Genomic DNA, 72,089 nt, shown 5'->3' with positions numbered 1-72,089 from the left:
CTTGAACTGATACCAAATAATCGGTAGCTGTTCTCCGTGAGTTTATCAAACAATATTATGTAGTCAATGAAATGTCGTAGGTTATTTTCAGAATCTGAAAGTAAAGCTTGCAAACACAATTTTATTTCAATATCGAGCCGTAGTCTGGGAGCAAGCCTTTATCAGACCAATAAAAGGATTTCCTTCATTTTTAACTTGTTTCTTTCTTTTTTTCTTGTTTTTGTTTTCGTTTTGTTTTTTTGCCATGTATGGTCTGACACATTTCAGGAACTTTGATTGCCAGTAATAAACGTATTTTTGACTGTTTTAACATCAACATTTTACAAAAGAGTGGTGTCCTGAAAGGGACGTCTTAAAGTTTGGATTAACTTTAGCCCCGTTAACTTTGTTATATCTGATCGGAGATATTTGCAACATGCATCAATAGAAATGATGAGTTTTACTCTTTTAGCTTGTTAACCAGTCTTATTCCGATTTGAATCGCAAGGCATATTTTTTATAAACAACGTTTGGAATCGGGTACTGGTTGGTCAAATCAGCGTTAAAGACCAAATTAATGGATAAATTTCATGTAAAATATTCTCCCGAAACAACTTTTGATGAACTTGGAATGTCTGAATAATTATTTATTTGCTAATTATATTGACATTAATTGTTTTAAATCATTTTTGAAAATTAAGCTAAAGGATCAGTTTTTGCAAACTTGGCCTGATAGTGTTATCGCTTCACCAAAATGTCTATTCAATCGTACTTATAAAAAAGAATTTGGTTTTGAGGAGTATTTTGACATATTGCCTCTTAATGTCAGTAAAATGTTGTGTCAACTTAGAACTATGAATCATCTGTTGCCAATTGAAAAAGATAGGCACATACATATAGAGCGTAGTCAAAGAGTCTGCCATCTCTGCCCAAAGCATTTGCTAGGTGATGAATTTCATTATCATTTGGAATGCAGATACTTTAAATCCATTAAAAAGAAGTTTGTTCCTATCAATTTAACTACTCGTTCTAATATTTATCAATTTGATAACCTCGTGAATAGTGTAGATAAGCTTTTGTTTTAGCACTGTTTTGTGAAATCTTTATGACAAAGTTTAAACAGCTCATTCTCAAGATTCGTATATTTCTAAGTATTGATGATTCTACAAAACCACTGTATTTGTAAACATGTATAAAAAGTATTATCACGCTTCAATATAGTATAAAGTTAAAGATTATGACTATGTAGAAGTTAATTGCAACACATCATTGTTTTTGGTTCTGATGTAACATATAAATCTCTTACTGATTAATAATATATAATTTAAGGGAAAATACTGTGTAATTCCATCTGTGTTTTTGTGTTGTCTCCCTTTCATCTTTGAGGAGGTCTAATTCATATCAGTCAGACATGTTTATTTTGCACAGCATATTGTACAGTATTGATGTTATTTGTGATGACCTGTTATATCCACGTGCATACTATATGCCTTGGACTGAAATATTCGTAAAACTGAAGTTATCTGAAAAAAAAGAGAGATTTTGGATAACATATTGTATATTTGATATTCAGTTCCTTTACAACTGGATGTTAAACTATTCTCTTTTTTTTTTTTTTTTGCTTTGTACGATGAAACAAGTAAATAATTCATTGGCAATCTATAAATTTCACTGGCACGGATTTGTTTCAACACTTGTCTTCTAGTCTGCTTCATCTGGTATTTGAATGTGTTTATCTTGTCGCTCTGTCTTCTGCAAAGAGTGTGCATCCTTATATGGCTGTTCAGGTTTACTTTTTATGAATTTTGTTAAATATCGGATCTTTGTTATGAGTCTGTGTGCTGCAGATTAATCTTTGCAGGGATAACTTTTATTTACACTGCGCTTTGATTTTGTAACATGTTGAGGGTTCAAAGGGTTGAAAGTGAGATCTGATGCGCTCATATTAAACCAGTATAAACCGTCCTTCAGTGTAGTTAAAAGTTATCACTATTTGTAACAACGTTGTTAGTCAAGTGAGATGCGTTAAATATTGGTAAATTCATTTTGAATATGTTCTTCACGGTGAAGTGGCCCATTAGAAATTTTGTTCAATATATTTCGAAACTTTTGGTTATAAAACATAATAAAGAGCTTTATATTGTTTAGTAATAGTATTAAAGAATGACCTTTCATTTTACAATATTTTTGCAGGTTGCAATTTCACAACATTTCCTTCAAGGCTTTTACAAAAAGTGTAGCGTCAATTTCTCTTTTCCGTCAATATTGCAAATCTTTGACCTTAAATATCAGTGGAAAAATATCTGAATGTAAACGTTTAGTAAATATTTTGCATTCTAATAGGTAACTAGACTGGCTCCCGTCCCTATGTTTGTTCTACATATATATGTTTATTCATTAAGAGGGAAGTAACTTCAGCAGTTTGTTTCTTTATTGACTTTTTTATTGCCCCTGGCTCCGAACATAGGTGTATGGTAAACCTAAGTTCACGCTCGTAAACCTAAGTTCACGTTCGTAAACATAGGTTCACGCTCGAAAATATAGGTTCAGGTCCGTAAACTATGGTTCACGGTCGTAAACATAGGTTCACGTCCGTAAACATAGGTTCATGGCCGTAAACCCATGTTCACGCCCGAAATTCATTGTTGATTTTATAATCCTAATATATGGACCGTAAACCATGGTTTACGTTTGATAAACTAGGTTTCTCGATTGAACTATGAGTTTCGGTCGTTATCCTATGTTTACGATCGTTATCCTATGTTTACGCTCGTAAACCCCGGCTCACGCTCGTAAACCATAGTTTACGAACGTGAACCTATGTTTACGACCGTGAACTGGGGTTTACAATCGTGAACCTACATTTACGAGCGTGAACTATGGTTCACGGCGTTATCCTATGTTTTCGCTCGAAAATATAGGTTAGTATTCGAAAAACCTAGTTTTACGTTCGAAAAACCTAGTTTATCGATCGTTAATCCTAGTTTTTCGACCGTGAACTAGGTTTCACGTAATTATTTGACAATTGGCTTGCCATAAGCGTTCGCTTTAATTGCGGTTATATGCCAGCGTTCGCATTTATTGCGGTTATATGCCAGCGTTCGCAATAAGGCAGGTAATATGCCAGCGCAATATGCTAATAAGTCAGATACTCATAATTAAACTACTTACGAAATGTAGTTTCATTGATTTTGACTTTTTGCAGTGTATATTTCCTTCCGGTACTCTATTGCTTCCTGTTAGTTTAAATTTCGATTATTTGTAAATATTGTAACCCTTTATCTTTAAGCAAACATTAAACTGTTAGTTACTAGGAAATCACTTCTGTTCTGCTTTTGTAAAATTTAACGATGAAATAGGTATATAAATGGAGACAGTGACACCTGAATTATTCACAATCCGGTCAACATGCCTGTTGATAGACTTACCTACATTTTCTTATGTATTACGTATTGTAGGTGTGTTCAGTTTTCGACTAGTCTTGATATCAATGCTACAATAAACATCAACTATGCACTCGTGCCTGGGACAGGAAGTTGCGATACATTTATAACGTCCATTAGCTATTGGGAATGTATAAATATGTTTCAAAATCGTACAAATAATTCTAATGTCATGGTTTATATAAGGAGATTTCTGTTGTGTAAAATGTGTTTTGTCTCTCAGACACTTACTCAGACACAAGCCATTGGGTCTATATTGGCATATTATCCAATTACAGGTAAGAAATTCGTTTATTTGAAATTCTCCTAATAATGGGCAATTGATCAAGCAAATTAAAACATTGTAAGTAGGCCCTTAACAAAAAGAAACTGTAACGCAAGAATATAGTAGACGGGTAACAAAAATCCAACAAGTACATTTTAATGATATCTTAAGTACAAAAAGGGAGGTATCTGTAGGTGAAGGGTAGACAAAAGGCTGGGGAAGGGGGAGGAAAAAGCATGGATGAATATTCAACAGGGAAAGCCACGTCCCTAAACACTTTTACAAACGAAACAAATCACTTTTTGTAAGGAAACAACATTAAATAAGGCATTCATTTCAAAGCGTTTCTTTATGTTTTTATGCACAGAGCTAATTTGGTTTACCTGTAGATGTAACTGGCTTTCACAGAACTGGTTGAAGGCCGAAAACAAACAAAAAACAAACCAAAAAAAAAAAAAAGAAAAAAAAAAGAAATGAAAATTCTACTCTAGGAATTTGATGAGCAGGCAGTACGCTATATGAGCCACGCCATGAGAAAACCAACATAGTGGCTTTGAGACCAGCATGGATCCTGACTAGTCTGCGCATCCGCGCGGTCTGGTCAGGATCTATGCTGTTCGCTAACGGTTTCTCTAATTGCAATAGGCTTTGAAAGCGAACAGCGTGGATCCTGACCAGACTGCGCGGATGCACATGCTGGTCTGGATCTATTCTGGTCGCAAAGCCACTATGTTGGTTTTCTCATGGCGCGGCTCATATATTGTTTGATTGATATTATGATAAATATTTCCTGTTACGTTTCATTTATCAATGATAACTTGAAGTTTTAGAAACGCGGCTTTCAGCACATATATTTTACGAGACTGACGGTATTCATAATTGTCGTTCTTATACATTTTAAATTAACAATATTAAAGATTTAGAAGTGCAACATCAAGAAATAATATGAATTTTATAGTTATTCATGTTTTAAAACATGTCTATGTATTGTTGTTCTGTCTTGATTTCAAGAATCGTTATCAATAAGAAATAGTGTTTAAATTAATTGGCATCATCCGAAAGCCTGGATTATGATTTCATTTATTATTGTAATTATTCTCATTATTATCATACAGAGTTTAATAGGTGGGTGATGACACATTAAATCTGCCGTGTCCTAATGTAAAAATACAATGATGCACTGTAACGTGAAGTAAGTAACGTGAAGTAAGGGTGTACGAGAGGCATAACTCTACCTGAAATACTCTTAAAACTATCTGCCTTTTCTTACCTTACTTTTAGAATTTTAACATTTCAGTCAGCTGAAGAGAAGTTTTTATAACTTGATAAAATGTTAGATGTAAAAAAATAAGTACCAGAACAATAATTATAAAAATACTCTACATCTTTCACATTTTACTTGTATCTATCAGGAAGGTATCTATATATTGTTTGCACGCCTGCCGGCTTAGCTAAATAGGGAGAACGTAGGTCTACGGATCGCGGGGCTATAAGATCGGTCCCCAGGAGAGGCGTTTGTTCTCTTATGAAATTGTGTCTGAACGTAGCTAATCCCAAAATTACATGCCTCTTAGTTGGGCATTAATCACATTTAGTGATAATGTTAATTTACGGATTAATCTTATCTTTTGTTTGACAGACGGTGACATATCTTTCTGGCAGTTTCTTTGATCCTCCCTGCTGTTGTGTCTCCTTGTACCAGGATTTGAATTAAATTGTGGTTTCAATACAGAATTTTGTTTCTGAGGGCGAGCCGCATTTAACTTTTTCATAAGTTTGACTGAATCAATATATATAGAAATGGACGTTTGTCTGCTTATATTTTTGAATTTAATACTGCAACATGTTTACTTAAGAAAAAAACGGGGAAAATATTTTGAAAGACTTGCACATAAAAAATAATACATGAAAACAATCATTGTAAAAACATTTCACACACACGCACACGCACACGTGCACATATTTGGTCAAACGTATAATTCAAATATCTAAATGTTTTGTTTGTTTATTATTTTAGGTACATGTAATTCAAGTGTGAATATTGCGCAAGGAAAGCCATCGAACATGAGTTCCTCTCATTTTGATGTGAATAAAGGATATACATCCTCTGGTCTAGCGGTTGACGGTATTTGGGAATCGCGACTTCAATCTTCGAATAACTTCTTTTGCTCGCATACGGCTGAAGGACAACAAAGCGACGAGCATTGGTGGATGGTCAACTTAGAAACTATTTACCCTGTGTCTAAGGTGTCCATTTTAAACAGGGGCGATTGTTGCCGTACGTATACTATGTTTGTGAATACAATCAGCTTGTGAATGCATGCTTCTAAAACCTACTACTGCAATTAGATTTAATACAATTCAACACTTTCTGAATCTAAATTCTTGAAAGGTTTTAATGTGGCAATATGTTTGTCAATACAATAAGTGCTTTTAGATAAGATATGTGTCGGTCTTATCTAACGTACATAATTTGTTGTTAGAGCATAAGAGATCGAATTACAATAAGATAAATGGACATCAATTTCAGAAAAGTGTTAGACAAAAATATTTAATTGAATTTGAGTATGTACCACACACCCGGTAGCAGTAGTTTTGACACAGTTATGTTGTCCTTATTATACTGGTACTCGCAAGAAAAATAAGCAGACGACATTCTTTGTTTTAAATAATTTTCGATTCCATTGACAGAAACCTACTTTTGCAAAAGTTTGTTGATATTTGCATGTCCACCAAAATGCTGTCGGTAGTAAGATCTTATATATAAAAATATACCGGCTTCTTGCGTGCAAATTTATGGACACATTAAAACTTAACTGGTTTAATGTAAAATCTTGCGTGCTTGATATTGTATTTTATGTTCAAATATTTTCCAAATTGATCTTGCTATTTGCTTGAAAACTCTGCACAAAGGAATTGATGTTGAAAATGAACAGGTTTGTATTCTATTATATACAGATAATACTGTGTTAATGTCTGCGTATGAAACTGAATTACAGAATTATTATCATTGTTAAATGACTGATGTAATTAAAATGGAATGTCTGTCAATGTTAAAAAAGACTTTCCATTCAAGACCAAATTCAATACAGCGTTTAGACTTTCAATATGTTCTTACAACATTTTATTATGATGGTTATTACATGTACTTGTATCTTGGTACCATGCTAACAAAACAGCTTTGCAAGAATGGTTTCACAGGGTGCTGGGAGTACCTCTGTAACTCCTCATTGCTAAATATAAAAGTTATAGTCAACTTCACGATATTTATATTAAATTGTGTAGTTCCCGTTGTTTCAATTGGCACGGCTATATCGGGGTTTCTTTTTCCTGTATTGCTGCAGTTCGTTGAAGAGCAATAAGATTTTACCTTAGCGCGGGCAAATATACACACTCATACAATCATTCAAGGAGATACTGGTTGGAACCCTATTAATTTAAACCAGAGGAATTCAATATGTAATCACTGGAATCGTTGTCTTAGCTATGGTAGTATTTCATTATACACCTTTCTTTTACTAGTAACAAAATTTCGTTCAATAGACGGAAGCAGGCAAATTAACCGAAAGTAGACGTAGTAAAAAGTCATTGAACCGCCTGGGATGTGTGACAATAATCAACTCATTATAAATACGGTTTTGGTATTCCGTAAGTGGTTATTTGCCCTGTGCCCTAGTGCAAATAATGTTAAATGGTGCTGATAACCAGACCACGTCAGATCCGCCAGTACCGTTTAATAAGTGTATAAGAATCAATAAGACCATATTTGATTGGACTTTATCTAAAGGAACTTACAGATGTAAAAACTGGCAATTTTTGCCAGTTTCACATAAACTTAATGTATAGATGAAATTTGCTTTTCATTATTAGAATTGAAGCTGTTCTCACAGACACTCATATTCTTCAGTGGAGAACCGATCTCGACAGGGTTTCAAGCGTTAATGGCATGGACCGTAATCAAACTCTTTAAGACTAGCCCTAGTTAAGTAATCCGCCGGGGTCTCCCTGGCCTAGTGGTTAAGGTCGCTGACTTGAATCACTTGCCCCTTATCGCTGTGCGTTCGAAACCTCGCTTTAAGTGTAGATTTCAGTCACGTGACGAAGCAGCCTTCGGTCATAATAAATAATCACCTTTATTGCGGGTCCATTGCCTTAATGTCAATTAGAGGCATTAAATAATGGCTTAAAATTGCATTTTGATGATCTTTTATTTATTTTTTTCAATCGATATGTAATTATTTTATGGATTTCAGCGGAACGGCTACGGGATTTAACCATTACAGTAGGAGAAACGGCCAATGACATGCAACTATGTGCTGAATATGCAGGACCTGGGAGCAGGGGGGAAGTCGTAAACATCACTTGTCTGAGTTCCATGTATGGGCAATATGTACGGATAAGCAAACCGGCTACTGAGCCTTTACAGATGTGTGAAGTTGCAGTTTATTGCTGAATCGGGGTGGATAATAAATTTCACGAGCCGTAGTAAATACTAATTAGACATTACGAAATCTTAATGTGAATTTTTTTTTTCTTATTTAAAATTCATTGTAGACTCTTATCATTAACTGAAAAAATAATGTTAAGTTTATATGTTTTATAAGATTAGTGATGCAGTTTTGTTTTGAAAACCTGTTTATAGCAGAATGCTTTTATGTAGAGAAGTAATTGTTTTGACTGAAAATACGCAGACATCTTGTCAGCAAATTCGATAAGCCATCAGACTCTTGAAACCAATTTGAATATTATCATTTTCTTTTTAGTATGTATGGCAGTAAGTTTTGTTATATTAAGTAAGAATTGTATACTAATGAATATTGTTTCATAAAAATTTATTTACTGTTCTGTTTAAGACATTATGTTGCATTTTGTATTCATACATTTTGAACTCTAATTAAAACGATGAAAAAAAAATCACTTATTTCGTATGTCAGGTTTACGACTTAAGCGCTTACACTTAAAGCATGTAGCGCTTTTTTGTACAGTAAACGGTTATAGATATTATTGCTCGTTGTTTTGATTAAAAATTATATTGCTCCGTTTAGCTATGCCGAACAGTTAAAAAGTTCAATTGTCTTTTTTTTTGTGGGGGTAGGATCGTTGCTAGTTCGATTCAGGTTTCAGACACTCACCAAACTGACGGTAGGAGCCAATGAAATAAAACAAACTTATCAACAGTTTGATAGTGCATGGCGTTCAATAGATCAATTCAATTCTAATGCTCTACACAACATAGAATAACATTAAGCATAACACATACTGACATGTAGGCATGACTTTTTCGAAAAACTGTAAGGGCAGAGAACCAAGAACCTTACTTTTAAGGGTACGACTAAGCTATTCCACGCGCTGTCCTTTTTTGTAGGAATTCATAGAAAATCGTCACGGAGTCTTACTCTGTATTAATCATCGCATCATCAAACGAGCGACTAACTGTAGAGAGATCAAGCGACAACAAAGCAGTGAGCTTTATGATTTTCTGAAAAATATAGATTATCCATATGTAAATAACATCATGGTAGATCTACCTCGAGGTTTCATTGAACGCTTCAGTACTGTCAAATCACATGTGCTATCACGTATAGAATTTGGATGCCAACCACTATAAGACAACTTTAATGCCACTGACAAAATGTAATAGGGGTCCGCCGTATATATTCCTGTAGACTTATTGCATGACGTTTTCAACGTCAACATACAATGTAAGCAGCACTTTCAATATATTTTTAACATATTTTATTGCCAATATATACATAATTTATTTTTAAGAACTGCACATTATTTTTTGTGCATTTATACGGTTATAGATGCAAAAAAATATCATGCAGTCCTTATACTCACATTTTTTACAATAGTTTACTATGTAAATATGAGTTTTCTTTCCATAAATATAAGAAAATCGAATAAACAATAATTAGATAAAACAGCCAAAAGACCCGCCCATGCTTACTTTTAATTCGTCTTCCGATGAAAAACATTGGTGTTATATTATCAATACAAGGACGGCCCTTACCGCGAGACTTCATGCGCAATCCGGCGTCTTTAACACACACACACACACACACACACACACACACACTATATGCAAAATGGCGTCGTTAGAAAAATTCTTTCAAAACTAGACTACACAATTTCAAAAAGAACATTAAATCATAGCTTAAAATAACTTTTCTAACGGTAAAGATCAAAATTGTATCAACACGACCGTACGATTTTTCACGGGATTTAACTATTTAACTACGTTAAAGCACACACGTCATAAATGTTAAAACAATAACATATCTATACTAAGTAAATTGCAAACACATCAAACCAACAAAGTAGTTGAAACTTAATTTACCTGTTAATCTATGTGCATTACGTAAAGTATGTATCGTATTTGTCTGCCTTACGTATGGGATAAAAATAGACTTTTTAAACTCCATGAACCGAAAAGTTATTATTCTTAAAATTTTGTTCCTGTTTATCAAATGTTTAAGTACTATGCAAAATTATGGGTAATGTCATGTTTTTAATAAGAAATAAAAATAAAATGCGCAAAAACCTTCAAATCATGCTTTTGGTAGTGTTGTTGATATGTGGGCCCAGGTTATGGATATTTAAAACACGTTTACCGTTTCCAAGAACAACAGAATGGTAAATAAAAAATGTACCGGAATCGTTAGGTCATCACATATGAAAACAATAAATTTAGTCATCGTGTCATGTTGTTTTTTTATGCAAGAAAAGCGACAATACACGTTTGTTTTGTATATTAACGTCAGCAGAAGCCCTTGGGATATGTTAGTGAACTTCGGTCTCGGTCACAAACAATCCCGCGGGCTTCTGCAGACGCTAATACACGTGTATTATCCCTACATAAATAACTAATAGGTAAATCCGAATTCCAAAAACGCAACCTCCCCAAAGCGCAATACATAGCATTATGAATAATTTTGCAACAATGAATGATTATAGAAGAACTTGATACCTTGCTGCTTCAGTCCGACTTTGAAGCTGCTGGTAAATGGGAACAGGATTGGCTGATGCACTTCCACCCAGATAAATGCAATATTCTTATCATCACACAGAAAAAGAAACCCATCAAGTTTTGCTATAAATTACATAATCATGCTTTAGAAAAAGTTGAATCTTCAAAATACTTGGGTGTCACAATCCAGAATAATTTAAAATGGGACAAACACATCAATTCCATTACAAATAAGGCAAATCAGTCGCTTGGTTTTCTTCGTAGAAATTTAAAAATTAGTTCCTCAAAAGTAAAAGAACATGCCTATAAAGCCATAGTTAGACCCAAATTAGAATACTCTTCGACAGTCTGGGACCCACACACTAAAAATCATATAAATCAGATTGAGAGCGTCCAGAGAAGAGCCGCAAGATTTGTCACCAGCCGTTATCATAACACTAGCTCGGTCTCAGACATGCTAAATAATTTGAATTGGCCAACCCTAGAAATCAGAAGAACTAGAGCAAGACTCATCATATTTTATAAAATAATCCATCATATTGTAGCTATTTACCCTGAAAGTAATTTATTGGTCCCTGCAGGCTTAAAACCAAGGTATGGTAGCATACACATTCAGGCACATTGGAACATCCAAAGACTCCTATAAATTTTCATTCTATCCAAGGACTGTTAGCCAGTGGAACATGTTGCCTATTTGATACAGCTTATGAAGCAGCCACAGTTGACACTTTTAAGAGCATCGTCACTGCGCCTGTTGTTGTCTCAGCCAAAGGATATTAAACAGCGACTATTCATTCTACTGTACAAATATTTTATTCTAAATTTGTAAAAGAAAAAAAACCAAAAAACTTTTAGCTTTTGTACTATAATTTCCGTATGTACAAACACTATATTTTTAGTTATTTTAAATTCACCAGCGCCTACACATAATCTTCATTATTATGAGGAGTGTAGTATTTAGAAGAAGAAGAAGAAGAAGAAGAAGAAATGCGCATGATTATATCGCCTCTTGGTGAATTTCTTACACCGAAACGTTTGTTTAACACAAAAACTGACAGTAACGTATGTATCTTTTTCATGGTAGTTTTAAGTGCACTCCAAAGGTCTCTGGCAAGGTGTTGATATAAAAGTCCAACCACCTTGTTGCTATAAGAGAAAAGCGATTTCTATATGCTGACACATATTCCATCGTTTTAGGGGTTAAGGGGGTCTCCCCCTGGAAAATGTTGAAAATAAGTATAAAATGGTGGCCTCTTGTGCATTTTGGGTCTGAACTTTGAGAAAATGCTATTCCTTTGGCAAAGTAGCTGAAGTATAGGGCCTGGTTAGTCCTAAAAAAAATCTTTGTTTCCGGTAACATGCTAAAAAAAAATTCGATGTAACTCATTGCAGAGTTGGAGCGGTCTTCTGCGCATGCCCAAAAATGATTATCAATTGATCAGGTCGGATATCCGGGCACTTCAGCGTATCGCGTTGCGTAGCAACAAGCGGAGGTGACAGCAAACGCTAAATTGTAATTGAAAAGCGTTTAATGTTTCCTTTGTGCTGGTTATTTTTCTTTATTTAAAGTAAAATTTTGGGCAATATTAAGAAGTCAGTGAATTTATAATGTAGCATGATGTTCGAGAAATCACTCCCGAGAAAGAAATCTTTCTTTTTTAGGTTTCAGACATGATATTCATCATTAATCCGTGTAAGCTACAAGGTCTCATATTTGTGACGGACTGAATGAAAATTATAATTTAAAAAATCGGAGGTCTTTACAAATAAATAAAACAGAAAATCTAGCTCATCTAATTAGGTTTCTCCATTCGTTTCACTTTTCTCGTTCTATTTTGTAGCCTACCATTAAAACAGTTCTGAAAGCCAGATAGCTTATACTGTGGTGTCAAAAGTGATTCAGTAACGCCAAATTTAATTAAATCAACACCTCTTACCTAAATTCTGATTGGTATGAGATTTAATAAAAGGTGTCATAATTTAAAGCATAATAGTACATAATGCGTAAATACTGGATAAGGGATTTTTTCTCCCTCGAAGCGTATCAGGATCAAAATAGAAGATCTTTAACTGCATTTATAACACAAAGGTTTTTTATATATAAACAATTGTTTTAAATGTAATATGACAGCTAGAGCTACTGTGTTACACGTGGAGATAAAATGATAATTATAATACAATGTAATAACTGCATGCTAGTTTCTTTTCTACGAAAAGCCAGGACGTATCAATAAACTGATGACTTCCTTAAATACGAAAATACTGAAAAATGCTGATCTCTGTTTTGTATTAAATTGTCAATTATTTAAAACTGTGAATGATAATTTGCACGCTTTGTCTAAAATAATTTTAGCCATACCTCGTAGTTTTCAAAATCCATATTTTTTTGTTAATTGTTAGACTGTCACAATTGACTGCTTCCACATATAATACAATCAGTACCAATCAGTATGTGGTATATTAATGATAATCAGTTTTGACCAGTTCTTAATGACTATCACTAATTAATAGATTGATTTCCTGTTTGTTTCATCCCTCTCATGTACCCCTTCGGGGCCTTATGGTAATTTCCTGTTTTATCCGTTTGATGTATGCCTTCAGGGTCTTATGATATTTGGAAGATGTACATTATTGTTATTTGAATGTTAACTGACTAAGGGATTAATAGAGCTCCTACATAGAAAAAATACACATATAGTTCATTTGAAATTTTAAAATCAATTCACCAAACTAATTTTTGGCTGGAAGGACATTTCTTCAAAAAAAAAAAGAATAAATAAATAAATATAAAATAAAAAAATGCCTGCAATAAGATTACATATATAATAAGTTTTTAACTTTATTTAAATGACTTTCATACTTAATTATAGCATTTTACATAAACTAAATGAAATATATCGCACAAAGTATATTTCAGGAAATGGCAACAATATAAAATATTTTATTTCAGAGCATTAAAACATTTAGAAAATCAGCTTATTTTAAAAAGACATAAAAAATCAGAAAATTGATTTACTTATTTATTTTATCTGTTCTTTCTTGAGAAAACAAACAAACAAAAACTCTTTTTCAAGACACTTGAAAGATTCTCTGAAAGATGAAATAAACAACTGCTACGATTTTAAGCAAAGAAGTTGAATAAAAAAAAATGTTATGTTCTCAGATATTTAGTTTAATTTAATATGTAATATAATGCAAACAGAGAAAATGTTGAATAAGCTAATCATAACTGATCCGTAGCGCCAAAGAGCTGACAATACATAATCTGTCACTTTTTCCAGACCGTTTTAAAATGCCACAAAATCAATTATCACAAAAAATACCTACTTTTTTTTTTGAAAAATATATAGATTGTACCATTGGGTAAGCATATAATAAAAAAGATGACTCTTGATTTGTTTTATTTGAAAATAAAAACATTACAACCCACACCGCTAGTTAATTCGCTACGAATTGCGAGGTCCTGCTTTCACCTCCAAGGTAATTTGCATAATCGACTGCTCCGGATGTGACGTCATGCAGACCTGATCTATTGTCGCGCACGACAAAAATATGCATGTTTTTGCATGTCCGCACGCATTTAGTGTATAATATGCATAATATACAGACTAAAGGTTAGGGTAAGTATCACCATGGTTACAAAATATATACATTTAAGGTATTTTTCGTTCAAATTTAGTTAATCCGGTATATAACGGATCGAGTCTGTAATTTATATATACCGGCGCTCCAACTCTGCATCGAGTCACAGTCAAAAAAATTAGGGTAGGTAGGTAGGTAGGTCGGAATTTTTTTTTTATTAAGTGAGACTTTTCGGAAGTCATTTTTGTGTCAAAGAAAAAAGGATACAGATAAGGGGGTTATGCCTTTAGGGCATCAGTAAGTTGATTTCTAACATCACTGACATGTTTAAAACATAAAAAGTGCAGTTATAAAGTTGAAAAAAAAAATTCTCCAAGGCCATAAAAACATTAAGGGTCGGGCCAAAAATTTAGGGTAGGTCGGGATACTGGAAACGAACACTTTTTTACGCCTTAGTAGTCAGATCGAGTAAGTACAATTCGTAGAATTTTCTGGCATTGAACATTTTCATGCCCCAGTGCTATGTCCATAGCAAACTATCTTTTAAAAAGCATTTCAAAACACATTTAAAGGCAGCTGAGTGTTATGACTATGTTATTCGCAAAGCGGAAAGTACGGTTGTATCACGTGTAGTTTTATGCAGACGGGATTTATTGATGAATTCCGCGGGAAACGCTGTCAAAACAAGTCTGTTGTCAACAAAAATAAAAGCTGAAGAGTATGGCTGCATGAGTAATTTGATAGTGTCCAATGATTTGAGGTAGTTATTATATTTACTGTAAAGCATGATAAACTACAATGGCCTTTAAACAATTGAGTTTTCAATATGAAATCGCCATGCAAGTTATTAACATGTTTTCGCGACATCCAGATTCTCGAATCCTCGTGTGTTCTCGATATGCATGTGGGAATAACGTCATTAATTCGGTGTAAAAAATGTGGTTCAGTGGTTCGTGTAGAACAGGTTCTTCAAACACTTTTTAATACTTTCTGTATGAAATGAGTCTGTTTTCAAGTCCAAATCATGTAAATTATACATCACAGGAGTTTAGCTGAATGGTTTCGACGATCAATGAAAATCTCTGAAAACTGCAGAAAATGCTTGATTACTCATGTAAAGTGTATCAGATTCGAAGACCGTCAAGTGAGGTAGGTTCATTTTGGTGTTCTTATTGAGCACATTCGCTATAGATTAATGCGATGACCCTGCGTCCGTTCTTATTTTCAGGTCAACCTGGATTTTGATGTTTCATGCCTGGTGTTTATTCTATATATGTACTGGTTTGGAACCAGTATCCGGACAGGACCAGTTTCCGGACACATTTAATAACCGCTTTAATTGGGCGTTTTAAACGCAGTTGTTTATTTTGAACATTTGGATGTTAATGTTCTTCATGTCTACAACAAACCACTGTTTCAAAAGGCTGCATAATGTTAGGTTTTATGATGATACCTCACCTGTGTTAACAAAACAACTTTTGGTCTTAATGGGGCATGAAGATAGCATTGCGCATGCGCAGTAGTTTTACTTGTCAAGGTATCAAATGGGGAAGAAATAATTAAACTGCCTATTGATGTTCTGCTGATAAAATGTGTAAGTTTTAATTTCATGGTAATAGTTACATAAAATGCAGGGCTGTCAATTTTTGCACTAATTTTATCATATATCTATATGAATTATCAAGAATTCGTGTTAGACGAAATTCGAGTTTTTGAGAGTTAGCCTTTCTTTGCCTTCGAAGCTGTTTTTGAAAGTCAGGTTATCCTTTATGTGCATTGTTGAAGAGATTAATGATGAAGAAATGTGTAAAAATAGTTCAATTACTTATTTCGATAACAAAATAACAGCAAACCATCGTAAAAATATTTGTCCGGCTACTGGTTTACCTTATGGGGAAATAACTTCTTTTTGTGATCCAATCTGAGGCCCTATGGAACCCATATTTTATGTCACAACGTGATGCTTCTTATAATATCAGATGCCAAAGGAGCTGAAGTTTGTGCAGTGTGGGCTTCATTTATGTCAAATATTTTTTGAGAAAATATGAAAATTTGTCCAGCTACTGGTTCCCAGCCAGTAGGGGGTATTTTTTTAAAGATAGACATCTGAAGTCTTTTTGATAGAATTTCAGGCTTCTGTGATTATATTCCAACAAGGGGATTAGTTTTGCAGATGAAAACTCAAAGTAGATATGGGTTTATATAAATGTATATAGATTTCGCTAAGGGTAGACAAGATCAAATATCAATTGTTTTCTAGAGTGGCAGACAACAGCTGACTGGCATTTCACTAGGAACAAGGCAACCTCCTATTTACTTTGTTTTGGCAATTTTTGATAGAACTTTCTTGGAAAGCAGAGTATATGAAGAATTTATGTTCTATACACTTAAATATTTAAGAGTTTTGAAAGTCAAATTGCATTTTTTATATGAAACAGAGATTTGTTTAAGTGACCTTTAACCTGCACTGTCAAGTAATTATGGAAGTGAACTGTATTTTTGCATGCATTTTATTTCACAGAACTGAACATGCAGATAATGTAAACATTAGGTGGGCTCAATTGTTTATGCTGATTTGACCAGGGACGCCAATTGCACTAATTTCATTTGAGTTATAAGGTTGCACATGTATGGTATGGTCACTTGCATATAGTCTCATCTCTGACAACTGCGTCAGGGAGTCGACTCTTTGGCTCAGTGGTTAGAGCATTGGACTTCCAACCGTGCGACCCGTATTCGAATCACCCCAGAGGCATTTGGGATTTTTCATTATACAGTTTCCTCCTCTTTCATTTCTGTTGCGCTTTGAAATGTGTAAGATGGGGGCTTGTCCAGGATTGGACTTTATCTAGTGCCTATATATATATAGCACTTTCTATGCCAAAATGGCATTCACATCATGTGTTAGAGCCAAGTGTTGGTTAAGATTTTTATTAAGTCCACTTTTGCTAACAAATTGTAAGAGTTACAGCATTGAAACTTTTCACTCTTGTTTTTATCATCATTAGATGAGTATGTAGGTAAAGAACCATTACTCTCTCTTGCATTTTTTCAAAATTATATCCCTTTTTGAACTTAACATGGTATTTTTGTTTAGGGCCACTTTTATTGAAAACTTAGATATTAGAGCAACAACTTTGAAACTTTGCAAATGTGCTCATCATTATTAGAGGAGTAACATGAATCATAGCTCTCACGTGCATTTTGTCATAATTTGACCAGTTTTCTACTTATGAAATAAGTAATTCTTGGTTTTTCTTCAAAGACCAAGAATATGTACTGAGCACAACCTAAATCACCAAGTCCGGGGTCAAGGTCACATTTGGAGGTTAAAGTAGAGAAAGATTGGCTTGGTATCTTCTTAACCACAGGGAAGATATTCATAAAACTAGCATTGATTATTAAAGTTGGCTTTATGACATGCAGAGTGCACAACCAAGGCCACTTTATCCAAGGTTAAGGTCACATTTTAAGGTCAGGGGGCAGATAGCTTAGCTTAGATGACTTGGAAGATTTTCATACATTTGTTTATCTACCCAAAATGATCTGCAGAGCATGCACAATCCATTAGGTCAAATGTCAAGGTATCACTTTTAGGTCAAAGGTCAGATAGCTTTACTTTGTGTCTGCTCAATATCTTTTAAAACACTGGGAAGCTTTTAATAAACAAGCGTAAGTTGTTAAACTGATCAAGACAACTTGTAGAGCACATAACCAAGAGTCACTAGGTCCGTGATCAACATTGCACTTGAAGGTCAAAGGGTCAAAGGTCATATAGCATAACTTTTTGTCCTTTCCATATAATTATTGTCCAAACCACTGGATAGATTTTCATTAAACTGGCATTGATTGTCTGCCTCATCTTCATGAACACATTTAGTCCATGTTCAAGGTCACACTCAGATGTCAGAATTCATTAAATTTGTGACCATTCCACAAGAATGAATTTCATAAATACGCTTCAGTTGTTGAGACCTCATCCAGATATAAGAAAAGTGCACAACACAATGCATTATATTCAAGGTTAAGGTCACAGTTATCAAAGATCAAATAGTCTACTTAACTTCGTAACCATTGGAAGGAATTTTAAAAAATTAGCAACAGTTGTTTGCCCTATCAAGGTGACATGCAGTGTGCACATCCAAGGTCTTTTAAATCCAATAGCAAGGCCACACTTGATGGTCAAAGGTCATGATCACAAATTTTTACTTTCCTTATATCAACAGGGATCGAATTTGACTTTTTTTCCCACTAGCAAATTTTTGCTAGTGCCATTTTTTTTATCCCCCCGCCAAAGGCGAAGGGGATATTAGAAATGCTCTCCGTGCGTGCGTGCGTGCGTGCGTCCGTCTGTCTGCAATGATCTTTGTCCGGAGCATAACTCCAAAAGTACTGGAGGGATTTTCTTCAAACTTCATACACTGATAGAACACATTGGGAGGAAGTGCATGTGCAAGAACAATAACTCTACCTTGCCTTTTTTTTGAGTTATTCCCCTTTATCATATTTTCTTAAAAAAAATTGTCCGGAGCATAACTCCAAAAGTATTGGAGGGATTTTCTTCAAACTTTATACATTGATAGAACACATTGGGGGGAAGTGCAGTGTGCAAGAACAATAACTCTATCTTGCCTATTTTTTGAGTTATTCCCCTTTATCATATTTTCTTAAAAAATTTTGTCCGGAGCATAACTCCAAAAGTATTGGAGGGATTTTCTTCAAACTTCATACACTGATAGAACACATTGGGAGGAAGTGCAGTGTGCAAGAACAATAACTCTACCTTGCCCATTTTTTGAGTTATTCCCCTTTATCATATTTTCTTAAAAAAATTTGTCCAGAGCATAACTCCAAAAGTACTGGAGGGATTTTCTTCAAACTTCATACACTGATAGAACACATTGCGAGAAAGTGCAGTGTGCAAGAACAGTAACTCTACCTTGCCTATTTTTTAGAGTTATTCCCCTTTATCATATTTTCTTAAAAAAATTTATCCAGAGCATATCTTTTTCATGCATGGAGGGATTTTGATATATCTTGGCACAAATGTTCACCACCACGAGGTGAAGTGTCATGCGCAAGAACCAGGTCCCTGGTTCTAAGGTCAAGGTCACACTTAGAGGTCAAAGGATACAAGAATGAAAACCTTGTCTGGAGCACTTCTTCTTCATGCATAGAAGGATTTTGATATAACTTGGCACAAATGTTCACCACCATGAGACAGTGTCATGCGCAAGATCCAGATCGCTAGGTCTAAGGTCAAGGTCACACTTAGAGGCCAAAGGTCAGATACAAGAATGACTTTGTCTGAAGCATTTCTTTTTCATGCATGGAGGGATTTTGATGTAACTTGGCACAATTATACATCAGCATGAGACGAAGTGTCATGCGCAGTTCCCTTCTTTAGAATTACTTCCCTTTGTTGTTACTTTAAATAGCTTTTATTGTAACTTTTTCATTACTAGTCGTAGGGAAAAATCGAGACCACTTTTCTGTAGTACAACATGCATGCTACATCCAATTTTGAGGTGTATTTGGACCAATCTTTACTTAGTAAAGACTTTTGTGTGGACTTACAATTTTTTTTTTTTTATTTTTTTTTTATAAAGATTAACTTCCCTTAGTTGTTACTATAAATATCTTATGTTGTAACATTTTTATAATTGACCATAGGGAAAAAACAAGACCACTTTTCTGTGGTACAACATGGATGTTACTTTCCAATTTTAGGTGTATTTTAAGATAACTCTACCTGGTAAGGAGTTTTTTGTGGACTTAGAAAAACAAAAAGACTTACAATGATTACTAAACAACTACAAAACTAAAATTCCATTAATTTAGCAAATACAGCTGCTAGAAAAAAGAAATTTGCTGTGACTGGCATATATTGTGACATTCTGGCACTCTTGTTCCCAGTTAGCTTTCCATTCCTTCTTTTTACAGTAGCCATATAGAAAAACATCATAGCTATACTGTTCATGAAAATTAATAAAATTTAGCAGTAAGCCACCTCACCACTGAATAATTCTTTCTTCCACATCTTTAAAATCCCTGATGTGGACCACAACTAAACGGTTCTTCAAAGCTTTTCTCAAAATGAATACTTTCAGACACTATAACTTGCCAGGAACTTTAGCCTTCAATTATAATATGCCTGGCGGGGGGATTGGCCATGTCTAACATGGCTCTTGTTCAACTAGCAAATGATGGGTTCTACTAGCAATTATTTAAAAGCTGTTTACGTGCTAAATATAAAAGTTCACGGTCCGGACAGGCCGGGGACTTTTGGTTTTGAAAGTACAATACAAATCAAAATACTCAATGATTCTTTGGACTTTTGGCTGGACATTGAAGTTTTTCTCAGGTCACTTCTAGTGTTGCTAGCATTTTTGGTGTTTTTGGGCCTTTTTGCACCAAGAAACATGTTATTTTCCTCTCCATTTCCGCAGAACTTTGCAAATTTCAGACCAAAATGAAAACAAATATTGCCTAGACGCTAACTTAGATATCCGATAATTACTTTTGTATAAAGCGACAAGCGTCTACAGGCAGTCACATGATTATCGGTAAATTAACTGCCCCAAAAGAGTTTTTAAAGAGAAAAGGACAGTTTGAGTGAATTCCCCGATTTTTTAACGTGATTGCGAAAATATTCAAGAGCCATGATTTTCTACTTGCATTTTTTTTCTTACTCAAATTTCGCGAGTTAGCGACCGCTAAATTTGATCCCTGAATCAAAGCATTGTCTGGAGGTTATAATCACCTATAGTGATAGCTCTTGTTCCATCTTATTTCCTCTAGTGTTTAGTTTCAGTTTTGTTGCAGTACAGTTTGTTTTATTCTCTCTCTTGTTTACAGGTTTATAAGATATATCTGACAATACATCACTGGATTTGTCATGGGGAACATCCTAGGAAAGGTCTTACCAGTATCATACTACTCACATAGGGGAGATAACTATAGACACAAGTCAGAAGAAACAAGTTCAGCACAACATGGCCATGTAGACAGTAAAGCAATAAACGATGCTACACAAGAAAGTTCAAATCATACATTCAGGGGAGGTAATGAAGGTACTTCAGTGGATGAAGTTGTTCTTCCTGTATCCGATATACATGTTATTCTAGAGATCCTTGAAACTGTTAGGCAAGGAAAGCTTCAAGATGTGTGTCACAGAGTGAAGTCGCTGGATCAAACAGAAGGTACATTATTATATTGAACTTAAAATGGTCTGTGTAAAGTGGTTGAACAAAATTTGTATTATAGTTGTTTGACCTTTGGGCCACCCTTTTCAGACCGTTTATTTCCACAGCAATGGCTAGTGACTTTAATTATGGGTTTGTAGATGAGTTTTGAAGTTTTTCTTTCTGATTGAATGTAGAATTCACTCCGCAAAAAAGTAGAGAGAAAGCAAAAACACAGATGCAATTGAAATCATGTGTATGTCAGTATTTTTTATCAGCAGTTGTCTTTGCTATTATTTTAGTATTAGGGACAGTAGTGTGTGCAATGCCTTATTTCACAGCTTAATACAATGAACTGAAAGTCATGTAATGCAATGGCAAAAAGAAATGAATGTTACTGAGCTTAAGCAAGTCACCAGCATACATAAGAAGTAGGGATGGGGGATTTTAATAATTTTTCCTATACTTGAATAGACAAATATTTTACAATAGAATGATCCAGTGTAAGTGCAAATAAATTGGCTAGTGAAATTGTTAATATTTTTACTAATATAACAACATTTAGAATTCAAATCATAATGATAAAAATCTGCCTTAATGAATGTACATTATTTTATGTCTTGAAAAAAAGTACTGGTTTCACAATCAGGATATTGGGTATTAATTTACCTTGATACTCTTACTTAATATTCTGGAAACAGCTGGCTACATGTCAAATGAGCCATGCCATGGGAAAACCAACATAGTGGGTGTGCGACCAGCATGGATCCAGACCAGCCTGCGCATCCACCCAGTCTGGTCAGGATCCATGCTGTTCGCTTTTAAAGCCTATTGGAATTAGAGAAACTGTTAGCGAACAGCATGGATCCTGACCAGACTGCGCGGATGCGCAGGCTGGTCTGGATCCATGCTGGTCGCATACCCACTATGCTGGTTTTCCCATGGCACGGCTCAAATATAAGATTAAAGAAATGGTGGAGCTCCATCGATCAATATCTGGGACTGTATTATAAAGTCTATATCTGAGGAATTTGTTGTTGTTGTAGCAGCTGTTGCATGTATTGAAAGTGACAAAGTTATAGATCTATACTGCTACACAAATGTGTTTCACAGGATGATTTAATTGTCCATATATCATAAATTGTTATATTTTGTTTTTATTAGCTGATTTTAAAAAAGGATGATGCATAGCCTGTCCAAAAGTAGTTCAGCAAGGCCGCTTGTACAGCTTATTTGACATTCTGGGCTGTTTCACTCACAGTACAGCTTAGTTGACATTCTGGACTGTTTGTACAGCTTAGTTGACATTCTAATAGACAGCTATATACAAGTAATGCAGATTATAGACTAAGATAGGTGTACCGGTTATGGGGCAGGACTAGCCTATAACATAACTGCATGATTGTGCACAAATGTCGTTTAGGGGGAAAAATGTCTATTCCATCTAACCTATAAAAAAATTGTTCCTTTTTCCAGTTCTGTCCCAATTGCATTTGTGCTACTCGGGTCTCAGTTTTCATGATAATAATAATGCAGGATTATATGATAATAATAATAATAGTCTTGTTTCAATGAAGACAGCCAAAAATTAAACATTTCACCTTTACTTGTTCAAAAGACAATGGATTTGCCGTAAGCCTTTAAAGGTAGAAGCACTTACTCATCATGCATATTAATTGTGACACAAGGTTTTGAAAGTCTTGTTTTCATTGGCTAGTGATTCCTTTGTCTCACAATGCTTACCTGTAGTCACTGAAATGACCCCTTTTGTTATCAGTAGGTCAAAGGTCAAGGACACAATGGCATTGAGACAGAAAATGGTTTCCGCTCAATATCTTACTAACCCTTTGGCCTAATGCCTTATATAATCAAACTTCATGTGATCAGCTGTTGAACTCTGGTGATTTTTGGATCGGTAAATCCAGGGTCAAGGTCACATTGACTTTGACACTGAAGACAGTTTCAGCTCATTTGCTAAAGAACACTTTGGCCCACAGTCCACAAACTTCATATAGGATGATTTGCTGTGGTCAGTAGATGAGCCTTTACTGTGTTGGGGTTAGTAGGTCAAAGGGCAAGGTCATAATGATCTAGGGACTAAAAATGGGACAGGTCATCATGGGGAGGGGGGTGGGGGAGAGGCTTACATGTTTTACAAGTAGCTCATGATTAAAAAGGTTTTCATTTGCTGACCACCCGACAATTTAAGAGCCCTTATCAGATAATACTAGTACAATGATACTTGCATAAGTAACTGGCAAAAAAAATCAAAATAAACTAAACGAATATGACAATTTCAGAATTTTTCTATACAGTAAGAAAGGCTTAAAAACTTTTTATATGAACTGTAGTACATCTTGTAGTATCAGATTGTTATATATTTTCCTACAAGGAGCTTCAGGCTGACTTGTAATTCTGCTGCGAATCATGACTCACTTTCTCAGCTTACAAATTCTTGTTGAAAAATTGATAGATGAAAGGAGATAGTGTTTTTCAATATTTTTGGAATTTAACTTTTGTTGTTTACATCTCAAACATGTTCAAGTATGTTTGGCCAAGTAAGTAAAAAATTTATGCATTTGTAGATCCTCTGTGTGCAAAATCCTGAAGGTGAGCTATTGTATCTGTCATCTGCCATCAACAAGTTTCTTGTTTACACTCTAGAGGCCCCAAAAAAGTTGTGTCCCATGTATCTCAAATTGTTCTTGACTTAGAGTCATAAAACATTATAGGATTGTTATGTAGCATTTGATGGTGCATTTTTGGATTTCACTCAGCTAGACCAGAGTTATGGCCCTTCACGTAGAGTCATGAAAGCATGTACAGTAACAAGAGTGGGTGTCGGGGGAGGGGAGGCACAATCATGTAGTTCAAGTTATGCCCATTCTTTATATTTTGAACCATTGTTTACTCAACTTTTTCCACAGTTTCCATCAAATTGAAATGAAACTTGGTATACATCATCAACATGAAGTGGACATGCGCATGCTTTTGGGACTTTCATGTGCAATTATTTTTTTCTGAAGTTATGTCTCTGTTTAGGACAATATTTATTATTCTTTTAATCATTTTCAGGGTACTTGTGTCATACAATGTTGATATCATTCTTGTTAAAGGCTAACATGCTTGGTGAATGGTAGGACTATATCAATTAGATGAAATTAATATGGTCTTCATTATAAGTACTGTGTGCAATTTATTAGCAGGACATATAAAGCTCTTCAATTTTTAGAAAAGTGTTTTGTCCCAAACCTTGCTGTTTGACCTTATGATCCCAGTATGAAACTACAAAAAAAGATTTACAACACTTTGAAAGTTGATAAAGAAATTGTTTTCATAGCTTGGCATTAGCTTGAGACCTCTTGAATGTGACAAATCAGTATTGTTCAAGTGTAAAAGTGAATTTTAGATAATGACAACATAAGTGGTCATAAACATTTCACAGAAGACCTGACATATTGTATAATTTTGGTAATTCAGCTTTTACTGTTTGGTATAGCTGGTAAATTAGGTCAAGTGTTAAGTATACTAACAAAATAGCAAAAAGTATAAGGTAAATCCATTGCATATAATTAGAAAATACTTAAACAGTAATGTATCCATAATTTCTGGGAAAGTTAACAATGCTAGGGGTATATATTACTGAAAAAGTGTTGAAAATGATGTAACATGAAATTGGCTTTGATGTTGCAGGTTACTGGAGAGGGACAGGAGTGTATAAGAAAGTTCCTCTTGAAGAGAACAAATCAGACATAGATGCTAACACACAGGATGCAAATTCTGAAAAAGATGCTGATGGTGATGTCAAAGAAGAATTAGTTTCTAACGAGGCATCTTTGAAAGATGATAACAAAGGCAAAGAGCTTGACCACATTGGTGACAAGCTAAGTGAACTAAGTGATCAAGAGACTGATGTGTTACAAGCTCTTAGAAATACTGGAGAAAATGTCACAGAAGGAGTTGAATCTTTCAAAAGTGCAACAAAAGATCGCCTTAAAAAAGTGACATGGGAAATGACCGATGCTGAAAACACTATTAATGAAGACAAAGCCGAGAGGTTGCATAGTTTATCTTTAAAAAGTGATGATGACAGACCAAATAATTTAGATCTGAATTTAAATGAAAAAATTCCAGAAATTAAGAAATTCTTGCCAGGTGATAGTAGTAGTGAAGATGAGTCACCATTAGCAACAGAAGCAACAAACTCTGGAAAAGCTGGTGCATCATGGGATATTGATATTACCGCTGGTACATCTGGGTCCAGTAAACCTAGCAAAAGGTTGCAGGCTTTGAAGCGAGCTAGAACACAAGGCTGTGGGGAGAGATACGTTCCTCCAAAGGTTATGGTTTCAGCAAATCAGATTGCACAAAGAAAAGTTCTTGATTTGAAAAGATGGTAAGTTTGGCAAATTCTGTAAAATAAGAATTGTATGAGAATTTTGGTTACATATATTATTCTTTTTCAGAGGGGAGATGGTACTTAGCAGGGGTCAAATTTAGCAACATTTTCTACTAGCTAAAAGTAGCTAGTGCCCTTTTTAGCTCGACTATTCGAAGAATAGGGGAGCTATCCTACTCGCCCCGGCGTGAGCGTTAGCGTCACACAAATGTTAAAGTTTGCATACCATCCCAAATATTTTCAAAGTCCATTGAGATATTGCTTTGATATTTTGCATACTTGTTTACCATTATGACCCCAGTCTGTAAAAAGGAGGAGGCAACTCTATCAAGCATTTTGACTGAATTATGGCCCCTTTTCGACTTAGAATAAATGTTAAAGTTTGCGTACCACCCCAAATATTTTCAAAGTCCATTGAGATATTGCTTTCATATTTTGCATAATTGTTTACCATCATGACCCCAGTCTGGAAAAAGGAGGAGGCAACTCTATCAAGCATTTTGACTGAATTATGGCCCCTTTTCAACTTAGAATAAATGTTTAAGTTTGCGTACCACCCCAAATATTTTCAAAGTCCATTGAGATATTGCTTTCATATTTTGCATACTTGTTTACCATCATGACCCCAGTATGTAAAAAGGAGGAGGCAACTCTATCAAGCATTTTGACTGAATTATGGCCCCTTTTTGACTTAGAATATGCTTATTGTAATGTTGAAGTTTTACTCATAGCTTATATTATACTATCAAGCACTGAGAATAGTCGAGCGCGCTGTCCACTGACAGCTCTTGTTGTTCACTAGCTAAAATGAAAAGATACCGGCTAATGTTAAACAATAATATTTAATACTTTACTAATATTTTACTGTCCAAAACCTACTGATATCTCTGTTAACAGCCAGTCACAAAAAAATTCTATTACCTTAAAATAGCTAGTGCCATTTTCATCCACTTACAAGCTAAAGTCAAATCCTTCCATTTTAACTTGATGCAAGCTGCAATCATGCATTATATCAGAGTTCTGTTGAACAATCAAATATCATTTATAAACATAAATGATAACTTTCCTTTCATGCAGAAAAATGTATACCTTGCTGCAGTACAAACTTTATTCAAGCTTTGAAGACATTTGCTTGGTATATTATTGACTAGCTGAAATTAGCTAGTACATTCCAAGCCCACTAGGTATTCTCAAATTCCACTAGCATTTAGCTTGTATGCTTGTCTAAATTTGAACCCTGCTTAGAATTAATTAATTGCCTTTGTCCGTACCTTTCCTCTGTCCAACTGGATGTCCATCTGTCTGAATTTATGTTGTGTATATCTGAAAAAGTATATGACCCAGAGTCATCAAACATCATAGGATCAATTTTTATGCAGCATGTAAAGTTTTTTAAATGGGCTTTTGTTTTGGATCAGATTTATGGCCCTTGACTTTGTCAAGAATATGCATAAAGGACCTGTGTTTGATTTATAACTATCAAACCATATAGGAATATTATTCAGCATCAGAGGTTATGTTTTGGATTTCACTCAGCAAGTCCAGGGTTATGGCCCATGTCTTAGTCAGAAATATGCATTAAGGACCTAAAAGTTTTAAGTCAAAAATGTGCATTATAGACCTAAAAGTTTGTGCAGCAAATGACCTAAAGTCATGAAGCATTTATAAGAATGTGGTTCATTGTGAGAACCTGGGGCTCTGTTTGGGATGTGCCCTTCTCTCCTTCCCCACCTCCTATTAGATGCTCTCAATGTGTCCTTCCTCCTCCTCAAAGTTTACTTAATTTTCAATTAATAACAAGAAACATAATAATAATTATGAGCACACAGTGCAGACAGTAAGTAGGGGCACCAATGACAAATGGACACACATCCAGTATTTAGAACAAGCAAAATATGTAAAATATCAGAAACCAGTCTTGTTAAAAAATGTCAAAGTTTGTTCTTAACCTTTAACTGACGCTTTCATGGTTTCTAAAATTGGGGAAAAAATTGATGTTGAAGGGTTTATTTGCATTTGTTATTTTTAAGTACTGGGGTAATGGTCAGTTGGTTTTTCCCCGTGGAACAACTGACTGTTGTAAAAAAACAAGGCTGTTACCATGGTACCTCACCTTGAGTTTTTTGTTGAGTAATGTTTAGATTACTTGGATATATGATAAAGATGTCATTGATCTGATTTGAATACAGAAATTCCTGTTTCAGTGTTATTGGAAGCTTTATTTTGTACCTTAATTCAAGCATAAGCTCTCTTTATTTAAGGTATTGCATGAGTAGACCCCAGTACAAGACATCCTGTGGAATATCTTCTCTAGTGTCCTGCTGGAACTATTTGTTTAGTACACTGGGACACGGCAAGTAAGAACTTTAGTTCTTTTGATTTTTTCTTTTCTTTAAGTCAGTGTATGACTTTAGATTTTCAGATTATGTTGCTCACAGGGCAACTTGCTAATCAGCTTTAACGTTGACTTGCTTGTGCTGACTTAGCTTGCAGAGATTAGAACCATTTAATATATGTTTTAAAAAACTATTTTCAATTACTCATATTATGCTTAACTGCTAACCAGATACTGCAGAGTTGACCAGTTTCTTAATGTTTTTATATGTATCATGTGAAAACATGCTTACCTAAACTTAAAAGTTAAAAATGTTGCTACATAAATGTATTTTCCCTAGATATTCATATATTTTCTAGATGTTCAATGAACTGTTTTTCAGTTTACATCCAATCACCCAGGAGGAAGCTTTGACTACATTGACATTTAAACCACCATTCAGTGACATCAGATTTGGACCATTTACTGGGAATGCTACACTGATGAGGTATATGTTTTCAGATTTTCAGATTCTAGTTTTTCAAGAAAGAAGAAAAAACTAATTTTACAGTAAACGGTTGCAGCGAGTTGTCAGCAAAGTTTATGCCAAGAGAACAAACGCTGATTTCCCTTTGTCTGTACCAGCTGGTACAGTAAGGTGTGTAATTGAAAGTATGTGCATAAACACAATATTATACAGACTAAATTGATTACAGATTACTTGATTTCGTGATTTTTTTTGCCCCAAATGATCATTACAAATCTTAAGTTCTATATTTTGGCATTATTTTATTGAATATTGCCTTTCGAAAAATCAGACTTTTTTTTGCATTTGATTGATCAATATATTACAGATGGTTTCGACATTTGAATGACCATTATAAGGTGAGAGGTAGGTGCCTGTATGTGTACAAACCACATGGTAAAAATAAAACAGTAGGCGTGACAGCCGAGGATGCCCTAGCAACTGTAAAGAAGGGGCTGAATGATCCAAATACCACATACATCTACCACTGCCAGAACCATTATTTCTGTCCTATAGGGTTTGAAGATGTGCCTCAGTCTCCTACACAAGCTTATAGGTAAGTTTGAAATCACTTGATACATCTACATAAAGGCTATAGGGAATTTGATATTGCTTACTGTTTGAGCCACTTAAATTAATCTTTAACAAGAGATTTCCATGAATTGAGGCTTTATTTTGCAAGATAAACTTTACCTTGGGGATGAGGGACTAATTTTCTCTATATGGCTATATGGGATCCTTAGAAAATCTTCTTTGAAGCTGCTGGCCATTTAAAAATAATTACACACAAATGACACTCCGGCAGATTAAGTCTTGATGAATTTTTAAATAAAACCAGTTACTGGGCAGTGCTAGTTTTCTCTAAATTACTGTATGAAAACTCAGACCTCTGTGTCTTTTCACATTTAGTTTAGACCTGCTAAACATAGCACACTGGTTTACAAGTTTTCATAAAAATAACATAGTTACTTCAACATATTTCCAGCAAGTGCTTATATCAAATATGATGGATTGACATTTTATAATAATTTAGTATGGCCCTCTTTGTGGAAGAGGGTGCTTTGAAGAGGAGTACATTGTTTTGCTTGCTGTCTGTCTGTTAGTCAGTTGACACATCTGTCCGTTGGTAAACCTTTTGGTTTCTGATCAGGAACTAGAGAATGCATAAGCCTACAGCCACCAAACTTCATAGGATGATTGTCTGTGGTCAGTAATTGACCATTATTTTTCTGGGGTCATATAGGTCAAAGGTCAAGGTCAGTCATCAGACTTCTTAAGATGATTGCCTGCTGTCTAAATAGCCCCTATTGTTTTGTTGGTTAGTAGGTCAAATGTCAAGGTCAAAGTGACTCAAATTGAAAATGATGTTCACTTAATAACTAAAGAACTCTTTGGTTTACTGTCATCAGAATTAAAAAAATGACTGCTGTTTATCAGTATGTGACCCTTATGGTTTTTTTTTTCTGGTCTGTAGGTCAAAGTACATGTATAAGGTCACCTTGATAATTAGATTGAAAACAGTTAACAGCCAGTAACTGGGGAACACTTTTGCTTACATTGGTTAGTATATGATCCTTTTTGCTTAAGGATCAGTGGGTCAAGGTCAGGTCACAGTGTACAAAATCATATTCCTGTTACCTCTGATTGGGAGATGATGGACGATGAAATAGAGCCTAATGGGCCATTTAAGACATTTAAGGTGTTAATAGGCAATAAAGAAAAGATTATCTCATTTCAGTGGTCCAGCAGATAATGCTGATACCTGGATATTAATTGGAGATCCTAGTCGTAAACATCCCAGTGTTCATTGTAAAAGGTAAATTAATATAAATATTACATAAAAGATATATAATGCACAGTAAAATTTAACAACTACTTAGTCTTTAGCTTGCAGGCGGCAAGTGATTCTGCCTTTGCAACCAGTGCAGAAGAAAATCAACCTGCACATCATGCAGGCTGATCATGGTCTGCACAGCTTACTATTCAGTCAGTAATTTTTCAGAGAACACCCGTTCAAATAATAAATGGTAATGTCCAAATTGAATGATGGACCAGTCAATTTTAGAAATTTAGCAGGGTAATGGTTAAAGGGGCATGTCTCAAGATTTATGTCATTTGCTTAAAGGTGGTCAATCACATTTAAGCAAAATTTAGTGACATTTTTTACTTTTTGTATATTCTGTTAGAGATTTATTTAAGAAACAAAAATACCCATTACTTGGAGTTAGATCTCTGTTAGAAATGTATACTTTATTGATTTTCATAAAAATTTGTAGTTACTTCCCTTTAATATGAAAATATTTAAAATGCTTGGTATTTCTTTTTATTTCCATATAATTCTGAGTTTTACATCCGCATTGGATAGATATACCAAATATTTAACAATCTGAATCAAAAGGTGGGTTTTAAAATGCATGTAGCTTTTGAATTTCATTTTTTTCCATTCTATCTTGGTTGCGCAACCAAGATAGGCAAAGGGAGGTAATAATAATTTTTCAAACTTGCATTTCTAATGAATTCAATCTATATATGTAATTGGTAATGCAATTATTTTACGAATATAATACAATATATCAGTTAGTTATACATTTTCTTAGGTAAAGTATGTTTATCACATTTATACTTATGATAAAATAACTCGATCTTGGTTGGGCAACTGCAATAGGAAAACCAATTATTAAAAATATCACCAGTGAAAACCTAACTTGTATTAAGCGCTAACTGAACATAAATGAGTGTAAGTGATCAGATGTTAAAGTTTAAAACAAATCCGTTACTTAGCTAAAATCTGATTATCCACCTTTAAAACAGGAGTATTTTTCTTTGTTAGTATGTAAAACGAGAGTGGACTGGTTAGTAATGAAAGAAAAACTTTGGTTCTTTGAACTGTATATATTACATGTAAGGGCTGTACTATGTGTTTTAGTCTTGCAGTAAAAAGATAATGCTGCTTTTACCTTAACCTTTACCCTGCTAAATTTTTAACATGGACTGGTCTGTCATTCAATTTTGGCAGTACCATCTCTTATTAGAAGTGTTCATTGTAAATTTATTAATATGTAACTAAATAGTAAAGCAGAATCATTTGCCACCAGCAGGCTAAAAGTTAATCTGTAGATTAATAATTTTCCAATTTTACAGATTCGGTATTTCTGAAATTTTCATTTTATTGTGTTTTTAGCTCACCTGTCACAAAGTGACAAGGTGAGCTTTTGTGATCGCGCGGTGTCCGTTGTCCGTGCGTGCGTGCGTCCGTAAACTTTTGCTTGTGACCACTCTAGAGGTCACATTTTTCATGGGATCTTTATGAAAGTTGGTCAGAATGTTCATCTTGATGATATCTAGGTCATGTTCGAAACTGGGTCACGTGCCTTCATAAATTAGGTCAGTAGGTCTAAAAATAGAAAAACCTTGTGACCTCTCTAGAGACCATATATTTCACAAGATCTTTATGAAATTTGGTCAGAATATTCACCTTGATGATATCAAGGTTAAGTTCGAAACTGGGTCACGTGCCGTCAAAAACTAGGTCAGTAGGTCTAAAAATAGAAAAACCTTGTGACCTCTCTAGAGGCCATATATTTCACAGGATCTTCATGAAAATTGGTCAGAACGTTCAGCTTGATAATATATAGGTCAAGTTCGAAACTGGGTCACGTGCCATCAAAAACTAGGTCAGTATGTCAAATAATAGAAAAACCTTGTGACCTCTCTAAAGGCCACATTTTTCATGGGATCTGTATGAAAGTTGGTCTGAATGTTCATCTTGATGATATCTAGGTCAAGATCGAAACAGGGTCATGTCAAAAACTAGGTCAGTAGGTCTAAAAATAGAAAAACCTTGTGACCTCTCTAGAGGCCATACTTGTGAATGGATCTCCATAAAAATTGGTCAGATGGTTCACCTTGATGATATCTAGGTCAAGTTTGAAACTGGGTCACGTGCCTTATAAAACTAGGTCAGTAGGTCAGATAATAAAAAAACCTTGTGACCTCTCTAGAGGCCATACTTTTCATGGGATCTGTATGAAAGTTGGTCTGAATGTTCATCTTGATGATATCTAGGTCAGATTTGAAACTGGGTCAACTGCGGTCAAAAACTAGGTCAGTAGGTTTAAAATTATTAAAATCTTTTGACCTCTCTAGAGGCCATATTTTTCAATGGATCTTCATGAAAATTGATCTGAATGTTCACCTTGATGATATCTAGGTCAGTTTCGAAACTGGGTCACGTGCGGTCAAAACCTAGGCCAGTAGGTATAAAAATAGAAAAACCTTGTGACCTCTCTAGAGGCCATATTTTTCATGAGATCTTCATGAAAATTAGTGACAATGTTCACCTTGATGATATCTAGGTAAAATTCAAAACAGGGTCACGTACCTTCGAAAACTAGATCAATAGGTCAAATAATAGAAAAACCTTGTGACCTCTCTAGAGACCATATTTTTCAACGGATCTTCTTGAAAATTGGTCAGAATTTTTATCTTGATAATATCTAGGTCAAGTTCAAAACTGGGTCACATGAGCTCAAAAACTAGGTCACTATGTCAAATAATAGAAAAAACGACGTCATACTCAAAACTGGGTCATGTGGGAAGAGGTGAGCGATTCAGGACCATCATGGTCCTGTTTTTTTGGTTTTTGGAGTTCTAAATAAAGCGGACACAGTTCAGGCTTTATGATGACCTGCCAGCTTTTAATGATGGTGGTGATCCCCTGGTGCCCCTCTGTGCATTATTCTGGTACGTCTGTGCACCCTTTCCTGGGTAGATCCATGCTCACCAACCTTCTGCAATTCAGCTCAATAGATGCCTCATAACGACAGTCGGAGTGGGGAGGGAAACCAAAGTCGGGGGGCAAGTGATTAGAAAGCTGAATAGGGGCCTTAACCACTAGGCCATGGAGACTTCAGATGTTGGGATATAATGTAATATCTAGTTTTCAAGTTTAAGCAGGATATTAACTTTAAAGATAAAAAAATGTATGGATTACCTTCATGTTCTCATACAATAAGAATGATGACATTTATGATATTGTGAACTCTTCTTTTTGAAAAAAAATATATTTGACCTAATAGCTCAGTTTTAAAGTTTGACACTTATCATTGCTTTCAAATGATGTGACGTCTTTCAAAACAACAGGGTTACTATAACAGTACCTTGATCAGCTATGTTGTATTTGGCTCGAGTGGATTTGCTGGGCCAGATCCCATGAGGCCATTGTGCCGAGTGTGATCTTGCCTGGAAAAATCCACTAGAGCCGAATACATCATTGCAAATTAAGGTACTGCTTGAATGAGTCTCTTATTATATACAGCTACCTATTTCTTCTGTTGTATCAGCCAAAACAGGCTATAAATTTTAGATAAATATTACTTAAAATGGTGAACTTTTGATGAAAATTTGAAGGTATATATAACAATAAAAAATGTTCATTTTCAGATGGGAAGATATAGTAACTGATTTAAACTGCCAAAGTCCCGAGTACTTGGATATCCGTAGGCTTGATAAAGGTTTGCAGAAGAGGAATACCAAAAAGGTATGTAAATTATCCCTTTTCCTTATATTGGCAGAACGAAATGGGAAACTGGGAAATATGACTAAGATGGTAATATAAGTATTTGATGGTCTTCTACATGATATATCTGAACATACACAATGAGAAAATGGGCAGTTTTAGGTTTGAAGCAGTATAGCAGTATTGAGGACCAAAATTACAGCTAGGTTTGTTTGATGTCTCCTTACTTTAAGCACAAACAAAAAATCTTTCTGAAAAAATTTAATTGGCCACTTGAGGTACAACTTTTTTTTCATGAATAAAATAAAGTGCAAGAAAAAGGACAAATTCTATGTTAAAAAAAAAAACTGGAGTTACCTACCTTCTTACTCAGCTTGACAGATTAGGCTATGAAGATAGCAAACAAAGACCTTTTTAGCTCACCTGAGTACAATGTGCTCATTATGAGATTTTAGGATTATTGGATGTCCAGTGTCCATAATTTCTGTAATGAACATCTACTAAACCACCAAGCAAGTTTCAATCAAACTTCACAGGAATTTTCCTTTGGTGGTTCCATTCCAGATTCCTTCAAATGTAGGTTGTCCATGCCGAATTCTGGTTGCCATGGCAATAAAAAGGAAACACTTCAAAATCTTCTTGGAAACTACTGGCCCGATCTACGAATAATTTCACAGAAATGTTTCTTAGGTGGTCTCTATGAAAACATGGCCTCCCAGGGGCGGGGCTAGTTTTCCCTATATTGCTGTTTGGAAAACTTTGAAAATCGTCCCCTCTGAAACCTCTGGCATGATTTTAAAATAATTTTACAGCAGTGGTCCTTGGGTGATCCTGTACCAAAGCCCTTAAAATTAATTTGACATTTGTCTAAAAACTTGGCCACCAGGGCTTTTGCTACTTTTCTCTATATGGCTATATGGAAACTTAGAATCTTCTGGAAGTCCACTGGTCAGAGTTCAAAAGAATTTCACAGGAATGTTCCTTATGAGACTACCATAATTGTTCAGTCCAGCTTTGAGGAGAGAAATGTAGAGCATTTATAGCTGTCTTGTTTAATGATGACAATTCTGTTAGCTATTATTGCAAGTTTGCAATACACCAGATACATGCTAGAGAAAGAAGAGTCAGCAATCATGCCAATATATATGAGCTGCGCCATGAGAAAACCAACATAGTGGGTTTGTTACCAGCATGGATCCAGACCAGCCTGCGCATCCGCGCAGTCTGGTCAGGACCCATGTTGTTCGCTTTCAAAGCCTATTGCAATTAGAGAAACTGTTAGCGAACAGCATGGATCCTGACCAGACTGCACGGATGCGCAGGTTGGTCTGGATCCATGCTGTAGGCAAATCCACTATGTTGGTTTTCTCATGGCGTGGCTCATATGTTATACAGTTGAAACTTGGTATCTCAAACTCACTCTCAAATTCCTGCTATCCTGAAGACATTTTCAAGTCACATCCCGAAAACATGTGCACAAAATATCAATTTTAGTCGAATTTCGGTTATATCGAAGTAATACGCTTGGTCCCTTGGAATTTGAAATACCGACTTTCAAATATATGCATATAACCTGCAACTGTTGGTTGCTGAAGTTGTGACAATTGTTAATATCACAGAGACCTGAAGACTAAAAACTACATATCCAGTTACCTAGACAGATTATAACGGAGAGTATAAAAATTACGTTTTTGTTTTATTAGACTGGAGGGAACCTGCACTGCATCATGGCATTCCAGAGAAGTCCATTTATGAACACGAGGAGAACCAACATACCAGTGTTGTCCAGCCGAACTCTCAGTCCCTCTGGAAGGTGTGGGCACGAGTCTCGTGGACACAGCCCAGGGAGGATTCACAACCATGTTAGAGTAGAAAGAACTGTTAGTCCGGTGAGAAAATCTCCAACGAGTCCTGCCAGTCCAGTAGAGGAAAGAGATGTGCACAGACATCCAGAGATTGAGGCCAGGTAAACATCAGATAATTCTGTTTTATTTTATATAGCATTTTTGTTCATGATCTGTTAAGGGTGTAACGATAGATCGAAATATCGATGCATTGCGATACTGAGTGTCCCGATAGTATGCATCGATAGAAAAATCACGATCCAATAACAATCGATAGTTTCGATAGTTTTGAAATTTTTGTAAATACAGAAATAATTTATAAACCAAGAAACAGAGCCAGCTTTCATTTGCGCCTCAGAAAATGTTTACGTCTCCATTACAATAATTACCCTCACGGAATCAAACTGCCACAAATGACTGGGAAATCTGGGAGGTAATTAATAACTTTTGTTTCTTAGAAACTTTGATTAAATATATTTAAATAACCTGTTAATCTAAAATGAGAAAATGTACTGTGGACATGGAGAAAGTAGGCTTCTTGTATGATATAGCAAACTCTTCGGTAGGGCCTTTCATTTAGTGCTGGTACACCTTAGTCCGATCCGTCAATTTTCGTCTTTTTCAATGCTTTGGGTTATTAAACATGTTGACATTCACAACAAAATGGCTGATTTGAGTATACTTTGCATAGTTTTATTTATTGTTTTATAGCCAAGGAAGGCAAGAAATAGAAAAAACATGTTAAAAATATTTAATGTTAGATTCATTTCTGTCCATTTCAGTTATACAAATATCTCAATGTGTATTAACAGCAATTATAAACAGTGCTGTGTCTTACACACTGTAACAAATTATGTCAGTTGTATAAAACATGGTGGCCGATAACGATTGCAATAGTATTGCAATAGTAACCTGCAATAGAATAGTATCGCAATAGTTTTTCAGCAATATCAATAGTATTGCAATAGTCAAAATTGGCCTCAATAGTCACCCCTATTATCTGTATGCTACTTAAAACTTTATGTTTTTAGTGCAGATGCATAGTTTATGCTACAAACAAGAATGATGATAATGTTTATAATGATGATGATGTACTTAAGACTTAGCCTTACATTTTGAGAAAAAAATTAAAACAACACCAAATCATAGAAAGAAAAGGTTGTTTCACATGAAAATTGAACAGCATATAAAACATGTATATAACTCTACACAACAACTGTCAGTTTACTGATATATACATTAAATTCCGGAAAACGGGGCCACACTTTCGGACAGTTTAGCGCCTTTAAAAACACACCATTTTCAAAGAACTGTTACATATCTTCGTATTGATGCATTTGCAGTAATGTCCCAGTGTTGAAATTTCACATAACTAGGTTGAACATAGTTTTCAGCAATTGTTTATTTTTATTTCTGTACAAATGTTATTCAATTTTAAAGGGGAACAACTTTTTATACGCCCGTTTGAAAAACGGGACGTATTATGGGAACGCCCCTGGCGGGCGGGTTGGCGGGCGGGCGGGCGGGCGGCGTCCACAGACCTTGTCCGGAGCATATCTTCTACATGCATGAAGGGATTTTGATGAAACTTGGCACAGTTGTTCACCATCATGAGACGAAGTGTCATGCGCAAGAACCAGGTCCCTAGGTCTAAGGTCAAGGTCACACTTAGAGGTCAAAGGTCAAATTCAAGAATGACTTTGTCTGGAGCATATCTTCTTCATGCATAGAGGGATTTTGATGAAAGTTGGAACAATTGTTCATCATCATGAGAAGGAGTGTCATGCGCAAGAACCAGGTCCCTAGGTCTAAGGTCAAGGTCACACTTAGAGGTCAAAGGATACAAGAATGAAAACTTTGTCCGGCGCATTTCTTCTTCATGCATAGAGGGATTTTGATATAACTTTGCACAAATGTTCACCACCATGAGGCGGAGTGTCATGCGCAAGAACCAGGTCTCTAGGTCTAAGGTCAAGGTCACACTTAGAGGTCAAAGGATACAAGAATGAAAACCTTGTCCGGAGCATGTCTTCTTCATGCATAGAGGGATTTTGATATAACTTGGCACAAATGTTCACCACCACGAGACGTAGTGTCATGCGCAAGAACCAGGTCCCTAGGTCTAAGGTCAAGGTCACACTTAGAGGCCAAAGGTCAGATACAAGAATGACTTTGTCCGAAGCATTTCTTCTTCATGCATGGAGGGATTTTGATGTAACTTGACACAATTATACACCACATAAGACGAAGTGTCATGCGCAGTTCTCTTCTTTCGAATTACTTCCCTTTGTTGTTACTATAAATAGCTTATATTGTAACTTTTTCATTACTAGTCATAGGGAAAAATCGAGACCACTTTTCTGTAGTACAATATGCATGCTACATCCAATTTTGAGGTTTATTTTGACCAGTCTCTACCTGGTAAAGATTTTTGTGAGGACTTACAATTTTTTTATTTATTTTTTTTTTTTTTAAGATTAACTTCCCTTAGTTGTTACTATAAATAACTTATATTGTAACTTTTTTATAATTGACCGTAGGGAAAAACCAAGACCACTTATCTGTGGTACAACATAGATGTTACTTTCCAATTTTAGGTGTATTTTAAGGTATCTCTACCTGGTAAGGAGTTTTTTTTGTGGACTTAGAAAAACAAAACACTTAGTTATTACTAAACAACCACAAAGTTAAAATTTCATTTGCAAATACAGGTGCTAGAGTAAAGAAATTTGCTGTGACGGGCGTATATTGTGACATTCTTGCACTCTTGTTGAGAATATTTTAAGTATCTGTTGTATAGGAGAGTATGGCAGAACATGTAATGGTCAGGTAGATTGATGGTAAGGAGTTGTCCGTTTATCAGATATTTCTGTGTTTTGAAGACGTACTCCTAAACCTTAATCAGTATTCAATGCTTCAAGCAAAAATGATGATTATGATAAACATACCAGTATTGAATGCTACAAACAAAAATGATGATTTTGATAAACATACAGTATTCAATGATACACACAAAAATGATGATGATGATAAACATACCAGTACTAAATGCTGCAAACAGAAATGATGATAATGATAAACATATCAGTATTGAATGCTACAAACAAAAATGATGTTGATGATAAACATACAGTATTCAATGATACAAACAGAAATGCTGATGGTGATAAACATACCAGTACTCAATGCTGCAAACAAAAATTATGATAAACGTACCAGTATTCAATGCTGCAAACAGAAATGATGATTATGATAAACATACCAGTATTCAATGCTACAAACAAAAATGATGTTGATGATGTTTATAATGATGATGATAAACATATCAGTATTCAATGCTACAAACAGAAATGATGATGATGATAAACATATCAGTATTCAATGCTACAAACAGAAATGATGATGATGATGATAAACATACCAGTATTCAATGCTACAAACAAAAATGATGTTGATGATGTTTATAATGATGATGATAAACATACCAGTATTCAATGCTACAAACAGAAATGATGATAGTGATAAACATACCAGTATTGAATGCTACAGACAAAATGATGATGATGATAAGCATACCAGTATTCAGTGATAGAAACAGAAATGATGTTGATGATAAACATACCAGTATTGAATGCTACAAACAAAAATGATGATTATGATAAACATACAGTATTGAATCTGCACACAAAAATGATGATGATGATAAACATACCAGTATTCAATGCTACAAACAGAAATGATGATAATGATAAACATACCAGTATTGAATGCTACAGACAAAATGATGATGAAGATAAGCATACCAGTATTCAATGATAGAAACAGAAATGATGATGGTGATAAACATACCAGTATTCAAGGCTGCAAACATAAATGATGATGATGATGCTTATAATGATGATGATTTTTTATGCTGGTGCTACGTGCATCAAACAAGAAGTATGTTGATGATTGACTTAGAGTACAAGTGATTATGAAAGGTTGACAGGTTTCAACCATGATGTTGATGGTAATGAGTAGGTACAGGTAATGGAGAATCTGAAACTTCTGTAGGTAATGAAAATCTCTTTGCTACTGTTGCTGATAATAATGATTTTTTTTTTTTTAAAATCATGCTTGTGATGATGAGCTGTTGTTCAAAGACAAAATAAAATGTACATCAATTATGAGGAAATGCTTTGTGCTGCTTATAATGAAACTGATGATACGTGGTTCCGTCATGATTTCAAATATAAAATTTGTGTTTCTATCATGACTTCAGTTATGAACTTCTGTTTCTTTCATGATTTCAGTTATGAACTTTGTGTTTCCATCATGCATGGACACCAGTTATGAACTACTTGTTTCTTTATGATTTCAGGTATGAACTTTTTGCACCGGAAGATGATGAGGATGATGAAGGGATGTGTGATGACAGTACAACTAGTTCTGAAGTCAGTGCCCTTCTGTAAACTGGGAACCAGCCAAGGAAATATTGGGAAATCTTGAATAAACATTTGCTGGGTGGTTTCTGGCTTCAAAATACATTCCACTACAGACTGAAATAAACATTCTGTAATAAAGTATAAAGTTTTAATTAAGGTATTATGTACACTATATTTGCTGTACATAATTTGCTTTAAGGTTTAATTGTGGAAATGTACATGTAAGGTTTATGTGTACATAGTTTGGTTTAAGATTTGCATACTTCTACCTAATAATCATTAGATCGTTAGGGGAAAATTGTCAAAGATGATGTAGACAAGCTTAAGGATGATAAATAAGCTTGTTCGCTTAAAAATTGTAAAATTCTTGAAAACAATAGAAATTTACAACTTTTTGGTTGTACATGCTCAATATATTTATATTGATCCTATGTAAATATATGATTGCGCTTGAGCAAGTGACTTCATTTTACAGACTGAGAAACGTGGTTTCACAGCTTGACATTTAAAATATTTACCAGCATCAGTAAAGCATTTTGTCAAAAATGTACATGCTTGCATTTTGATTTTCTCTATAATAAAATCATTGTCATACAGATGCATATTATGTCATCACTCGAGTTGTGCCCTTGTGATATAATTCTTTTGCATCTGAATTCTAAACAATGATTTTATTCAGTAACTAAATCACTGTGGATTTATTGTTTCTTTAGGACATTTCCTAAACTTATATTCTGTGGACAGATTTTTTTTAGATTTGACATAAATTTACTTCAAGTGCAAAACATTTAATGATAGATGTTTCTGTACTTAGTCTGTTGGTTCAAAACTGTGGAATGAACTGCCGTTAGAATGATGCAAAAGTAAATAAAAAAAAATCTTAAGACACTGTATTTTAGAGACTTCATTGTATTGTTTTAAATTTTTTGATAATTGTTTTATATGCCATAACAGCAGGACTGGTGTTAGTCTTTAAATTTTTGTGAGTTTTTACATGTCATCATTTATATTTTTAAGGTTTATTAAATTAAATATACAACACCATTGAATATGTCATTGCATAGAAATAGGCATTTAAACAAATTAATCAGTTTCAGTTTCAAACAGAAGGAAATCAGATATATCATTTTGAGACCAGTGAATGACTGTTAATGATGTTAGTTACAGAATCAAATTGTCTAATAATGTTCAGTTCATTACAACACTGATGAATGTAGTTCAGCAAAATTTTGAACACGATATATATTTCTACAGGCATGTTTGAATGAAAATAATCACGGTCCTCGTAACTGTTAGTGATTAAATTCATTTACATCTGAACAATGGTAAGTCAGACTATTAAGCAAGCGACAGCTTGGTTTATTGACTATAAGAAAATGAAATAATTTCTCGTCTGTAAGTGCTTTAGAAACAAAATGATATATTTCTGTTGTCCTTGTTTGACAGAAAACATTCTAAACTTTGTTCTCTGCGAAACTTTTTGGGTGTTTGAAATCAGTTATAATTGTTTGCATTTTAAAGACTTTAAATATTAGTCAAGTAAAATTGGAAAAAAGTAATTGTTTCGAATTATTTCGCCCCTTCAACACAGAAGGACGTAAATTGGAGTCACTTGATTTCATACATCATGTTGATGAGAAGTTGTTTGTCCACAGACTGTACATAGTAACCAGTTTGAGATGATTCAGTGCATATCATTGTACTAAAGTGGCCTAAAATTTATGCAGACATATCACAGCATAGTCTCTTAATAGAGGGGCATGCCTCCAGATAAATATCGGAATTTATTTTTTTAAACAGATTACAATTATCAGAAATGATAAACCATTATTTTTTAAGTATATATCTCGATATGTTTGATCTAAAGAAAAGCTACATGCCTTAATTTGTATTAATAAATTTCAATAGCCTTTCTGAAGTTTTTTACTTATTCTGTTGATTATCTGTTGATAATTAGTGATTTTTTCGATATAAACTTTCTAAAATGTTCAGAATCACTTTAAAATTTCTTTTTGTTGCATTTACTCACTAATGAAAGTGTTTTCTAAATATCGACAAATGTGACTTAAATCTGGAGCCATGCACTTTAAAAATGTAGATTTAAGCTCTTATTATCGATTATTATGCCCCCCTTCGAAGAAGAGGGGTATATTGTTTTGCAGATGTCGGTCGGTCGGTCTATAATTATGTAGACCAATCCGTTTCCGGATGATAACTCAAGAACGCTTAGGCCTAGGATCATGAAAGTTGATAGAAGGTTGGTCATCACCTGCAGATGACCCCTATTGATTTTGAGATCTGTATGTCAAAGGTCAAGGTCACAGTGACCCTGACCAGTTAAACGGTTTCCGGATGATAACTCAAGAACACTTGGGCCTAGGATCATGAACGTTGATAGGGAGGTTAGTCATGACCAGCAGATGACCCCTGTTGATTTTGAGGTCAGTATGTCACAGTTCAAGGTCACAGTGACCCGGAACAGTTAAAAGGTTTCCGGATGATAACTCAAGATTGCTTTGGCCTAGGATCGTGAAAGTTGATCATGACAGGCAGATGACCCCAATTGATTTTGAGGTCAGTAGGTTAAAGGTCAAGGTCACAGTGACCAGGAAGAGTAAAACGGTTTCCGGGCGATAACTCAAAAACGCTTGGGTCTAGGATCAGGAAAATTGATAGGGAGATTGATCATGTCCAGCAGATGACCCCTATTGATTTTGAGGTCATTTGGTCAAAGTTCAAGGTCAGATTGGCCAGGAACAGTTAAACGGTTTCTGACGATAACTTGGGAATGCTTGTCCAAGGGTCATGAAAGATGATAGAGAGGTTCATCATGACCAGCAGATGAGGTCAAAGGTCAAGGTTACAGTGACCCGGAACATTTAAACCATTTCCAGACAATAACTTGAGAACGCTTGGGCCTAGGGTCATGAAACATGATAGGGAGGTTGGTCATGACCTGTAGATGGCCCCTATAGATTTTGAGGTCTGTCAGCTAAAGGTCAAGGTCACATTGACCTGGAACAGTTAAACCCTTTCCGGACGATACCTTGAGAACGTTTGGGCAAGGATAACTAAACTTAATAGGGAGATTGATCATGACCAGCAGATGACCCCTGCTGATTTTGAGGTCAATAGGTCAAAGGTCAATGTCAAATTGAACCAGAACAGTAGAATTTTTGTTTACAGTGAGCAAATAATTTCTGTTCCTTGTGCAATTACTGAATGCATCAAGGGGGGCATTTCGTGTTCGACGAGCTCTTGTTTAAATGGTAGCTCGAGTTTGTTTTTGAATATGAAAAGTTATGTTCATTACATTACACATTTAATCCAAGGGCACCATACATACAGTTTTCCTTGCTCTGCAGGAAATTTGATTTTTAATAATGATTTTTTTTAAAATCTGGTTTCTTTGCTTTCCTTGAGCTTTTTATGCGTCGGAAGGTTATAAAGAAACTGTTTCAAATGCTTCTTTATCTATGTGCATAACACTTCTGCCACTTTAGCATGTATTTGTTACCTTAAAGTGCAGAGATGTTGTGTAGGTTTTTTTTGGCAATTATGTGATTTCATTTTCCGAAAATGGTATTGGTTAATTATAGAAAAGTCTACATTATTTCAGGTTTAGTTTTAATAAAAGTCCCATTAATTAATTTGGTTGTTAAATTCTTGTTTTATACCTTGTGTTCATGTAATGCAGCTAATTAATAATCTTTCTTGTTTGTTTTGTTGATGTATTAATTATCTTTACATTCATTATATACGTATTTCTAAGTTATCGGTCCTATTTATTGTGGGTTCTCCTTTTATTGTTATATCTTATTTTGTTTTATGATTTTAATTTGTAAGGTATGGTAAATTTTCAGTTTTATGTTTTTCCGTCCATAAAGAAAGCTTTTGCATTATAAAATTTTACCATTTTTTTCACATAGAAGTGTATTATTTGTTTAAGTGATATCCGTATTTATTTTATTTATTGAATGGTAAAGGTATACTATATATTTTACATTAACTAAAATTATTTTATTATTACATTATATACTATGCAATAAACTATAAAATTTACTATTGTAGTTTTGTTTATTTTGCTGTCCAAATTAATACATATTTATTCTAATACTATTTAAAAAGCTGATATTTGATTCACCAAATCTATATCCAGTTCTTTCCTAAATTATGGTATTGTTTTTGTGCCCCCACCACTGGAGGGGGCCTATAGATTTGGTCTAGCCCATACTTCCATCCAAAAAAAGTTTGTGACGTGCCTAGCTCAAAAAGTATTTGATATAAATTGATGAAACCATGCAAGAGTCTTTATCATAATTATGAACTTGCCCACCTCCAATTTTTGCTCTGGCTCCGCCCCTATTTTCAGAGTTATGGCCCCTGCAATTAGTCAAAAATGCACATCTTCAGCTTCTGACGTGCTTAGCTCAAAAAGTATTTCATGTAAACTGATGAAATCTTGCGTGAGTTTTAATCATGATATGAACTTTCATACTTGGCATTGAATTCTTCTTGAGATTTTAGTGCTAATTACAGAGTTACAGCCCTTGAAATAGCCAAAATAGTGATTTTTGTCGAGCCCGCTTGCGGTAAGCTCGATGTAGTTGGCACTTCCGGTGTATGTGCATGCATCCATCCGTCCGATTTTGTCTGGACTATAGCTTTGACATGCATAGACCAATCTTGTTTATATTTGGCATGAATGTTGACCTCAATGAGAAGGCATGTCATGCACAAATCCCATGTTCCTATCTCAAAGGTCAAGGTCACAGTTGGCGTTTGAAGGTCAAATTGAAGTTTGTCCGGAGCATTTCTTCTTCATGCATGGTGGGATTTTGATGCAACTTGACATGAATGTCCATCATTATGAGAGAGTGTCATGCGCAAGAACCGGGTCCCTAGGTCCAAGGTCAAGGTCACACATGACAGCTGGCGGACTTGACATTCTGCCTGTGGGCATACTTGTTTTGTTTTTGATGCTCCTAGCTCAAATAGTATAAGGCCTAGAATAATGAATCCTTTATATAAAATGTTTGTTGAGGCTATACCCCCTTAAGACTGCAAACATTTGAATTATTGCCCCTTATTTGTGACAAATGTACCAGTGGGGGCACACCCTGTGTCCTGCAGACACATTTTAGTTAAAAAATTGAGATTATCTTTTCTAACTGAAGACAATTGAATTGATTTTAACTTTATATGCTTTATGCACAAAATTGGTAACATGAATGAACTTCACTTCCTGTAATAATATTCAAATAATTGGACCAAGAAAGTTAAGTTGTGTTGTATTGTTAAACAAGTTGTACCTGTTTGTTGCTAAAACTTTAAGCTAAGAAACTCTAGATGTTCTGCAAATTTCTTAGGAACACATTAATAAATGGGTGTCATTATAATTTGGATCATTTTTAATGGCCGAAAAATGACTGAAATGGGTAAAACCCCACCAGTACTAAGTAATTCAGAAGCGAGATCCACTTGTAAAATTCCTTTATTACATGGTATTACAAAAATGAAGTTCTTTGAAAAAAAACTGTTACAGAATAGGTGGATCCAGATATAGCAGGGCATCCATGTCTTAAGGGGCCTCTGGACAAGTGGTTAAGGTTACTGACTTAAATCACTTACCCCTCACAGATGTGGATTCAGGCCTCACTTGGGGCGTTGAATTCTACATGTGAGGAAGTCATCCAGCTGACTTGTGGAAGGTTGGTGGTTCTACCCAGGTGCCCGCTCATGATGAAATAATGCACAGAGTGTCACCTGGGATTTTCCTCCACCTTCAAAGCTGGAAAGTCGCCATATTACCTATAATTGTGTGGGTGCGACGTTAAACCCAACAAAAAACAAGCGGGCCCTGAAGGCTCTGGATCGCGCACCTGAAGAAAGTAGGTCAGTAGGTCACATTCATGGTCATTGAAGTCAGTTTAAAGATTGGTGTGCAAAACTGTACATGTCATCAAAATTTCAAGGCTGTATCTTAAAACACAAAAAAGTAGGTCAGTAGGTCACATTCCACATGACCCAGATTCGAACTTTACCTAAAGATCATCAAGGTTAATATTCTGACCAAGTTTCATGAAGATACAGTCATAAATGTGGCCTCTAGTGTTATCTAGTTTTTCTTTTGATTTGACCTGGTGACCCAGATTCGAACTTTACCTAAAGATCATCAAGGTTAATATTCTGACCAAGTTTCATGAAGATACAGTCATAAATATGGCCTCTAGTGTTATCTAGTTTTTCTTTTGATTTGACCTGGTGACCTAGTTTTTGACCCCACCTGACCCAGATTTGAACTTGACCTAAAGATCATCAAGGTCAATATTCTGACCAAGTTTCATTAACCTTTAGCCTGCTGGCAGCAAGTGATTCTGCTTACCAGCATTCGCTATTCAGTCAGTAAATTTTCAGTAAACATCCCTTCAAATGATAAATGATATTGCCCAAATTGAATGATGGACCAGTACATTATAGAAATTTAGCAGGGCAAGGATTAAGATATAGTCATAAATGTGGCCTCTAGAGTGTAAACAAGCTTTTCCTTTGATTTGACCTGGTAACCTAGTTTCTGATTCCACTTGACCTACAGATCATCAAGATTAACATTCTGACCAAGTTTCATAGAGATATTTTCATAAATGTGGCCTCTAGTGTTAACAAGTTTTACATTTGATTTGACCTGGTGACCTAGTTTTTGATCCCATCTGACTCAGATTTAAACTTGACCTAAAGATCATCAAGATTAACATTCTGACCAAGTTTCATGAAGATACAGTCATAAATGTGGACTCTAGAGTGTTGACTAGCTTTTCTTATCATCTATATGGTTGTCTTTTTCAAAAATAAATGGTTGTCATGGAAACACTGAAATCATATATACATGTAGTTCAAAAGAGTTCATGGGAACATTTTTTATTTTGAAAGAGTTGGTCCTGCCAAACACTGGTACCTATGAAAAAAAAGTCTAGGGGGGAGCAGGGGTGCATGGTAGACCTTATTGGCCCCCGTACGAATGCATTGTCATAATCATTGCCAATCCAATTAAGGTATTAGGCCCCTAATGAGGAATTTTAATAAATTAATCAAATCAATTATTTTTTGGTTCTAAAACATTGTCTTCATTATTTGGACAATTCTAGTGAAATTTAACCGTGAAATTATAAAGAAGTAAACATTTTGGCCATGAAACCGATATGCAATCCGACGGGGTAAAATGGACGACGACCAGCATATGTTTATGTCATATAATTTACATTTTTAAAACCAAAATGTAATCAAATTGCTACTTCTAACTTCAGCAAGCACCAGATAATAATAATACAAAGTAAAGAAGACAATAGAATCAAACAATGAAATCTATACACTATTTTAGTACTCCGCAAAAATCCAGAAATACGCCATTTTGAAAATATTTGTCTCCAACCCACACTAACAAAGTCAAAAAATTAAAAAATAATAATGGGGCAAGCAAAAATAATCACAGCAAAATTATCTGTATTATATTACATGCATTATATAAAAAAATAAAAACTTTTTACCGTCTAAAACTCTCAAAACATTTAAAGAATTATTTATGGGGTCAATTTTGTCGACAGAGCACGCAAAATCTGAAATTTTGAAAAAGCTTCAAGCAAACACCGGAACTTGTTATTTTTTACACTTTGAATATATAATCATAGTTTGTATTATTTTCTACAACAATATTGAAGAAATCTAAGGTTTTTCCCACTCTAAAAAATTCCCACTCTAAAAATAACAAAAATCATTTCCGCACCAGTTCCTAAGAGGATTATACCACTAAAAGGTGTGAACGGTATGACATGTTTACAATTAACAACAGAGTAAAGCATTTTGTTCACTAAAATAATCCTTAACCAACAGTGTGTCCTATAATGTTAACATTCTTCACATTTTTTTCACTTTAACATTAAATTCACTCTCGGTTTTTAAAGAAGTCAGCCAGTTTTGGAATAACAGTCTCCAATACACGTTTCGAGCTTGTCACTCTAGGTTGACCTTCACTATTTTTCACTGTAAAAGTATTCTGTAACCCATCTTCCCCGTCACGACTGTAAATTCTCTGCAGACGAGACAGATTTAGACCAGACCCTGCTATGTTCTCCGCCGTCGCAGCTTTGCATACACTGCTAGAAATAAGCACATCCAGGCTCCTGATATTTCTAGCTTTCTCTCTATGGAACACTACTGAATTGAGCATTGCTTTAGGTGAAAAACTGAAATGAATGATTTCCTGTACAGACAACTTTGTAAAAAGAAGTAGCTTTCTCAAAAACACAACATCCTCAATAGCATTATGTGCCCCATATGTTGTTTGAAGATGCCTAATCACTAAATCTTCTTGTTTATGCGACTGTACCGGAAAGACCTTCTTGAAAACTGGTAATGTGTCAATTAGACCAATAACACAGTCAAAGAAACATTCAAGAAAGTTCACATTCTTTACAATTGACATCAGGACAGGAAAGTCGAATCGCCTCCCATTATGAGCTACAAGGAATACATTTGGTTTCTTTTCCAGCCATTTACAAAAACGTTCTAATGCCTCCTTTATAGGCAATGATTGTACTGGACTTCCATTAACAGTCATGTTTGAACCACATATAACAATTCCAGTCACTTGTTGAGCAGTTGTTGTGATTGGCATCTTTGGGACAACATACTGATCAAAGGTATCTTCAGAATCATAGTCTACAGCAGAAATTTGTGTTATATGAGGAATGATACTGCCACGAACTGAAAATAAATAAAACATCTTACAAAGTTAAGAGATGAATCACAGATGGATATATCATAAAGTTCATAAAAGGCTTAATTGCTGTTCAATGTTTATCACATCAGACACAAACTATATTTTTTTCCTTTAAATTTTTACTTTACTGCAAAATCTAGTTAGGAACTATATATGATAGAACAAAATACCAACTGATTATTTATATAAAGTCATGTAATAATATGCACATGAATGGCTTGCCAGTCAATAGTCAAAACTATTGCCCTAAGTCCAAAGGACCAGGCAAATAGTTTTGACTATTGACCAGCGAGCCAATCAAAAAGTGTTTTATTTCAGGACAAAGGAAATTAGAATTTTTTCTTCTTCAAGTTTTGACTTTAGCTCTGCAAAATTTTCAATTTTTGTGTTGAACAATAGCACAGACTACGGACATGTGTAATTGTCAGTTATAAGGAGTTCTGTAACTACATAATTTCTAATTTGGTTGCAGCAAGTGCTTTTGTGAATGTATGTTCAGAGCCGGACATCAAAAGTTTAATCTCTAGGTGTTGTGTGTGTACATTGAAGAACAGCTTACTAATACATTTTTACTAGTAACCATCTATTGACAATAAAGTTAACCTGCAACTTTGATTCCTTCTGCTGATATAACTGTGCCCTAGACAATAAACACAGATCAACAGAACATCTTAGTGAAATAAAGCAATTCTTACTTAGATCAGTGGTTTCCAAGTCGACCATAACAAGTGTTGGTTTGTCATGTTGATTACAGGTCACAGGTTTGAAATCTCCTCTGGGAACTGCATCAGGGATTTTCTCTATATCAATATCTTGTTCATGACCAATACCTAAACAGAAAATTTAAATTTGTAAAGAAATAAGAGTAGACCTCTAATTGAAACAGTACACTTTTCTTTGCGTAACACCTGTTTTTCAACAGTATTTCACTTAAGCAACGACGGGCAGATTAACTAAGTAGTATTCCTGGATTCTGTACTGTACAAACCTGTTCTCCGCAAGTAACTGCTAACCTCCCCACATGCAGGACAAAGAATTTCAGACACAATGTCTTTTATAAAATTTTCATGGACAACCTCACCAGAAGATCAAACTGGATCCCGTGATCTGTAGATCTACGCTCTACCTATTGAGCTAAGTGTGTAGGTACAGTACACTGTATTGCTCTGGTGCTCAGTCCCAAAGAGTATGAAACTGCATAAATATTTACCATGTGAGGGTTATTTCTACATCAGTTATTTATTTAGTACGCACAAACTCTCCGGAACAAAATCCAATATCCCTCTTTTGTATTGAATTTTGAAGAATGTTCGAAGTAGTCGGAGGAGTATGGTGAAAAATATTATCCAACTGATTTGCCACTAGACAGGCAAGAGTGGTCTTCTTTCATTTAGGCTTCTGAAGTTTATAAAAAACAAGTAATAACTCGCTTTGTAAGTACCTGATTGATAAGACACTCCTTCTAGAGCTTCCTGATCACCCTGAGTGGTAGCCCGCTCTTGTTTCAAGATAAGGCGCCGACGTTTGGTGGATGGTAACTGTGACAGATCAGATGACCGCTTTCTACTTTTGGCACATTTTTCTGCATATCTGATTGTGTGAACTCCAGGTGATAACCCAGCTTTTGTGTGTGCCTACAATTTATAATAATTGCACTGTCAGCTAAAGCAGGACTTGTATCTTTTTCTGAACATTTATAAAGGAACTTTTTTTTAAATGTCTAGTTGAAAAAATGGAAGTTTATAGTAAAAGTATTTTACAGTATTACTAAACATATTTTTTCAGTGACTGAGATTGGTAGTGGATACAGATGATTTACAGAGGGTGTAACAAATACTATTTATCATGCAAGAGACAACTATAAATATTAATGTAATAATAACATAAAGTATCTTTCTGTATAATTAAAACTTACACCAAATTCTGAAGACCGCAGTTGAACAGGAACAATGTATTAGGAACAAACACTGTAGTGAACTGGTAAACTGCAAATACGTAACTGTGTCTTTAACAGCTTAAAACATAAAACTCAAATATAACAGATGAACTATAAAAAGGAACAAAAAAATACATAACTTTTAACAACTGAACAGTGAAAATGAACAGAATTTTCTCATTTGCATATAGCTTATGTTTGATATTATAACATAACTATTATGCTCTAAAATGTCAAATATTTACTGAAAAGCATGTAGTAAAACTTGGTATGAAAATAATGAACAAAATCTTTCTATTATTTTTTTATGTTCTTCTTTCAGTGCCTGGAGTTCTTTGGTTTTTTGTAATATGAGTTTCTAACGTGCTTTTGTTTTATCCATAAAGTGATTTACAGTTAATTTCAATGTTTACCTTATAACTGAATCAGATAAACAACATTCAAGTTAGGATTTTTGTCCCTCATCATAAATAAATCCTATATATGTACAAATGTAGTATTAAAACAATCAACAAAATAACAACAACAAATAATGTAACAGGTAATATTGTGATTATACCTGAACAATGTAATTCCTGCCTTCATTAATGAAGGCAGATGTAGCATGTACACGGTGGTCCAATGATTCCGAGTCACCATAATGTAACGACTTTGGTACCCTCAGTGTAACTTCCCTATTTGCATGTTCACATTGCTGACTGGACCCAAGGTCGGAGTACTGTTCGGCATTTGATATGATAGGTTGAAAAATGCTCTCCAGCCTTGATCGTAGATTGTTATCTTTAAGAGGGACCTTATAAGGAAGACTTCTGTGTGAATACACTGACCCTGGCTTTCTCTTATATCCACAAAACCTTGGCTGACACAATGAGTGATCCCCAAACTGATGTGGTATAACTGCTCTGAGATTTTCTTTCATTCCAGTGTCATCACCTTGATGTTTAGCAAACACGTACTTCAGACATTTCTGAATGTGAATGATAACATTTTTACTCAGTTTCACTCCCTTCTCTCCATGTAACATGTACAAACGTTTGCCAATATTTTTCACAACATGATTTCTGTCAAATCGTTTTTTCATTGTCAAATTCAAGTTTGATTTCAGACGAGCAATAAGGGTATTGTCTCCATCACCTTCCAAATATTCAATTGGCGTACCCTCTTCCAGCAGTTCCTTAACTCTTTTCTCACCACTTACACTTTCCATATGACGTGCACTTCCAGTGTGTGTGTGCACACACCGGTGATTCCGTACTTTTTTACCTGGCCTATTTCGATGCCACCACTTGCACGTTCCACAGGTTCTGTGACTTACGACAGTCTTTAATACTTTTTTTTTCATATTTTGCTTTCCCCATGAAAAATGTGTGAGCTGTAAAATACAATATTACAAGAATAAAACAAGTCTGAAACTAAGTTCAGTCTTGTAAAAAGGTAAAGTAAAACAAAGCATAATAATAAAGATCTCAAAGGTAAGTTTCAGCTAGAAAATCCAAAGGTCAATATTTATAGGTTATTAGCTTTGTATCGGGAAATATGCACGAGTTCTTCAGCGGAAATATTGCGCGACTTTAGGAGCGCAATTTCTTCCGCTGAAGAACGAGTGCATATTTCCCGATGCAAAGATAATAACCTTTTTATTACATACGCATCTACACTTATAAATATTATGTAAATATCATAAATATGATCATTATCCTGAATAGGATTGACAATACTGAACTAAATAGAAAAAAATAGTGCAACAACACACACTGAATTACGTCACGCACCCGATATGAAATTCAGGCGTCTGTGTATGGGAAAATATTGACGTTTCCGGTACCAGTGTAACTTAACGGGGAATAGAAACGAGTATGGAATAATTTCAAATATGTATACAAGGTTAAAGTTGCAAGCGTTTTGTCAATCAAAATACACACAGATGATGATAATTTAATCTTTCCTGCTTACATGTTTATTTCAGTTTTACACTGTAACTGCTTTATAACGTATCATACCTGAAAGGTGGTACTGAATTTATTCAAGGAAGTGGTAACTCAGGCTGAACAACGAATCAGGGAGTCTGGCAGCACATCTTTGAACCATGACTGTTCAAGTAAGACTTCAAGGCAGGGCACTGCTGAAGAAACCGTCTCGGACATTTCTCAAGGGATAGCCAGCGTGCTGAACAATGTTTGAAAATCTTTGAAGGCTCAGTATAGGTGAAAGACAGGAATTCTCCATGTATCTCCTTGCTCTTGAAACTGCAAAATATTATAAGGCAACCTGTGGAATAACATTTTATTTTATCTTTTATTTCACCTGTAACTTAATTATTACTATATTATTATTTTGTGTTCTTGCTATGCTGGCTCTGAACTTTTTACTTGAAGCGTGATATTTTAATTCTATAGCAAAATCGTTTTCAAACCTTGTTACAATGTTACTGGAAAGCATTCAATTTTTCCTTTTTTTGTTGGGTTACAGTAGCACCGACACAGTTATAGGTCATATGGCGACTTTCCAGCTTTGATGGTGGAGGAAGATCCCAGGTGCCCCTCCAAGCATTATTTCATCATGTTCAGGCACCTGGGTAGAGCCACCGACCTTCAGCAAGCCAGCTGGATGGCTTCCTGACATGAAGAATTCAACACCCCGAGTGAGGCTGAACACACACCGATGAGGGGCAAGTGATTTCAAGTCAAGAAAGAATTTATTAATCATGTTCCTCTTCAACTTGTGAATATATACATACCTATGATGGAAGTGAAAAGCAAAGCTGGCCTTTTTCAACCCCTACTGTACACAGGTATTGGCAATATGGCACAGCAGCCCATGTCATAGACATTCAAGCTTTTCCTTTGATTTGACCTGGTGACCTTGTTTTTGACCCCAGATGACCCAATATCAAACTTGTCCAAGACTTTATTGAGGGAAACATTCTGACCAAGTTTCATTAAGATTGGGCCAAAATTGTGACCTCTAGAGTGTTAACAAGCAAATTCGATGAATTGGTATACGGGCCTGCCGAAAGGGTTTGTGGTGAGGAATGGCAAAAAGATATATCCGGCAAAAAGTTAAGGATGTTAATAAGGAGCAAATAATTTCATTAGTCACCAAATCAATTTAACAGAAAACAAATGTTTAATTAAAGAGTACATAATAAATGTATGATACTTTGATCCTGACTAAAGAATTTATTTTGAATGGGATATGCTTACTGTAATAAGCTTAGCTTTTAAAATTAAATGCAGTTAATTGAAATGTGAGCTTGAAGTTTAACTGGAACAAAATATTGTCTCTGAGTGGTTTGGCACCAGGTGTTGCTGTTGAACATTTAAAAAAGAAAAAAAAAAAAAAAAAAAGGAATGGAAATTTATATATGTATATATTTATTTTTTTAGGGGGTGGGGGTGCAGGGGAATGGGAGAGGAAACAAAATTTCAAATGTTGATTATAAATATTGATTGAAAATTAAAAATGAAAAAAAAAAACAAAAAACAAGGCAGTCTGAAAGACAGCTAAATCCCCCGCCACTGCTATGGATAGTGAAAGGGTAAAACCTTTGATTTTAACTGTGACCTTGACCTTAAACTGACATGGCTGACTCATGAATTCTGCACAATGTCTTGATGAGGTGATCATTTGACCAAAGTTTCATGAAAATCCTTCAAGGGGTTTAGGAGATACAGAGCTGAAACCTTTGACCTTCAGTTGTGACCTTGACCTTGAGTTGACATGGCTGACTCATGAGTTCTTGATGAGAACATCATTTGACCCAAGTTTGATGAAAATCCTTCAAGGGGTTAAGGAGATACAGAGTGGACACCAAATGGAAGGCTCAAACCTTCGACCCTTAGTTGTGACCTTGACCTTGAGCTGGCATGGTTGACTCATAATTTCTGCACATTGTTCTGATGAGGTAATCATTTGACCCAAGTTTTATAAAATTCCTTCAAGGGGTTTAGGAGATATAGAGCGGACACGAAATGGAAGGTTCAAACCTTTGACCTTCAGTTGTGACCTTGACCTTGAGCCGGCATGGCTGACTCATAAGTTCTGCACATCGCCTAGATGAGGTGATCGTTTGACCAAAGTTTGATGAAAATCCTTCAAGGGGTTTAGGAGATATAGAGCCGACACAAAATGACCCTAAGTTGTGACCTTGACCTTGAGCCGGCATGACTGACTCATGGGTTCTGCACATCATCTTGATGAGGTGATCATTTGACCCAAGTTTTATAAAATTCCTTCAAGGGGTTTAGGAGATATAGAGCAGACACAAAATGGCAGGCTCAAACCTTTGACCTTGAGTTGTGACGACAAGGCTGACTCATGGGTTCTGCACATCGTCTTGATATGGTGATCATTTGACCCAAGTTTGATGAAAATCCTTCAAGGGGTTTAGGAGATATAGAGCGGACACAAAATGGAAGGTTCAAACCACTGACCCTAAGTTGTGACCTTGACCTTGAGCCGGCATGACTGACTCATGGATTCTGCACATCGTCTTGATAAGGTGATCATTTGACCCAAGTTTTATAAAATTCCTTCAAGGGGTTTTAGAGATATTGAGCGGACACAAAATGGAAGGCTCAAACATTTGACCTTGAGTTGTGACCTTGACCTTGAGCCGGCATGGCTGACTCATTGGTTCTGCACATTGTTTTGATGAGGTGATCATTTGACCCAAGTTTTATAAAATTCCTTCAAGTAGTTTAGGAGATATAGAGCGGACACAAAATGGCAGGCCCAAACCTTTGACCTTGAGTTGTGACCTTGACCTTGAACCAACAAGGCTGACTCATGGGTTCTGCACATCGTCTTGATTAGGTGATCATTTGACCCAAGTTTCATGAAAATCCTTCAAGGGGTTTAGGAGATATGGACCGGACACGATTTTGTTACGGACGGAAAGACGGAAGGACGGATGGACGGATGGAAGCAGACCATTCCTATAATCCCTCCGCCACAGCGGGGGATTAAAAAACAAGAGGGCCATGATGGCCCTGTATCGCTCACCAAAGTACCATTGCTCAAAATGATATGCTCAAGTTTTGACATAGAGCAAATAGGCATAAACATTTTAACAAGATTTGAACAAATTTTGTAGACGTCCACTAGGCAATGCTACATGTCAAATATCTAAGATCTAGGCCTTCTGGTTTATTTTTAGAAAATTTTTGAAGATTTTCCTATGTAAAATCAAGTGACCCCTGGGGCGGGGTCAATCTTAACACCGTGGCCATGATTTGAATAAATTTTGAAGTTGTCCACTAGGCAATGCTACATGTCAAATATCTAAGCTCTAGGCCTTCTGGTTTATTTTTAGAAATTTTTTGAAGCTTTTCCTATGTAAAATCAAGTGACCCCTGGGGCGGGGTCAATTTTGACACCGTGGCCATGATTTGAATAAATTTTGTAGAGGTCCAATAGGCAATGCTACATGTCAAATATCTAAGCTCTAGGCCTTCTGGTTTATTTTTAGAAAATTTTTGAAGATTTTCCTATGTAAAATCAAGTGACCCCTGGGGAGCGGTCAATTTTGACTCCGGTGGTCATGATTTGAACAAATGTTGTAGAGGTCCACCAGGCAATGCTACATGTGAAATATCTTAACTCTAGGCTTTCTGGTTTATTTTTAGAACTTTTTTGAAGATTTTCCTACGTAAAATCAAGTGACCCCTGGGGCGGGGTCAATTTTAACCCCGGGGTCATGATTTGAACAAATTTTGTAGAGGTCCAATAGGCAATGCTACATGTCAAATATCTAAGCTCTAGGGCTTCTTGTTTTTGAGAAGAAGATTTTTTAAGATTTTCCTATGTAAAATCAAGTGACCCCTGGGGCGGGGTCAATTTTGACCCCGGGGGTCATGATTTGAACAAATTTTGTAGATGTCCATTAGGCAATGCTACATGTGATATATCTAAGCTCTAGGCTTTCTGGTTTATTTTTAGAAATTTTTTGAAGATTTTCCTACGTAAAATCAAGTGACCCCTGGGGCGGGGTCAATTTTAACCCCGGGGTCATGATTTGAATAACTATAGTAGATGTCCACTAGGCAATGATACATGTCAAATATCTAAGCTCTAGGGCTTCTTGTTTTTGAGAAGAAGATTTTTTAAGATTTTCCTATGTAAAATCAAATGACCCCTGGGGAGGGTCATGATTTGAACAAATTTTGTAGATGTCCACTAGGCAATGCTACATGTGACATATCTAAGCTCTAGGCCTTCTGGTTTATTTTTACGAAATTTTTGAAGATTTTCCTATGTAAAATCAAGTGACCCCTGGGGCGGGGTCAGTTTTGACCCTGGGGTCATGATTTGAACAAACTTGGGAGAGGTCAACAGGCAATGCTTCACACCAAATATCTAAGCTCTAGGGCTTCTGGTTTTTGAGGAGAAGATTTTTTAAGATTTTCCTATGTAAAATCAAGTGACCCCTGGGGCGGGGTCAATTTTGACCCCGGGGTCATGATTTGAACAAACTTGGTAGAGGTCCACTAGGCAATGCTTCACACTAAATATCTAAGCTCTAGGGCTTCTGGTTTTTGAGGAGAAGATTTTTAAAGTTTTTCCTATCGGTTGCCATGGCAACCACAGTTCTACATGGAATTCAATTCTTTGAACAATTTTGAAAGGGGGCCACCCAACGATCATTCCTGTGAAGTTTGATGTAATTCTGCCCAGTGGTTTTCAAGAAGAAGATTTTTTTAGAAATTGTTGACGCACGACGGACATCAAGCAGTCACAATAGCTCACCTTGTCACTTTGTGACAGGTGAGCTAAAAAAAGGGTAAAAGGGTGAAGTTGGGTGGCAGGGGAGGGGGCAGAGGATGCATGATCAGTGGTGGGCATGACTGGGTGGAGAAGTGAGGTGGGGGAATGGTACAACTTGGAAGGTTTGATAAAAAATCTAAAATAAGAAATGAAAAAAAAAAAATTTTTTTTGGGGGGGGGGGGGGGGGGGGGGGGGGGGGGGGGAGGGAGGTTGGGAGGGTGTGTGACCAAGGCAAGTGGGTGACAAGGTGTGGGTGCGCAACTTCACATGTTTATAATAAATGTTCACAGAAAAGAATGAAAGAAATTTAATGAAATTCTGCCAAATGGTAAGTTTGTTATGTACAAATATGTGAATTTTTAGACAATTAAAGGGCAATAACTCTGAAGTTAAAAAAGAAATCCGTAAAAAAATGGCAGTGCATAACCACATTATAGTGCTCTAAATTCTGTTAAAGTTTCATAGTTCTAGGTCAAATATATCAAAAGTTATGATGCAGAAATTGCCATATCTATAGTACCCTATATAGTTAACACTAGAAATTTCTAAGGGCCATAACTCTAGTGTTACTTGGGCAATCTGTCTGAAACTTGATGGGCCTAACAACCTCATAGGGGTGTACAGGTGTGGGTACACAACTTCACATGTTTACAATAAATGTTCATGGAAAAGAATGAAAGAAATTTAATGAAATTCTACCAAATGGTAAGTTTGTTATGTACAAATATGTGGATTTTTATACAATTAAAGGGCAATAACTCTTAATTTACATATAAATCCGAATGAAACTAAATTCTGTTTAAGTTTCATAGTTCTAGGTCAAATATATCAAAAGTTATGATGCAGAAATTGTCATATTTATAGTACCTTATATAGTTAACACTAGAAACTTCTAAGGGCCATAACTCTGGTGTTACTTGGGCAATCTGACTGTAACTTGACGGGCCACAAGAACTCATAGTGGTGAACATGTATATGAAGCTTTAAATAAATATTCCCAACCATTTCCTAGATATGGCTCCGGACGGACGGACGGAAAGACGGATGGACAGACAACGCCAAATCTATATCCCTCCGACTTTCGTCGGGGGATAACAAGCTTTTCCTTTGTTTTGACCTGGTGACCTAGTTTTTGACCCCAGATGACCCAATATCAAATTCATCCAAGATTTTATCGCGGGTAACATTCTGACCAAGTTTCATTAAGATTGAACCAAAACTGTGACCTCTAGAGTGTTAACAAGTTTTTCCTTTGATTTGACCTGGTGACCTAGGTTTTTTACTCCAGATGACCCAATATCAAACTCGTCTAAGATTTTATTGAGGGGGACATTCTGACCAAGTTTCATTAAGATTGGCCAAAATTGTGACCTCTAGAGCATTAACACGCTTTTCCTTTGATCTGACCTGGTGACCTAGTTTTTGACCCCAGATAACCCAATATCAAACTCGTCCAAGATTTTATTAAGGGTAACATTCTGACAAAGTTTCATTAAGATTGGGCCAAAATTGTGACCTCTAGAGTGTTAACAAGCTTTTCCTTTGATTTGACCTGGTGACCTAGTTTTTGACCCCAGATGATGCAATATAGAACTCGTCCAAGATTTTATTGAGGGTAATATTCTGACCAAGTTTCATTAAGATTGGGTCACAAATGTGGCTTCTAGAGTGTTAACCTAACCGCACGCCGACGGATGCCAGACAATGACCGGTCACAATAGCTCACCTTGAGCATTTCTTGCTCTGGTGAGCTAAAAATACTAGATGGTAGTTTTGTTGAAAAGCGCATGTCTCCCCCAATGCATAGTAGTAATAGGCAAGAAATCAATAGGGGACAGGAGCAAAAGTTCAAGAGACACCGATAGTTGGCTGCAATAGGGATCATCTACTCAGCATGTCCAATCATCCCAAGATGTTTCAACATTCTGGGCCTTAAGTGGTTCTCAAGTTATGGATTGGAAATGGTTTTCCATGTTCTGGCCCCTCTAACCTTGACCTTTGATTGAGTGACTACCAAAATCAATAGAAGTCATCCACTCTGTAAGTCCTATCATCCTATATAGTTTTAACGTTCTGGGTCAAATGGTTCTAAAGTTATTGATCAGAAATGGTTTTCCAATTTCTGGCCCCTGTGACCTGGAACTTTAATCAAGTGACCAAAAAATCTATAGGGGTCATCTACTCTATATTTCCAATCAACCTATGAAGTTTCAACATTCTGGGTCAAATGGTACTCAAGTTATTGATCATAAACGCAGGCCTCCTAGCAGGCCTGAACAAAAATAAAGGTTTTTATAAAGGCTCCAATCTATGGAAATACAGGCCTTTTAGTGTAAAATATTAAAAAATAAAGAGTAAATAAAGGCTATTTTTGTCAGCATTCTCGTTGAAAACACATAATATATAATTATAGGTATTTACTAAACAAAGTTAATTTATATATGGAAACCCACACTCTAAAACCAGATATCAGAAATAGGCATGTTTGATATTATCTCATACTGCTGAATTATACATTAGGCCTAAAAAAAAAATGTCTTTGTTTCCGGTAACACATGCTCAAAACAAGAGCTGTCTCCATAGGATGACATATGCCCCCGATGGCACTTTGAATGAGTAGTTGTGGCCGATGTTAGAGTTTAGGACCTGGGTCTTGCGCGCGACACGTGGTCTTACTGTGTCACACATTCATGGGTAGGATTTTAAAAATCCATGCATGAATGACAAAGATATGGACTGGACAGGCCCATCAATGCACTATCATGAAAAATGATCTTTAAAGTCTAAGTGTGACCTTGACCTTTGAGCTACGGACCTGGGTCTTGCGCGCGACACGTCGTCTTACTGTGGTACACATTCATGCCAAGTTATTTGAAAATCTATCCATCGATGACAAAGATATGGACCGGACACGCCCATCAATGCACTATCCTTTAATGTCTAAGTGTGACCTTGACCTTTGAGCTACGGACCTGGGTCTTGCGCGCGACATGTCATCTTACTGTGGTACCCATTCATGCCAAGTTATTTGAAAATCCATCCATCGATGACAAAGATATGGACCAGACAGGCCCATCAATGCACTATCCTTTAATGTCTAAGTGTGACCTTGACCTTTGAGCTACGGACCTGGGTCTTGCGCGCGACACGTCGTCTTACTGTGGTACACATTCATGCCAAGTTATTTGAAAATCCATCCATCGATGACAAAGATATGGACCGGACACGAAAATTGCGGACAGACTGACAGACGGACAGACTGTTCAAAAACTATATGCCTCCCTTCGGGGGCATAAAAATTAGGGTAGGTAGGTCGGAAAACTTTTTTTTTTTTTGGAATTTTTTTTTATCAAGGGAGACTTTTCGGAAATTATTTTTTTGTCAAAAAATGATTACAAATAAGGGGGTTATGCCTTTAGAGCATCAGTAAGTTGATTTCTAACATCACTGGCCATGTTTAAAGCATAAAAAGTGCAGTTTTGCATCTTTTTGTTAAAAAGTTGAAAAAAATATTCTCCAAGGCCATAAAAACATTTAGGGTCGGGCCAAAAATTTAGGGTAGGTCGGGATACCGGAAACAAACAATTTTTTTTTTACGCCTTATGATTGATATACATACCTAACTTAATGGGTATATCTACTTTCAGGGCACATTTATATCACCTTTTTTGTATATGGTTCCTGTTTTTTATACATTGTACAGGCTTTCAAACACTATTTGGCAAAACATTAGGGCTAAAATTTGGGCTGTTTTTGCCAAAAATTAGGGCTATTTTTGCCAAAAAATAAGGGCTAAATTAGGACTAAATGCCCACAGGTCAACATGTCAAGCCCGTCCTTTTATATATTGTTGCTTTTTGCAGGTGCACCATTCTAGAACAAATGTGTCTCCAACATAAGTTTTTGATATACAGGTATGAAATGGTGGACACTGGTGCCTTTATTTGTTTACATATTGAGGTACTGGAGGGGTACTTCTCTCAATTGGGGGGAGGGGGTTAGGGGCTCTCCCCTGGAAAATTTTAAAATACAGGTATGAAATAGTGGTTGCTTGTGACAATTTGTGTAGTTTTTGTTCTAAATTTTGAGGCATAGGAGGGTGTAGCCCCCAAATTTTAGGGAGGTAAGGATGCTGCCACCCTCTGAAAAAATTTAAAATACAGGTATAAAATGCTTGATTGTAGTGCATGTTTTGGTCTAATTTTTGATGTGTGGTAGAGGGTATCCCTGTAGTTTTAGGAGGGTCAAGGGAGTCTTCCTCTGGAAATGTTTTGAAATGTAGATATCAATGGTGGCCTCTGGGGAACTTATATAAATTTTGAGGTACTGAAGAGGCAATCCCCACATTGGAAGGGGGATCAGGGGGTCTTCCCCCTGGAAAATTTTGTAATAGAGAAATGGAATGGTGGCCTCTGGTGCGTTTTTGGGCCTAATTTTGAGAAAATATTTATTCCTTGCCAAAATAGTTGAGACAAACTTTGATGAGCCAAATGGGGGCACAGGCCTCCTGGGCCCAGCCATGGATCTAGGCCTGATCACTCAATGAAATCAATCTATGTTTCATGAAGATGTAGCCTAGGAACTCATGGAAACTGATAGAAGCAACCTCTGAAAATGAAGCTTGAAGAAAATAAACTTCAATAAATTAATTATATGCACGACTTTGTGCAAAGACAAATTTTGTTCAGACAGATATTACAAAATTAAGAATGTTTAGGAATTTTAGGGCCACTTGAAAGCCTGAATTTGTAGTGTCTACATCAACTTTGCTCAGAATGCTGTATCTTCACCAGACCTTGTCCAGTGTTACCATAGTGTAAACATCATGTCACCAGACCATTTCAAGCATTTAGCTCCATGGTACCTTATGCTGAATACATGGAACACCTATGGTCTGGTGAACACTACTGCAAACATCTACATGTATGTGGTCTGGTGAACACAACAGCATTCTGAAAAACTCAAGATGAAAGACACACAAGCAGTATCCTAATAACAACACTTAAAAGGGAGGGAAATACAGCAGTATAACTATTACTTGCTTTAAACTGGCACGGCAAGCAGTCTGAACAAAAATATTGGTTTTGAGTGAAAATTACAGGCTATTTGGCTGTTTTAAAGGTTTTTTCAGAAGATTTAAAGGTTTTAAAGGTTTGCTCTGAAATTAAAGGTTTTAAAGGTTTCACTAGGAGGCCTGTAAACGGTTTCCATGTTCAGGTCCCTGGATTGGAGGTACCATCCATGTTGTACCACAGAAAGTGGTCTCGGTTTTTCCCTACGGCCAATAATAAAAAAGATACTAAAAATAAGCTATTTATAGTAACGTAAAAGGGAAATAATTAAAAAATTGTAAGTGAACAAAGGAAGGATCTGCCAAATAAATCTGTTGACATAAATGAAATTTCAGATCATACTAGTATCTTCATTAGTTATGGAGATATACCCATTTTAATTTGAAAAAAGGGAGGTAATTTGACATAAAATCAGTCCATAGTTATCTACCCTGATTGTCTCAGTCCAACTAATAACAATAATGAAATTTCAAAAAAGTCCTATAAGTACTTACTGATATAAATCCATTTTGATTACAATCAGGGGAGGTAATCAGATATAAAATAACTCTGGAACCTACGATTGGATCTGATTTGTCATGGAAGCCAAGATTTATTGTTGTTGAAGATATTTTGGAAGTTTGGATCAAATAAAACCATAAATGAAGTCTCTATATGGCTGCAAAAGCCAAAATAGCCAATTTTGGACCTTTAAGGGGCCATAACTCTGGAACCCATGAAGGAATTTGGCCAGTTGAAGACAGAAAGCAAGATCTTGTGGTGATACAAGTTGTGTGCAAATTTGGTTAAAATCAAATCAAAAATAAAGCTGCTATTGTGCAGACAAGGTCAAAATAGCTAATTTTGGCCCTTTCAGAGGCCATAACTCTGGAACCCATTATGGGATCTAGCCGGCTCAAGAAAGGAACCAAGATCTTATGGTGACACAAGTTTTGTGCAAGTTTGATTAAATTCAAATCATAAATGAAGCTGCTATTGTGCAGACAAGGTCAAAATAGCTAATTCTAGCCGTATCAGGGGCCATAACTCTGGAACCCATAATGGGATCTGCCCAGTTCAAGAAATGAACCAAGATCTTATGGTGATACAAGTTGTGTGCAAGTTTGGTTAAATGAAATCATAAATGAAGTTGCTATAGTGCAGACAAGGTCAAAATAGGTAATTCTGGCCCTTTCAGGGGCCATAACTGTGGAACCCATAATGGGATCTGGCCAGTTCAAGAAAGGAACCGAGATCGAGATCTTATGGTGATACAAGTTGTGTGCAAGTTTGGTTAAAATAAAATCATAAATGAAACCACTATCGTGCAGACAAGAAATTGTTGACGGACGCACGGACAGACGAAGGGTGATCACAAAAGCTCAACTTGTCACTATGTGACAGGTGAGCTAATAAAAACAAGAGCAATGCGATGCAATGCAAGTGCAGAGCAATATACACACAAAACAAAGTCATTTGACCTTTAACCCCTTAGTGTGACCTTGACCTTGAAGTGAGCCATCCAAAACATGTGCTCTGCACATCGTTTTGATGAGGTGAACATTTGTGTCAGGTTTCTTTGAAATCCTTCAAGGGGTTCAAGAGTTACAGAGCAGAAGGGAAATTGCTAACCAACAGACAGACAGACAGACAGACGGACACCGAGGCGATAATATAATACGTCTCTTAGGGTGTATAAAAAAGAATAGAGATCTTATGGTGATACAAGTTGTGTGCAAGTTTGGTTAAAATCAAATCATAAATGAGTCTGCTATTGTGCAGACAAAGTCAAAATTGCTAATTTTAGCACTTTCAGGGGCCATAACTCTGGAACCCATTAAGGGATCTGGCCAGTTCAAGAAAGGAACCAAGATCTTATAGTGACACAAGTTTTTGTGCAAGTCTGATTAAATTCAAATCATAAATGAAGCTGCTATTGTGCAGACAAGGTCAAAATAGCTAATACTGGCCCTATCAGGGGCCATAACTCTGGAACCCATAATGGAATGTGGCCATTTCAAGAAAGGAATCAAGATCTTGTGGTGATACAAGTTGTGTGCAAGTTTGGTTAAAATCAAATCATAAATGAAGCTGCTATTGCACAGACAAGGTCAAAATAGCTAATTTTGGCCCTTTCTGGGCCCATAACTCTGAAACCCATTATGGGATCTGGCTGGTTCAAGAAAGGAAACGAGATCTTATGGTAACACAAGTTTTGTGCAAGTTTGATTAAATTCAAATCATAAATAAAGTTGCTATTGTGCAGACAAGGTCAAAATAGCTAATTTTGGCCCTTTCAGGGGCCATAACTCTGGAACCCATGATGGGATCTGGCTAGTTCAAGAAAGGAACCAAGATCTTATGGTGATACAAGTTGTGTGCAAGTTTGGTTAAAATAAAATCATAAATGAAACCACTATCGTGCAGACAAGAAATTGTGGACGGACGACGGACGGACAAAGGGCGATCACAAAAGCTCACCCTGTCACTAATCGCTTGTGGTCATCAGGTAATTATAATTAAACAGTCTAGGAAATACGATTTCATAATTTTTTAAGTATTTATTCCTTTATTACTCGTATAACAAGTGACCCCCAGGGTGGGGCTTCTTTTCACCTCAGGGGCATAATTTGAACAATCTTGTTAGAAATCCACTAGGCAATGCTACATATCAAATATCAAAGGCCTAGGCCTTGAACTTTCAGACAAGAAGATTTTTTTTCTTCCTATATGTGTATGTTAAATTTGGGATCCCCAGGGCTGGGTCTCTTTTCATCCCAGGGGCTTAATTTGAACAATTTTGGCAGAGGACCACAAGGCAATGCTACATACCAAATATCAAAAGCCTAGGCTTAATGCAAGAAGTGTTTAAAGTTTTTTCCTATGTAAGTCTATGTAAAACTTGGGACCCCCATGGAGGGGCCACTTTTCAGCCCAGGGGCACAATCTGAACAATCTTCATAGAGGACCATAAGATGATGTCACAAGCCAAATATCAAGGCTCTACACCTTGCAGTTTTGGACAAGAAGATTTTTAAAAAAATTTCCTATATAAGGCTATGTAAAACTTGAGATCCCCCAGGGCTGGGCCTCTTTTCACCCCAGGATTATAATTGAACCTTATTGGTAGAGGACCACAAGGCAATGCTACATGCCAAATATCAAAGGCCTAGGTCTTGTGGTTTTAGACAAGAAGATTTTAAAAGTTTTTTCCTATATAAATCTATGTAAAACTTGGGACCCCCGGGGCAGGGCCTCTTTTCACCCCAGGGGCATAATTTGAACAACCTTCATAGAGGACCATTAGATGATGTCACATGCCAAATATCAAGACTCTATGCCTTGCAGTTTTGGACAAGAAGATTTTTAAAGTGTTTCCTTTTGGTTGCCATGGCAACAAGAGTTCTAAATGGAATTCAATTCTTTGAAAATTTTGAAAGGGGGCCACGAAAGGATCATTCCTGTGAAGTTTGGTGTAATTCTGCTCAATGGTTTTCAAGAAGAAGGCTTTTTTATAGAAATAGTTGACGGACGCAAGATGCACTACCCCAGACGGACTACGGGTGATTGACACTGAGCGGTCACAAGAGTCATATTCTAAGAGTCAACAGACAGATTTTTTCGGTAATTCAAGGGCGTAACTCTAAAATGCCTGGACCGATTTGACTTGTTATCGAACTTGGCCGAGGTCTCATGGTCAAACACATTTTGTTCAAGTTTGGTGAAGATCGGATGAGAAATGTTCGACTTAGTGCGGACAAGAGAAAAAAGGCCGATTTTTCGGTAAATGACGGGCCGTAACTCCAAAATGCCTGGACCGATTTGGCTATTTACCGAACTTGGCCGAGGTCTCATGGTCAAACACATTTTGTTCAAGTTTGGTGAAGATCGGATGAGAAATGTTTGATTAAGAGTGCGGACATGAGTAAAAAGGCCAATTTTTCGATAATTCAAGGGTCGTAACACCAAAATGCCTGGACCGATTTGGCTAGTTATCGAACTTGGTCAAGGTCTCATGGTCAAACACATTTTGTCTAAGTTTGGTGAAGATTGGATGAGAAATATTCAAATTAGAGTGTGGACAAGAGTAAAAAGACCTATTTTTGGTAATTCAAGGGCCATAACTCCAAGATGCCTGGACCGATTTGGCTAGTTATCGAACTTGGCCGAGGTCTTATGGTTAAACACATTCTGTTCAAGTTTGGTGAAAATCAGATGAGAAATGTTCGACTTAGAGTGCTGACAAGCTTTGTGACAGACACACACACAGACTGGAGTAAATCAATATGTCTCCCACAACACTGGGACATAATGAACTGGTACGAAATACTTAACCGAGATTTTTAAGTCGAAAAAGGCCATAATTCAGCCAAAATCCTTGATAGAGTTATGTACTCTTGCCTATAACTGGACATGGTGATGGTAAACAAGTGTTGAAAGTTTCAAAGCTTTATCTCAAAAGACTTTGTCAAAATATGAACTGGTACGAAAAACTTCACCATGACTTCTAAGTCAAAAGGGGCCATAATTCAGCCAAAATCCTTGATGGAGTTATGTGCTCTTGCCTATAACTGGTCATGGTGATGGTAAACAAGTGTTGAAAGTTTCAAAGCTTTATTTCAAGACTTTGTCAAAATGTGGACTGGTACGAAAAACTTAACCAAGGTGTGACGCCGACGCCGTGGTGAGTAGGATAGCTCTACTTATTCTTCGAATAGTCGAGCTAAAAATAATTCTGAGATTTGTTTTGTACATGCCAGCCAGTGCAGTTTTTTTTCCTAGATGAGGTGGTTCTATTGAACTACTTTACAATTTGGCATGGCCTTAAATAACTTTTTTATTCATATGTAACAAAACTAAATTTAAAGGCTTTAGCATTTCTACTTACTCTGTAATGATTGTATAGGCTGAATGTGTTTGGTAGACTTGCACCTTGTACAGCCTTAAACCTTTGCATCTTTGTAGGCCCTTAACTGTGTGGTATATCTCCTTGCAAAACCTTGTGTATGTCAGATGTACGTCCTGGCTGGACCTTGTATCTCTCTGCTAACCTTTGACTTCCCTTGAAGTATTTGTGGCAGCTATTCATAAATAAGTATCTTTTTTCTGAAATTGAACTATACAAGTTAATCACCACTAAATGTTTGTTTACCACTACTGATTATGAAGGTTCCTATCAGGTTTAAAATATTTTACTTTCATATCATCAGAAACTATCCTTTAATGCAGAAAATTCTTGATATTCATTATCTTCTATTTTTTTTTTTTTTTTTTTTTCAAATTGCCTTTTCAAGAAAACAGATGCAATTTGTAATCTAAATAAGAGTTACTCTTTTTATGGAGGAAATAAAGAGTCTATGTTCATTTATTTTGTTGTCTGTTTTGCTGTCTTTTATGGCAATGAAAGATGATCATGAGAGGATGTGTATAACTAGGAAGGAATCATAACTCATATCTTTAACAAATTAATTAGGTTATCTCCCTTTTTATACCTCTTTTTTTTTTTTTTTTCATTACATAAAATTTAAAGCCCGTTATAAAAATTGCCTCTACCAAAAGAGATAAATATACTTTGCTAAAATGATTGCAATTACAGGATGTGTTCAGCACAACAAGAGCTGTCAGAGGAGACATTTAGAAACTGGATATGGAAACAGAGCATATATTGAAAAAGCAGAAATTTTCGCGAGGGTTTAATTTTCGCTATATTCGCGAGGCCATACATCTCGCGAAAATCAATTCTTGCGTACATATTTACCATTAGTATAATGCTAATTCAAGCAGGATACCATAGTTACAATTTCGCGAATATTTAACCTCACGAACATAGTCAAAATTCTAAAATAGCAAAATTTTGACCACGCGAAAAGATGTGCTTCTACAGTATCAAAAAAATACAAGTGATTAAAACATGTGCAATACTGTTTGTCAGGAGAAACAAAATATCTCATGTTTGCACTTTCTCCACGGACAAGATAAATTCATATAAAAGACAAGTCAAATGGTTTATCGCGGCCAGAAATTTGTACAAACCGGACAGAAGTTGCGAAATTGTCATTTGTGCAGGAAAGAAGCGTTTACCATAATGTCCAGTACTGGACAGGTATAGTGACCATGCACGGACACAGCCAATTTTCTCAGAGGGGGTCTGATCCCCTGCCCCCACTCCCCCCAAACCCTGGAAATTTTGAAATTTAGCACTTCATTTTTTGTATTCTGGGGCAGTTTTATGGACTAACCTGTTAAATTTGGGAAAAATGACAAAAATCAAGCTTTCTTGAAGGTAAAATTCTTAGTTTCTTTTAGATAAATAATATGAATTATATCGGGGTCGTATGTAGCAGCAGCCGCATATACTTTACATGCAGTCCTAATGTTGCCTTTTTCGAAAAACATTTTCTTTCATCTTGTCTTCTTTCCTTTTTTAAAGATTTTCCAGAGGGGGTCCGGATCCCCGGTCCCCCCCCCCCCCCCCTCTGGATCCACGCATGGTGACATATCACACTTTCTGTTTATGCAAGTAAACTTGTGTTTGGTTAAATTTCAACAGAGCACAATTTTCTGAACAGTGTACAAACTCATTACTGTTTTTTCAGGCAAGGGTGGAAAAAAAGTGGTAGAAAATGAAAGCAGTAACATTTTTATTAAAAAAAATAAACAATGAGACAAACATTTCCAACATCTTTGGATGGTTCAAAAATCCCATGTTAAACATACGATAAAGCCCGAAACGCGTGAAAATTTTCTGAATGTAAATCGGGTGAAGTAAAGCGCTCTATGTATGCGTCTAGATTGATTAAACTGGGCGAGTCTACTTACTTATTACTTGAGGATGAAAAAAAAATGTGTTTTTTAAATGTTGCTCTTAAACAAGGGTGACGGTTGAACTACTAAAAGTACAACAACAGTTAATTCACAACAAATCGTACGGTATGTTTTACAATCAGTAGAAGCTAGTCGTATTTACGCTTATGAGACCTGTTTCACCCACAAGTAAAGAATTCACAGGTCCATCATGAAATATTTTATCCAGCAAGTATAAACTTGTCCTATTCAAAATGATCGCGCGATCAATAAATATTGGAGGGTATAGGTGCCATTCAGGTGCCCAAATCTTTCAAAGACTGCAGTATTTCATTAAGACTACCGGAACATGCTGATTCTGCAAGCGCCTTTGTAGGTATTGGCCATTTACGTTTCATGACCCCAAAATGAAAACTCTAGTAACTTTTGTTTCTGAGCATATTTTTGCAATGTGTGCCTGAATTGAGGTTCACAAAATATTAAATTTTCTTCCATTCTAGCCAGCATCAGTGAACTTGGACACAGAATTCCAAGGGTGATTTATTGTAGGACATCTTATTCAAACTGACACAATTGTGTCTTTTAGTTCTAAAAATATTTTGTTAAGCTACCAAATAAATCTGGGCATGGTTTCTTATAATTGTCTATTCAGGTGCCAGGATGGACCTCCTGGTATTATATTGATATTTAATAGATATATATTAGACTACTGAAGGTCTTATGTAAAATGGCTTTTTAAAAGAGTGTTGCTGCTCAATTATCAGGGTTTTGTATGTTATTTTACAAGAAAGCATTAAAAACAAGAGGACCATGATCGTCCTGAATCGCTCACCTCTCCCCACATGACCCAGTTTTGAACTGAGTATGATGCTGTTTTTTCTATTATTTGACATAGTGACCTAGTTTTTAAGCTCATGTGACCCAGTTTTGAATCTGATCTTGATATCATCAAGATGAACATTCAGACCAACTTTCATACAGATCCCATGAAAAATATGGACTCTAAAGAGGTCACAAGGTTTTTTTTATTATTTGACCTACTGACCTAGTTATTGATGGCACGTGACCCAGTTTTGAACTCGACCTAGATATCATCAAGGTGAACATTCTGACCAATTTTCATGAAGATCCATTCAAAAGTATGGCCTCTAGACAGGTCACAAGTATCTATTTTTAGACCAACTGACCTAGTTTTTGACAGCAGTTGACCCAGTTTCAAACTTGACCTTGATATCATCAAGATGAACATTCAGACCAACTTTCATAAAGATCCCATGAAAAATATGGCCTCTAGAGAGGTCACAAGGTTTTTCTATTTTTAGACCTACTGACCTTGTTTTTGATGGCACTTAACCCAGTTTCGAACTTGACCTAGATATTATCAAGATAAACACTCAGACTAACTTTCATACAGATTCCATGAAAAAATATGGCCTCTTGAGAGGTCACAAGGTTTTTCTATAATTTGACCTACTGACCTAGTTTTTGAAGGCATGTGACCTAGTTTCGAAACTAGGTTCATCAAGATGAACATTCTGACCAATTTTCATGAACATCTTGTGTAAAATATAGCCTCTAGAAAGGTCACAAGGTTTTTCTATTTTTAGACCAACTGACCTAGTTTATGAAGGCACGTGACCCAGTTTCAAACTTGACCTAGATATCATTAAGATGAACACTCAAATCAACTTTCATACAGATCCCATGAAAAATATGGCCTCTAGAGAGGTCACAAGGTTTTTCTATTATCTGACCTACTGACCAAGTTTTTGAGGGCAAATGACCCAGTTTCGAACTTGACCTAGATATCATCAAGATGAACATTCTGAGCAATTTTCATGAAGATCCATTAAAAATATGGCCTCTAGAGAAGTCACAAGGTTTTTTTATTATTTGACCTACTGACCTAGTTTTTGACCGCATGTGACCCAGTTTCAAACCTGACATAAATATCATCAAGATACACATTCTGACCAACCTTCATGAAGATCCATTGAAAAGTATGGCCTCTAGAGAGGTCACAAGGTTTTTCTATTTTTAGACCTACTGACCTAGTTTTGGACCGCATGTGACCCAGTTTCAAATTTGACCTAGATATCATCAAGGTGAACATTCTGACCAACTTTCATACAGATCCCATGAAAAGTGTGACCTCTAGAGTGGTCACAAGCAAAACTTTAAGGACGCACGCACGGACGACGTACGCCGCGCAATCACAAAAGCTCACCTTGTCACTTTGTGACAGGTGAGCTAAAAATTATACCTGCCAAAATCTTTTTATGAAATGGCATTTCGTAGGAAAATATTC

The 72,089-nt window shown here is 35.8% G+C and overlaps 4 protein-coding genes across 8 annotated transcripts in view; 2 read left to right on the top strand and 2 right to left on the bottom strand.

Moving 5' to 3' along the window:
- LOC123554357 (fucolectin-like) overlaps positions 1 to 634 on the bottom strand; it is a 13,668-nt gene extending 13,034 nt beyond the window's left edge. The window contains exon 1 of the mRNA XM_045344436.2: positions 1 to 634. This exon is cut by the window's left edge and continues 674 nt beyond it. The gene's annotated coding sequence lies outside the window, so the exon portion shown is untranslated.
- A 2,651-nt stretch (positions 635 to 3,285) lies between these two features.
- On the top strand, positions 3,286 to 8,611 carry LOC128558803 (fucolectin-7-like). Its single transcript, XM_053549014.1, has 3 exons — positions 3,286 to 3,700; positions 5,705 to 5,965; positions 7,941 to 8,611. The coding sequence occupies exons 1-3, from the start codon at positions 3,388 to 3,390 to the stop codon at positions 8,138 to 8,140; spliced, it is 774 nt and encodes a 257-aa protein (XP_053404989.1). The 5' UTR covers positions 3,286 to 3,387; the 3' UTR covers positions 8,141 to 8,611.
- A 6,297-nt stretch (positions 8,612 to 14,908) lies between these two features.
- LOC123555914 (basic immunoglobulin-like variable motif-containing protein) lies at positions 14,909 to 44,510 on the top strand. 3 transcript variants are annotated; one of them, XM_053548191.1, is made up of 10 exons: positions 14,909 to 14,999; positions 21,098 to 21,441; positions 25,117 to 25,819; positions 28,084 to 28,179; positions 28,540 to 28,644; positions 28,991 to 29,218; positions 30,401 to 30,478; positions 34,105 to 34,201; positions 35,884 to 36,146; positions 40,385 to 44,510. In XM_053548191.1, the coding sequence occupies exons 2-10, from the start codon at positions 21,138 to 21,140 to the stop codon at positions 40,473 to 40,475; spliced, it is 1,965 nt and encodes a 654-aa protein (XP_053404166.1). In that variant the 5' UTR covers positions 14,909 to 14,999; positions 21,098 to 21,137; the 3' UTR covers positions 40,476 to 44,510. The 3 variants fall into 3 exon arrangements, with proteins under 3 accessions (XP_053404166.1, XP_053404167.1, XP_053404168.1); XM_053548192.1 differs by lacking the exon at positions 14,909 to 14,999 and adding an exon at positions 15,265 to 15,388; XM_053548193.1 differs by lacking the exons at positions 14,909 to 14,999; positions 21,098 to 21,441 and adding an exon at positions 23,797 to 23,981.
- A 2,959-nt stretch (positions 44,511 to 47,469) lies between these two features.
- LOC123554354 (uncharacterized) lies at positions 47,470 to 53,990 on the bottom strand. 3 transcript variants are annotated; one of them, XM_053548190.1, is made up of 7 exons: positions 53,898 to 53,990; positions 53,161 to 53,406; positions 51,720 to 52,532; positions 51,140 to 51,209; positions 50,666 to 50,858; positions 49,920 to 50,054; positions 47,470 to 49,208 (listed from the first exon to the last, which is right to left on the bottom strand). In XM_053548190.1, the coding sequence occupies exons 6-7, from the start codon at positions 49,945 to 49,947 to the stop codon at positions 48,388 to 48,390; spliced, it is 849 nt and encodes a 282-aa protein (XP_053404165.1). In that variant the 5' UTR covers positions 49,948 to 50,054; positions 50,666 to 50,858; positions 51,140 to 51,209; positions 51,720 to 52,532; positions 53,161 to 53,406; positions 53,898 to 53,990; the 3' UTR covers positions 47,470 to 48,387. The 3 variants fall into 3 exon arrangements, with proteins under 3 accessions (XP_053404165.1, XP_045200368.2, XP_053404164.1); XM_053548189.1 differs by lacking the exons at positions 47,470 to 49,208; positions 49,920 to 50,054 and having other exon boundaries at positions 50,670 to 50,858; XM_045344433.2 differs by lacking the exons at positions 51,720 to 52,532; positions 53,161 to 53,406; positions 53,898 to 53,990 and having other exon boundaries at positions 51,140 to 51,243.
- Positions 53,991 to 72,089: the final 18,099 nt, after the last annotated feature.

Source organism: Mercenaria mercenaria, chromosome 7, assembly GCF_021730395.1.
Source record: "Mercenaria mercenaria strain notata chromosome 7, MADL_Memer_1, whole genome shotgun sequence".
NCBI lineage: Eukaryota > Metazoa > Mollusca > Bivalvia > Venerida > Veneridae > Mercenaria > Mercenaria mercenaria.
Note: the sequence above shows the minus strand (reverse complement) of the source record. Positions and strands in the feature narration are given on the sequence as shown.

Bases quoted from the DNA above. Each gene is read 5' to 3' on its own strand.
- LOC123555914 (XM_053548191.1), top strand. From the start codon at position 21,138: ATGGGGAACATCCTAGGAAAGGTCTTACCAGTATCATACTACTCACAT. The intron at 28,645-28,990 runs GTATATGTTTTC...AATATATTACAG, and splicing joins GGGAATGCTACACTGATGAG to ATGGTTTCGACATTTGAATG. The intron at 36,147-40,384 runs GTAAACATCAGA...TTATGATTTCAG, and splicing joins CATCCAGAGATTGAGGCCAG to GTATGAACTTTTTGCACCGG.
- LOC123554354 (XM_053548189.1), bottom strand. From the start codon at position 52,502: ATGAAAAAAAAAGTATTAAAGACTGTCGTAAGTCACAGAACCTGTGGA. The intron at 51,210-51,719 runs GTATAATCACAA...ACGTATTTGCAG, and splicing joins GCAGGAATTACATTGTTCAG to TTTACCAGTTCACTACAGTG. The intron at 50,859-51,139 runs GTAAGTTTTAAT...TATAAATTGTAG, and splicing joins TGCGGTCTTCAGAATTTGGT to GCACACACAAAAGCTGGGTT.
- LOC128558803 (XM_053549014.1), top strand. From the start codon at position 3,388: ATGCCTGTTGATAGACTTACCTACATTTTCTTATGTATTACGTATTGT. The intron at 3,701-5,704 runs GTAAGAAATTCG...TTATTATTTTAG, and splicing joins GGCATATTATCCAATTACAG to GTACATGTAATTCAAGTGTG. The intron at 5,966-7,940 runs GTACGTATACTA...TATGGATTTCAG, and splicing joins AAACAGGGGCGATTGTTGCC to CGGAACGGCTACGGGATTTA.